The sequence below is a fragment of the Telopea speciosissima genome, chromosome 3 (assembly GCF_018873765.1).
Source record: "Telopea speciosissima isolate NSW1024214 ecotype Mountain lineage chromosome 3, Tspe_v1, whole genome shotgun sequence".
NCBI classification, from domain to species: Eukaryota; Viridiplantae; Streptophyta; class Magnoliopsida; order Proteales; family Proteaceae; genus Telopea; species Telopea speciosissima.
Genome location: NC_057918.1, coordinates 47,447,288 through 47,514,990, shown reverse-complemented (window position 1 = coordinate 47,514,990; position 67,703 = coordinate 47,447,288). Strand labels below are relative to the sequence as shown.

General features: G+C 42.7%; 2 protein-coding genes and 2 long non-coding RNA genes across 6 annotated transcripts; 2 read left to right on the top strand and 2 right to left on the bottom strand.

The window, feature by feature from the left end:
* Positions 1–27,750: 27,750 nt before the first annotated feature.
* On the bottom strand, positions 27,751–30,064 carry LOC122655236. The gene is made up of 4 exons (XM_043849448.1): positions 29,562–30,064; positions 28,356–29,334; positions 28,177–28,269; positions 27,751–28,053 (listed from the first exon to the last, which is right to left on the bottom strand). The coding sequence occupies exons 1-4, from the start codon at positions 30,062–30,064 to the stop codon at positions 27,751–27,753; spliced, it is 1,878 nt and encodes a 625-aa protein (XP_043705383.1).
* A 4,747-nt stretch (positions 30,065–34,811) lies between these two features.
* LOC122656763 (sterol 14-demethylase-like) lies at positions 34,812–39,090 on the top strand. 3 transcript variants are annotated; one of them, XM_043851405.1, is made up of 4 exons: positions 34,812–34,833; positions 35,466–35,947; positions 37,989–39,001; positions 39,034–39,073. In XM_043851405.1, exons 2-3 carry the CDS (start codon positions 35,483–35,485, stop codon positions 38,985–38,987), a joined length of 1,464 nt encoding a protein of 487 aa, XP_043707340.1. In that variant the 5' UTR covers positions 34,812–34,833; positions 35,466–35,482; the 3' UTR covers positions 38,988–39,001; positions 39,034–39,073. The 3 variants fall into 3 exon arrangements, with proteins under 3 accessions (XP_043707340.1, XP_043707341.1, XP_043707339.1); XM_043851406.1 differs by having other exon boundaries at positions 37,989–38,996; positions 39,029–39,072; XM_043851404.1 differs by having other exon boundaries at positions 34,813–34,833; positions 37,989–39,090.
* A 1,982-nt stretch (positions 39,091–41,072) lies between these two features.
* Positions 41,073–57,617, bottom strand: LOC122656785. Its single transcript, XR_006332163.1, has 3 exons — positions 57,605–57,617; positions 54,332–54,336; positions 41,073–41,151 (listed from the first exon to the last, which is right to left on the bottom strand). It is a non-coding gene; the product is annotated as an uncharacterized LOC122656785 (long non-coding RNA).
* Positions 41,131–51,867, top strand: LOC122656786. The gene is made up of 3 exons (XR_006332164.1): positions 41,131–41,210; positions 44,148–44,150; positions 51,857–51,867. It is a non-coding gene; the product is annotated as an uncharacterized LOC122656786 (long non-coding RNA).
* Positions 57,618–67,703: the final 10,086 nt, after the last annotated feature.

The following is a 67,703-nucleotide window of genomic DNA, read 5'->3' as shown; positions in this document are numbered from 1 at the left end:
GAATCACTGCCACAACCTACTTTCGAACAAATTTGTAAGAATCTGCTGGATCAGCGAGTGGAGCTTCGTCTGGCAACAGTAGAGGGTTGGTGAAAATTGAACGGCCATTGGATCCTCCAAGCCGACGACAACCTCGGTGCCACGAGCACCTGAGTCATCATCACCTGCAAACACATAGAGAAAGAAGAAAGAAAAACCTCCTTCAGTGTTGTCCACATAGAACTTGATAACTAAAGCATACAAATGGATTAGAAAAGTTGGGAATGTTTATCGACAAAGGGAAAAACACCCATCAACCACATAACGGGGGGCTTCAGGAGAGGGGAAGGGGGAGGGGAAAGGGTATGTCAGAGGGTATTGGTGATGGCAGCCAAGGGGGGAGTAGTTCAGAAGAGGTGTGGTTGCAGGGAGAGATGGAGTAGGTTCGTGGTCTGTCGGTTCTCCATGTGGATGCCCCTAGAATGTGCCCTCTGCTCAAGACTCTCAGCCTCCCCAAATGGCATCGGTGACATTAAGTCGTTTATCGCACTTTGGGCTTCTTGTTGGTTCCTAAAAGAAATGAAACCAAACCCCCTTGAACGACCAGTCTTCTGACCCTACATAATCCTTGGATCCGAACAACTGGGGTAAACAGAGAAGCATGCAAACAAGGTTGCATCTGTAACTTCAGGGCTAAGATCACCAACAAAATTGTTGAAATGTTCTGAATAATCTTCCCTCTGACCACTAGCATATGCCCAGTTCACTGTTATAGGTTTCCCAAACAGATGCCTCCCATTAAGAGATACAATAGCAAGCACAGCTGCCCTCTGATCGACGAAGATGAGACCAAACAAGGTGGCTGCATTGAGCGATTCAAGCAATGAGGAGGATAAATCCAGGCCAATGATAAGATTTTGGCAAAACGAAAGGATTCCTGCTTCGCTCCAGCCTACTGTATCAACGAACAAGATGATTTGGGAGCAAGGCAGAAAGGAGACAACCACAGTGGACGATGGTTGTCGTCCCCAAATAGGACTGTCTTTGTCGGCATCGTTGTCGTCGTCGGCCTCATGGTGGAACTAAGCTGAGGAGGAGATAGGGAAAGGGGATACACGCACTACAGGCGGAGAGGTAACACGCACTAATGGCGGAGAAGATGAACACGCACAGCATTGGAAATGTTAACAATCACGCATAGCGGCGGAAGAGGAGAAAAAGAGAAAACCCTAAAGACTGACCAATGGGGAAGACCCTTTTTATCAGATTTAAGGTTTCTTTCCACCTGCAAATTTAATAAACAGGAAACTCTTCTCTCTCTCTCTCTCTCTCTCTCTCTCTCTTTCCACTAAAATATTATATCTAATCCTCTTTTTATCGCATTAGAATTGTATTGCAATAGAAATTCTACTACCATGTTATTTTTTTTTTCGGTAAAATGAGATTTCATTTAAAAACAAAGGATGACAAAGCCGAAGTCTCCAGCTTACAGAGATCCTGGAGCCAAGGAGAGGATGATGGCTAGGCTGTCCGACATCTCAAAGACAGGGCTTTTCAAACTAGATTGTCTGCAACATTGTTAGACATTCTAGAAATATGAGAGAAGGAACATTCTTCAAAGCTGGAAACAAAATGGCAAATATCTTCAATAATAGAAGAGATTTCCATAGGCACTAAAGAGTCTCACCTTACTAAAATAGGGAAGATGTAGGATCTCATTGGGATATACATCTTTAGTATAATATTGGATAATTATAATGTCTTTAATTCTCAATTGAAGACATTTATCAATATGTAAATCAAAAGTAAAATTACTATTTTTTTCTCCTAATACAACAATTAATTATGGTTAGGTCCTTCTACTTAAACAATATCACGTAATAGTCCATATGCCATAGTACAAATTATTATTGCAACCCTAGACTGTTATAATGACATTTATAAAATAAATTCAATATGATATTCTCCATTACATGATGTAGGATCGTATAGGTAACTTTTATTTTTTGGTAGAACATATAGGTAACTTAAAAGGGGGTGAATTGGTTAATATGGAATATTAGCCCAAATTCAAAGTTAAGAGATAAAGAATTAGAGAGTATACACACATCAACTGTTGGATTTATGTGTCCATCATCCGGTTCGGTCCAGTTTACTTTGTATTGAACCTTTTATACATTTTGGTTTAATATTATCACATGCAATATAAATTTTTCGAGCATTGAATCCATAAGTTTTACTTAAAATGATAGTCACGACTAGGGTTTGGATTGGGCACCCTTATCATATGGTCGTCGCATTGGGTATGCCTAGACATATTGATGTCGGGGTACGAATGTTGTGCATTGGCGAAGAATCTTATTTGTCGATTCCCTCATGTATTACTGTCGGATGTAGAATGGCTTATACGTATCGGCCCATAGGATGCCCTCAAGAAGGCCCGAATGAAAGACCCAAGCCTACATGCACGGGCCCATCCAATAAAGTCCTACAAATGAAGACTCGGGCTTGCGCAAAAGCGTCTCGTGGGAAAGACATGTGTTACCGAGACCTTGTACCTAAAAGGACCTCGTCATTGCGAAATGTGATCGCATTCTTTGGATCATCAATGACTAAGATTCAAGAGAGTTAAAGTCGGTGTTTTGGGAATGCAGAAACATTTCGTGAGTGAGAGTTACTCAACACGATCACTACTACCCAATTGGAAAACATCAAGATAGAAAATGTTTGTGGATGGTCGGATCAAAATCTGAATCCGGTGCCATTTTAGAAATGGTTTTTGTAAAATCTATTTTCATATAAAATGATAGATTATATGTAGTTTTAATTGAAAATATTTTATCGAGTTTCGCGGGATCCGATCACGTACACAGACGCTCTCATATGGACATGTACTATGGAATGGGGTTTGGCAGTACATGCGTACATGCCTTAGATTCCATAATGATGATGTTGATTAATGGTGGGTTGGTACATAATAATTAATTATTATATGAGGGTATAAATGAAATTTGCTAATTAATTAATTATTTATTTAAATTTATTGGATAAGGTGCTATTTTATTTATCCATTAAATATAAAATAAATAAATAATTAAACTATTCCCTATTAGATTCTGCTTCATCACCAATTAGAAACCTATTAGATTTAAACAGGTTCAAGCCAATAAGGAGAGAGAGTGTCAGAGTCTCACTGAGATTTTTCAAACAGGGCTTTACCCGTGGAGGAGGAGTACCACGTTTTCCAACCTTGGACGGTTTTGGGTGTTTCCCCTCTTCTCCACATTTTTGGCTCTCCCTCTCTCTCCCTCTCTCTCTCTCTCTCTCCTTCTTCTTGCTCTCTAGTTTTGAGAACTAGGATTTTGAAAACCCAGATCTGTGCTTGAAGATTTGAAGAAGAAGATCTAGGATTGACTTGGAGAACCTTGAGTGCACCATTGGAGGTTCAGATCTGTTTACCTGATGTGCTTGTTGGAGGAAGAACCACTGTCTATTGGAGAACCAACACTTGAGGCTCAACAGGTTAGCAAGTTCTTGTCTATTCTTCTTGATTTTAATTATATGATAATCATAGGATGTGAAAAAAACCCAAATTGATCTCTTTCAGCTGTGCATTCGGGTATGGGATGGAAAAGAGATGAATTTTATCTCTTAAGGATCCCATGAATTTATGGAACAAGAATGAGAAGGATTGAGTAATGGTTTATTACACTATACCTAATTGGGTTACACCAGGGTTCCTATGGGCAACCTTAAAATTAAATAGGGCACCCATGAGTAACCATTGGTTAACCCAGGAGGTGTAAAACCCTAATTGGTTTATAATTAGTTGCCCTAGGATCTCCATGGGCTGATCCAAATAAATTGAACCATTGGTTTTAGCTATGATCAACATAGAGATGATCCACCCGGCGCGGCCTCATCCCACGCCGGGCTCACCAGGGCGCGGCCCCCAGCGCGGCCACCGGCAGCGCTGGATTGCTATTTGGCAAGGTAAACCCCAAAAACTCAGGGGAAACTCATATAAATAATCACATAATTTGGGAGATTTGGGGGGGGGGGGGGGGGGGGGGGGGGGGGGCGGGTTTTTTCCGGTTTGGGCTTTTCTTCTTCCGGCTGCGGGGGCGCTTGTGGGGTGTGGCGGCGGGCTTTTTTTGCCTCAACAGATCCCATGGATTGCTATTTGACCTACATCAACTTAATTAAATTAAGGAAAAATTACAGTCACCCCCTAAGATTTGTACTAGATACAGTGCGACTCCCTGTGTTTTCAAAATATACACCCAGCACCTTTAAGTGGACGATGTTAAATATAAAATTTAAATGACAATTTTACCCTCCAATTAAAATAACCCTATTCTTTAACATAAAACAGTGGGACCCACCACTATTTCTTCCTCTTCTTCTTTCTTCTTCTTCTTTCTTGCTCTTCGTCAATCACCGCCCCACGACCGCCACCACTACCGCTGCAACCTCTATCCCTGTCTCTCTCTCTCCTTCCAAATCTTAGAATCTTTCTGTTCTTTCTTCACAAATTCTATTAGTTTGAGGACTCGTAGTGCAGCTCATTAACTCTGCCTTAGGGCAGGTTTAATTTCCTTCTCTTCTTCGATCATCGTGAGATTCAGTATATATTTTGTGTTTCATGAGAGTTGTGTTCAGGTGGGGCCACAGGTTACGTTGTTATCTCTATTCTTTCTTATCTCTTCTTCTCTTCCTTCTTCTATTAGATCTTTCTTTTATTTCTCAGATTACTTCTTATCTCTATTCTTAATCTTCTACTTTTCTTCTCCTCTTCCACTAAATTTTGTTTCTACTCTGTTATTCTGCAAATTCTGATCAAAATGAGTTACTTGGTTATGCTTGCGACACGATACAAAGTTAAAGTTGTTTATAGTTGAAACGACCTACAAGGCCACAACAACGACCATCTTTTTTTGTTTTTTCCTTCTTTGAAACAATTTTACGGTATTCTCTGTCAATAATCAATATATATTTCTCCCTTCTTTCTCCTTCTGATCCGAATAAACCAACGATTGAGATAAGATATCTCTTTGTTTTTATCCTTTTTTATTTGTAGATCTCTGCAGGTTTTTTTTTTTTTTTTTTAACTTTTTTGGAATCGTACCCAGTCTATATGAGAAAACTAGATAAAAAAGAACAGCTGAAATAAAGTTCTGCCGCTTTGAAATCGACTTAGGAAGCGCGACAACTGTGAGTGGCTCAAATTTACGTTCTTTCAGCTATCCTGATTTACTGCAATTTAATGTGTCTGTCTTCGTTTCTACTGAAATAATCAGAAAAATAGAAATTAAAGTATATCCTTTAACCTGGGTAGCTTTTCTTGTTCTTCAGTGGCCAGAGTGAAACATGCGGTGAAGATTATTTGTACTTGTTGCTTCTTAATGAGTGCAATTTGATGATCTAGTTCCTGCTACTGCGAGTTCTGTGTTTTTTTTGGGAAAATATCACGTACCTCCCCTGAGGTATGACTTATGTACGCTTTCACCCGTCAGGTTTGGGAAATTCCACGTACCTCCCCTGCTTTCCAAACTAAGTAACATAAAGGCCCACTCCGTTAACTGAGGGCATTAAACGTTAAAGTTTCATTTTGATTGACCAAAATGCCCTTATTAAACGTTAAAGTTTCATCCCTTATTTCTTTATTACTTCCTCTGTTGAGCTCCATTCTTCACAACAGACCAAAATTCATCGCTGCTACACCACCTAGGGCACCACCATTGATGGTGAGCTTCTTGCCACCAAGCTTAAACAACATACTCTTTTTGCCGTTGCTACTACACCTTCGAGGAAAGCCTGGATTCAACCTGGATTTGTGCCCTTTGAAGGAATCGCGTTAGTCACCTACAACTCGTTCCTCTGTTTGGAACCTGCAACCTCAGTCGGTTTGGCACCTCCAACTCATCCCTACTTCAACTCATCCCTACTTGCAATCTCATTAGGTTTGGCACCTCCAACTCATACCCACCTACAACTCCCAATTTTTGTTTGGTAACTGCAACTCATAAAATCTCGATTTGGCTGCAGCAACTCCTTCCAACTTCAGTTTGGCACCTGCAAATTGAAAGGATTTTGGCTGTAAGTATTTCAACCAATTTGTGATATTTCACTTGAATTGAAATAGAGTTTGTGGAGATCCATATTAGCTGTGAATAAACATCTCTGATTAATGCCTTATAGTGTTAGGAAAAGGGTTGTGGTTCTTTTAAACCATCATTCTAAATTAAATGAACAAATACAGTCATGAGTTAAGTTGCTTATTAATCCCTTGCATTATTATTGATATGAGTACTTGATCAATTAGCTAGCTAGAGAGAATCGAAACAACTTGCCCCAAGATGACAAAACCCATCTTGTACATTTGTAAGCAATGTTCAGTTCTAGAAAAAAGCCCCTAATATTCTGGAAAAGGTAAACTATTTTATTATGGCCCCCATTGATATTCATTTGCTTTATACCCCTGCTCCCAAAACTTGCAGAAAATATTTAGTGCTTCTTCTGTACAGCAATTTGAGTTATACCCAATGATCAATTCAAGGTACCTGAAGTTTGAAATTGGTATTTTTTTGCAGGTAAGATGTCTGCTACCAGTGTGAATGAGAGCAATTCAAGGTACTTGAGGTTTGAAAACAAGCTGTGTTTTTGTAGAAAAAGAGCTGCTGTGAGGATCTCAAACTCGACAGACAACCCGAATAGGCTTTATTACAACTGTGCAGACAAAAACAAGGGTGGCTGCAACTTCTTCCAATGGTATACTAATATGGATGAACCAAGAGTGACCAACACCAATGATGCACCAAATATTGTGGCTGAAAATAGTCTAGAAGACAATCAAAGGAGGGAACAACAGAGGAAGGAAGAGTTACGTAGTCTGAAGACTAGAGTGAAGGCCCTGGAAAAATCAAATGCTGAAATGAAAACAATATGTCTAATAATGGTTGCTTTGTTTGTCTTCAATTTGGTTGTAATTGTTGTGAAGAAGTGATGTATGTTTGGGAAGGGGAGTGGACAATTTTATGTTAAAACTTTATGGTGAAGTAGAATGGAATGTGAAGCTTGCGCACTATGCTTCCAAAGCTATGATGGAAAAAGATTTTGGCCCCATTGTACTGGAAGATCAATGTTTGGCTGATTACATTTCTGTTTTTTTTTTTTGGTTAATTTCCATAAATTTAGGAAAAAAAAAACCAAAGGTGGCAATGTGGCATTAGTGTGATCCTTCAATGTATTCCAGACAAAAAGGTATAGACACACATTCACTACCAAAGGTTGAAGGCTTAAGTTGATGCTCCATAACTATTAAAGCCTTCTATGAATGTGTTTCTAGTGGCTGAGACTTATTTTTAGTGGTTTAGGTTGATGTTCCATTACTATTAAACCCCAATTCCAAAGCTGATATTCCATTTAAATAGTAAAATCTACAACAAAGTTTATTCACTACCTCTCTTTTGCTCCATTATAAGTTTTGGAGACTTATTCAATCTCTTTCTATGTCACTTCTGTGTTTGTCTATAAATGTTTAGTTGAAATTACAAGGAACAAGGAAGAAATAAGTTATGGTGATTTTAAGTACATTTAGTTCTTACATGGCCATGGTGGTGGTACAATTCGGTTATGGTGGATCCAACATCCTCATGAAGGTTGCCATCAACAAGGGACTTAGTCACTTTGTCTTTATAGTCTACGAACACCTAATTGTCATGATGCTCTTGTTAGGTCCTTTAGCCTATTTCCTTGAGAGGTAATTAATTAAGCTCTTTTCCATCGTCATTCAATTCTCACACTCTTCCTTCCATGCATGCTTTCTCTTACAAGCGCCAAAATTGCATGAAACAACGCCCTTCTCTTTCACTTCCCTTGATGATCAAGATTCTCAAACACTTACATCCACAACCAAATTGTTTAAAATAGAAAATTAGACTAATGTTTTCTAACACATAAATCACCAACTCAGTTCCTAAATTCCTTCATAATAACTCCAGACATCAGCACATGATCAGCAATGAAGCATTAAACATCCATCTTCATTGTTTGAACTCAGCAACTCTGCAAATCACCAACTCAGCAATGAAGCAAATGAAACCAGCAACTCTGCAGATCAGCAACTTAACTTAGCTTCTGAAGATGGCAATCTTAGCAAATCACTTCCATCTCTGTACAAGGAAGTAATACCTCAAATTAACATCACAATCTTTGCTGTTAGACTTGAAACAATTCATTATTGAAACAATTAAAAGTCATACCCGTACCTTTCCAGGAAAGTAACCACCTTGGTTATGGCTTTGTTTGGCCATCTCTCTTTGCCTTCAGTTTAGAAGCCTTGACTTCCATTCTTTTCTGAACCTTATCTTGTTCAGTCGTAAGTGCAGATGTAGAAGATTGTTGAGATGATCTGGTTACCCTCTGAGAGGGTGTAGTACCAGCATGTATATCAGTACTTGCTTTCCTCTACAATTGCATCAACAAAACAAATAATCAAAAGGATACCTTAACTTTAAATAAACAGACTTAAATTGAAATAGAATTTGGTTAGTTAGTCTGGGTACCTTGACACCAATAGTTTTTGAAGTAGATGGTCTCTTGCCTTTTACTGGTCCTCCTTTGCACGTCCTTTTGTTATGATCAAAGGAATGACATTTACTACATCTAACAGTGGTGGACCTCTTCCTTATATCTTCTTTATGGGCTTCATCAGGTTCCCTCCTCCTTGATCTATTTGGTCTGCCAATTGACCTCTTCAGTGGTGGAGGAAGTAGATTAGTCTCTTCCAAAGTATTAGGATCAAATAATGGATCAATTACTCCCCCATTAGCCAAGAGATATGTCTTTGTTGTGTAATATGCATGACAATAGTATCAGACTGGAACCCTGCTAAATTGAGTGCATGCACCTACATGTCTACATGGTAACCCAGTTGCCATATAGATCCCACATTCACATGTTAGATTTCCTAGGTCAACCACATACCTATGAGAGCCATCTTGTACCTCATACTTGTCTCCTCCAGCAACTGATGGTCTACAAAACCTCACATTCTTTTGTAAACTTTCAAGCTTAGAGGAACTCCTAGGAGTTAGGACATCAGGAAAGTTGCAACCATTCACCAACCTTTTATGTAGCCTGCACATCAACTTCAGCCTAATTTGGTCAATCACTATAAGGATTGGTTTGCTCCGTATGGGTGCAATCCACTGGTTGAATGACTCAGTCATATTATTGGTTATGTGATCACTTTTGACTCTGTGATCAAATGCATGTCTTGCCCACATCTGAACTGGAGTCTTCATCAACCAATCATAAGCTTCTTTCTTTTCTTCTTTCATCCCATTCATAGCTTTCTGAAAGTCATACACATTGTATGCTTTGATGGCAGCCTAGAAATAACCCCTCAATGCTGGCCCACCTCCAAATTGCTTCTTGAAGTTATTGTATAAATGTCTACTGCAGTGTCTATGGTTTGCTTCAGGGTAGATGATTGATATTGCTTCAATAAGACCCTATAAACCAGAATAATACACAACATATTACAAACCAATTGTAATTGGAATAACAAACAATCTTAAACATTTGTGACCTAATGAAATAAATTGGAATCATACCTTTTGTTTGTCTGTCATAAATGTGATTGGTATATCAGGGGCTGTGACTGTATCTCTATTCCTCTCCAGGGTCTCTCTTAAGTGATAGAGGAAGAATAGCCAACTGTCCTTGTCTTCAGATTGAACAACACCATATGCAACAGGAAATATGCCATTATTTCCATCAACTGAAACAACAGCCACTAACACTCCACCAAATGCCCCCTTCAAATGGCAACCATCAAGGCCTAAGAATGGCCTACAACCCTTCAAAAAGCCTTGTTTACAAGTATCAAAACATATAAACAAGCGCTTGAACTGTGGAAGTACTACAGGGACTCCACCAATCTCATGTCCAGATTTGCATCCATTCTGGTATTGGATCACATAAGCATTTTCCTTGTTCTTTTCCTAGACCATCTCCCCATATTTTTCCACCTTCTTATAGGACTTTACATGACTTCCTTCAATTTCTTCCCTTGCTCTCCACTTAGCCCTGTATAGTCTCATTCTATTAGACTCCACATTGTATTTTTCTTTCAAAAAGTGTTCCATGACCTGGTTACTCATGTCTGGGTCTACCCTCAGGTTGGGAGCAGCTATCCATACTGAATTTACATGCTTGTTGACCCCAAATCTCTTGCAAGTGTGCTTATCAATAAGTGTTTTGATCACATATGTGATCCCATCCCTAGCCAGAGGTGATGCATGGATCCTCCATGTACATCCTTTTCCCTCACAGTTACGGTAACCCGGATTTCTCATTTTTTGTCTCAATGCATGGAAGCCCTCTTGCACTTCATAATCAACTAGTACCTCCCTAAAATGTGTCACATTCTTAAATTCTTGACCAACTTCTAATCTGATCTTTTTGTCCACATCCTCATCACTTCCATTATCTCGTCCTTCAGATTGACATTCTGAAATATCATCATCTTCATCAATATTGTCCTCTATTCCTTCATCCTTTTCCACATCATCATCACTTCCTTCATCTCCACTGTCATCTGTACTCTCAGATATATCATCTGATTCTCCAATCTCCCAATCTTCATCTGTTGAGTCACTCATCTCTTGAACTTCAGTACTATCCTTGACAGACATCTTGCTAGGTGAAGCATTATTTTTCTCAATACTGGTAGAACCAATGGTAGAAGCTTTAATAAATCCACCACCCATGCCTACACATCTACTAGACATGTCAACCTTTTCAAATGACATATGTTGTTCCATCATACTTGCTGTGCTCTTGTTGTAAAATGTAACCCCATCAGGAGAACCATTCCTTGGCCCAAGCACAACAGTGTGAGTAAAATCAGCCTTCACAGTAGTATTTTCTGCATTTACATAAGAGGTACTAGTATCTCTCTTTCCAGATGTATTGACACTATCTCTCCTTAAAATTGGTGTACTAGCACTGGCAGCTTCCCTACTTAAGTTGGGTGTATGTAGAGTAGCACCACCCCTCCTTACACTTGCTTTTCGTCTCCTATTGGCACCAAGCCTACTTATGTTTTGCTCTTCATCAACAGGAGAAACTAGTGGCTCTCCAGCTTCTGGGTCTATCAACTACAACATTACCATCAATCACTGAAACTGAGTGTCCATTTATGTTAATACTTGCAGTTTGCTCACTAACTACCACATCGTACACATACAGGTTGAGGTCATCCAATTCCTTGGTAGCCATTTCAAACATCCTCATCACATCCCTGTCAGTCTCCATGGTTACTTCTTTCTTATCAGCTGTTATATATTTCACAGAAAAAGTCACTGATCTATCTTTGGGTATATAACTTAGTATTGTGTTATATATGTCACCAATCATCTCAAGATAGCCAAATCTGTCCACATCTACCACTCGAGACTGAGCATTGACATAGTGATATACTATTTTGCACACTGTTCTGTCCATTCTTCACAATTATGCCTGTCAACATAAATACAACCAATGGTACAAATACAGTATATAAAATACATCATTACACATATATATATGGTTACTAAACAAATCCAATAGATAGTATATATAATGTTATAACACTATAAAATCCAATGGAAATTATACAATTGCCTATATAATAAACAGAATTCCAAGATGCGAGCCAAGACATAAAAAATTTTGGGTGTGAAATATATAACAGAGATGGTTTCACCCAATCAATTTTTGGGGTTTTACCTTACAAATAAGACTTTTGGTGCAGAGATGGTTTCACGAAGATGAAATGCAGGCTGTGATGAGGATTTGCTGCAACTGAATCCTGTACAAGACCTAAAAAATTTTGGGTTTAGGGTTTATTCGATATAAAGTTGCAGAAGTAAACTAACAAAACTGAAATTAATGGATGGGGTTTTACCTAGAAAAGTTCTATTCCGGTGCTGCTGTGTTTTTGGTTGAAGATTTCCAGGTTGTGATGAAGACCTATGCTGCTAAATCATCACTCCTCCAGTGATGGGTAGCTTCCAAAGAGCAAATATCTAGATTATGGCTTCCAGTGCAAAAATGGCGCGACGATGCGGTATTTGGAGGTCTTCTTGAGAAGTGGAAGAGGAATGGAAGAAGTTCTCGCTGCAGTTGAAGACCAATCGTAGATGTTCTTGAGGATTTGCAGGTGTGCTTGAGCAGTTGCAGGTGCTCGTTCAAGCGGCAGGGGTTTGAGTCGAGAAATGGAAGAGGGAAGCCTTTTCTTTACCCCAACCCTTGTAAGGGTATATTGGGCATAAGAAGATCTAAAAATGCCTACCGTTCGCAACTAACACGAATAGTTAACGGAGTGGGCCTTTATGTTACTTAGTTTGGAAAGCAGGGGAGGTACGTGGAATTTCCCAAACCTCACGGGTAAAAGTGTACATAAGTCATACCTAAGGGGAGGTACGTGATATTTTTCCTTTTTTTTTCAATTGCTCGGTGATTTTGGCCTCCATGCACTCTGCAAGTCGTGCCGGAATGACGGGCTCCTCCACACGACATGTGGAATGCCGATGTCCAGTAGTAGGGGAAGGGGGTGGTGAAGTTTGGGCTGCCCTATGGGTAAAATGGTAAACTCACATCCATTAAGGGTATATTTGTCATTTTAAGACATCAATGGCCAACACATTAGCAACTAACGGGAATGCTCTAATGGAGTGGGGCTGAGTGTAACAAGTACCTTAAACTCAGGGGGTCAGAGTGTATATTTTAAAAACACAGGGGATCGCACTATATTTAGTACAAATCTCAGGGGGTGAAAATGTAATTTTCCCTTCAATTAATTGCGCAACAAGTTGCCCAACTTAACTAAGAGTTCTATAATTGGAATAATATGCACTTTGTATTGTGTAATCCAATTACAACTCCACTTTCTAATTTGCAACACTTGTAAGTAAGTAGGCAACTAATTCAATATATTTACAAACAGAACTCTAACGTTGTAGGAATTTCTATCATAATTAACAACTGGATTTTGATCCTCTGTTGCCGCTACCTGTGTGGCCGGTGTGCATCATCGCACAGGCAGGGGCGAAATGATCGCCCTACCATTACCCAAGCACCCTATCCGGGTGGGATCCATGTGGGGTTCACACTCTGCCTGTGTGAGACTGCACACCGGCGGCACGATACTATCACATAGTTTCTTTTTTGGATCTTATCACCATTAGAGGAACTTCAGGCTTACTACACCAGTAATGGAGAATGGAGAATGGAGAATGGAGAGGAGGAGGAGGAGGAAAGTCACATGGCACAACCAACCATCATAGGTGGCTGTTATCTTGCACCGGCATACAACCCATTTGAGCGGCGAATAGATGCAAGTGGCCTTGGCAGCAGCCCATGGTCGTACGGGCCCTACATTTTTTTTTTATTATCATACTGTCGATCATGTCGGCGGGTTGCTGCCCTGCCCGCATGCCACGCACAACCCGTATTGGCGCGGGGCCCATTGGTCATGCATGGCCTGCTAGTTGTACGTGGCCAGCGGGCTGTGCCCTCCTTCTTCTCTCTCTCAAAAAAGGATCCCCTCATGGGTTTCTTCCTTCTCCGTCTAAAATAGAAAATTAGAATGAGAAAAAGAACAACGAGAAGAAGACGAAGAATAATAGGGAAAATAAGTCAGAGATCACATCCCTAACCCAAAACAGAATTTTTTTAATGGAGAAACGATACCAGATACCACTTGAAAGTGGCTATGGAAATACAACGATACAATATCTATTATAAAATTTAAAGTATCAAAGATCTCAATGAACACATGTGATAATGATACGAATAAGGTTTGTAGGTTACCTAGAACACCCAAGTGACATGCTCCTCCAAAGGAATGCAACACAAGGTCACAATCTCTATTGAGTGTACCACCTCCAATGGCCAAAACCCTTGCTTAAAGTGGAAGAAGACTCTTTTTTCTCTCTCTTCAATTTTCTCTTATTTTGTGTCGTACAAATTATGCGCAGAATAATTAGGGTTTCAATGAAGCTTTTCTTAAATAGAAAAAGCTAATTGAAGAAATTACAATCTAACGGACTCGATCGCGCTAAGTCGTATGATCTTAAAATGAAGTCTTTAAGTTTTCCTTAATTGTATAAAAGGATGATAATAAAAAAGACGTAACCTGAAAACCCCCAGTGGTACAAAGTTTCATTACACTTTCTCCCCCGTAACACTACGACATAGCAAAACGTGGAATACAATCACTGTCATGTAATAAATCCATTGTACATAAATCTGAGAATGACACGACCAGTGACTGGAACAAAAAATTTGAAAAATACTTTTCATAGATAATAATTATTTAATATAATAATATAATAAAACAATTTTCTATACACTTAATGTTGTGCGAAGAATTCTGCCGGAGATATTCTCCAAGAACACAAGTGATAAACTAATTTAGAACTTAGTGAAATTGGGAAAACTGGAGTTGACACTGTGAAGCAATGGAATTTCTTTATTGATTATTGAATTGAATTACATGAGCATCAAGGCTCCTTATTTATAATGGTTGGGGGGATCTGAGAGAATCCTTCCGCTTTGGATATTTCCTTTTTAGGGAGCATGGATTTAGGAAACTTCCACTCCAACTACCATCTTCCTTAGATCTCGGGATCTGGTGATTCTTGGAGCACGTGGGGCCTCTACTTGGTTATATAACTGCCTTAGTGGGCCTGCCCCATAACCGTCGTAAGCATGGTTCTTCCTAGGCATGCTTTTGAACTAATCTTGCTTGCGGTCCAAGATTGGCAACGTGTAGGATTAGGGGTGTCAATGGGTCGGGTTGGGCCGGGCCTACCAAAACCCTGACCCTGACCCTAGAGGTCTAAACCCTGACCCTGACCCTGACCCAACCCTGGCAGGGCCAAGAAACCCTCAACCCTGACCCGACCCTGCCAGGGTTTTTTCTCTGGCCCGGCCGGACTCGACCCGACCCTGATAGGGTCGGGCAGGGTCGGGTCGGCCCTGATTGACCCTGTCTTGACCCTGTTTTAACCCTGTCTTGACCCTGATTGATATATATCAAAGAATATATCTAAAAAAAACCTAAAAAATTCTGTAAATAATAAGAATAAGATGGGAAGGAGAGAGAGGGAGAGAGGGACTTGTAAATTTAAATAAAAATAATTCACAAACATCTATAAAAATCCATAAATAAAAATATTGCCATAAACATCCATAAATAAAAATACTCTCACAAACATCCATAAATAAAATACTTCCACAAACATCATAAAAATACTACCACAATCATCCATAATAATCTACCACAAATATCCATATAAATACTGCCACAAACATCCATAAAAATACTACTACTACAATCATCCATGAATAAAAATACTGCCACAATCAACCATCAATCACGAGCGACATCCATGATCCATCTCCATGATATGCTTGAATCGGATTCTGGAAAAAAATGCCCAAAATGAGGGAAAAACTCTATTAATACAAACAGATGTCAAAAAAATATTAGCTAATAAGAACTATTGTTTGGATACAAGTCCTTACCAGTTCACGCCAAATAAGTATGCATTATCATCCATCAAGTCAAAGTTATAGTTGCATCACCACAATCATTGTTAGTAGCTGAAAAAAAACACATTTAACAAATGAACAAATCAATAAACTTAATCATCATTCATAATGTTATTATTATTATTGTAATTAAATGATATAAGGGAATTTAAAAGGTTGTTACCTGATTCGATCTTCTCAAGGTCAATTAAGTTCTCTTCAACATCAATTGAAACCGGTGTCTGTCGTAGCCAATCTTGTGTACATACCAATGCCTCTACCATCTTAGGTGTCAAAGAGCTACGGAACTGGTCTAAAATCCTACCACCGGTGCTAAAAGCACACTCTGAAGCAACACTTGAGACAGGAATCGCCAAAACATCCCTTGCCATCTTATTTAGAACCACAAATCGTGTACTATTGACCTTCCACCAATTCAAGATGTCAAAAGAATTGAGTTCATCCTCCTTCTCAATACCTTCCAACAAATATTTGTCTAAGTCAGATGTCACATGGAAACGCTCCTCCTCTTCTAATGCATTATGAAAACCCCTTTCTGAAAATTCATTGTCATCATCATCTATTGATGAACCATCAAAAGAGGTTGTAGATGAATCAACTCTCACTGTACTACTTGTCGACCCCTGCATTTGGTAATGTCTCCAGAGACGATCCATGACATTTTTAATCCTCTCAATTTTCTCTTCCACCTCATGTTGAGAATATAATTTTGGATAGCAATATTTCACATATCTCAACTTAAATCGTGGATCAAGAACACGAGCAACAACCAACATAATATTCATTTTGTCAGTGCCACTACCACCCCAATATTTGTCAAATTTTTCTTTCATTGCCAATGACATATCCCGAATCATGCCATCTTCACTTCTTGACCACTTGTTCAACTGTGATTCAATCACACTAATCTCTTTGAAGTAAAGATTTGAAGTAGTAAAAAGAGACCCAGACAATCTTGTAGTTGCATTGTAAAAAAACTCCAACATCTTGCATAAAACTTTAGCTCTCTCCCAATCTTGAGTAGTTGGGACCCCATCCTTGCACTCCATAGTAAAGTTTGGGTCTCTATCTTCTACACATTCAAAAGCTTTTTGAAACTCCAAAGCAGTTTGCAACATAAGATATGTAGAGTTCCAACGAGTAGAAACATCTAAACTCAAAGCTTTCTTACACTCAATATTTTCTTGCTTACAACACAATCTAAACTGTTGTGACCTTGATGGTGAACTCCTTACATACTTCACTACAGAACGAACTCTACTTACAACATCTCCACAATCCTCAAGACCTTTCTTGACAATCAAATTCAAAATATGGGCAGCACATCTCATATGAAAAAACTCACCACCCAACAATAACCCATTTTTCTTATTAAATCTTCTCTTTAAATTTCGAATTGCAACATCATTCTGCTTGCATTGTCCACATAATACTACAGTTTATCCAACCCCAATCAATCAAACACACTCAAGGGCATTACTAAGTGCTTCACCAGTATGTGGTGATGGGACTACGCAAAAGTTAATGATTTTCTTTTGCAATTTCCAATTTCGATCAATGTAATGTGCTGTCAGGCACAAATAACCAAGATTTTGGATAGAAGTCCACATATCGTGGTGAGGACACCGTTGAGCGATTCTCTTAAACAAATCTTGCAACTTCTTTTTCTCCCCGGATACAATTGCAAGCAATCTTGTGCCACGATATTACGGGTCAAAGTATTAAACCTAGGCTGTAAAGCCTTACAAAAATCTCTAAACCCGTCCCGCCCTACAAATATAAATGGTAATTCATCCATAATAATCATGCGAGCAAGCGCCTTTCTACACAATTCATAATCAAATTTCCAAGCTAAGATACTAGTGATTGTACTCTTACCATCACTCGTGTCAACTTTAAAATCCAAAAGTTTTTGCTTCTTATTTTTTTCACTACTTGGACACAGAAGACATCTATCCAAATGTCGTTTTAGTGAACTAGTACCATGTTCACTTGCACAACCAAATTCCTTGTGGCAATACTTGCATGTACACTTAGTAGCTTTTGAACCACTAGGAGGTATAACTTTAGTGAAGTGATTCCAAACACTAGATGACCCTATAGTGAGGGGATTAGAAGATACCTCAGACGCATTAGAGTTTGGTTGTGCCTTTGTAGAGCTTATCACAGGATCCTTAGAGCTTGATTCAACTGGATTTGAATTTGGATGATTTGAACTTGAGTTTGGCTGCCTTGGATTTGAGTTTTCCTCCATTGAGATCTGTACAAATTCAAAAATCCAGACATGTGTAAGATCTTTGAAACAATAAGTTGAAGAAAATAGTGAAGAAGAAGGAAACTTGCTCTATATGATTGATACATGGTGTGAGTGATGAGCTCCCACTCAGATTGATACATTAATGAAGAAGAAGGAGACTTGCTCTATATGTAGATCTGATATGAAAGCACCACTCTTTCACACCCATTATAAGAACCCTTCCCTCTCCACAAAAAACCATCTTATCACACCCTTATCCACTCTCTCTGTCCCTCCCTTCTCAAGCTAGTTCATCTAATATAAGTAGCAGGGGAGTTCTTTCCCATTGCATTATTTAGAGTGAAGTGATCTCTTTTCCGAGATAGCTGTTAATATGCAGATTTTGTGTATTTATTCTATCATACTAGGTTGTTATTGGATTTTTCCTCTTTCCTGGTCCCCTATCCCCTTCATTTGGACTCTGTAATATAAATACGCCACATCACAACTTAACAGATGGAGGCTAACGGTAGGGGAGGTCTTAGTAATTTTTTGAAAACTACAGGGGAATCATATGTAAGGTGGGAAAATCAAAGGGAAGAACGTGTAATTAAGACAAAGTACAGGGGAGGGGATGTAATTTTCCCTAAGTTAAATTAATTTACTAGTGTAAATTTACTACTAAACACTAGAAAGTGGTGCCAAAGTCTGATACTTTGACTCTATATCTATCATCTAAGAGTCTAACAAAACAAATCCTTTAAAAAAAATTAAAAGTGATCTCATCATAGTTTCTTGTAAATCTAACCTACCCTTTTATGATTATTGGTGAGAAGTCCTAAGCCAAGATGATAAATTCGGGGGTACCCCTTTCATTCTAACTTCTCCTTTTGCTGCTTCCCTTAACTCCATCATTTATGATTTCCGTTTAGAAGAAATCTATCCTACAGACCTGGTTTACTTGAAGAAATTGTAGGAAACCACCTAACTATGTACTTGAACACTTGGATAGATGTTTGGTCTCTAAAGAGTGGCTATCTGTTTGGCATTTTGCCTCTCTTCAAACTCTATCCTCAATGGGATCTGACCACAATCCTTTACTTCTAAACTCCAATTCCCCTCAGATGTCTTTTAGGAAAATTTCATTTCAAATTGGCTTGGGTTAATCACCCGGAATTCCAAAAATACGTTGCTTCTTCTTGGGGAGATATCCAAGCTAAGAACCTGATGGTTAAATTAAATGGAATCTCACTCAGATTGAAAGACTGGAATGTCAAGGTATTTGGAAGATTGGAGAAGATAAAAAATGAGGCTTTTGAAAAAATTCGATCCTTGGAAGGTTCTACTTTGATAGACCAATCTTATTCCCACTTACAGGAGGCCTATAAGACTCTTAAGGTTCATACTTGAAGCAGAGGAGACTTTCTCGGCTCCGAAATCCAGACAATCATATATTTCGGATGGAGATAGAAATACTCGATATTACCACTCCTTTGCTAAACAAAATCTTCGATCAAGGAGGATTTATTTTCTTAAGAATTTTGAAGGCAAAACAATTACCTTAGCCCCAGAAATTTCACATCTCTTTGCAACCCATTTCAAGGAAATTTTAATCTCATCCAATCCTCTTGATTCATCCTTCATTGAATGCTTATTTTCACTACTCCAATTTTCTCAGGGTTTTCTATCCTTAACCTCCACTCCAACCCTCGATGAAATACAAACAGCAGTGTTTAGCATTGAAGCCCTTAAATCTCCTGGGGTTGATGCTTTATCTGCTGGTTTTTATCATCATTGTTGGGATATAGTTAATCCTGAAATTTTTAACTTTGTGCATCATTTTTTCTCTTCTTCATACATTCCTCCAAGAGTTAATCATACACTTCTCACCCTCATACCAAAAAAAGAGAATGCTTGTGTTGTGGAAGATTTAAAGATTTAAAAAACAACAAACACAGACACAGATCAAGACTCAAGAGAGATGCATTTCAGATCTGAATCCACGCATACTAGCAGCACTGTTGCGAGGATGGGGAAAGACCCAAATAAGAATGAAGTGCTGAATATTAGAACATACCTTGAGTCCTTGATGCGAATTTGGGAAGGAGGAACCGAGGAAGAAGAAGGCTGCTAGTCGTCGAGCGGCGGCTTTCTCAGCTTCTCGTGGATGAAGAAGAAGAACGGGAAGACTGAAAATGTGAAAAGTGAAAACAAAAAGGGAATATGGCCATATGGGATTAGGGTTATTTATCACTCTTAGGGGTATTTTGGTATTTTTAGCCATATAAAGGCTTATAAAGAATTCAGGGTCGGGTCAGGGCCGGGCCGGGCTAGGCCCGCCATCTTGAGCCCGACCCGACCCCACCCGACCCTGCCAGGGTCAGCCAAAATCTCAACCCTGACCCGCCCTTCGAGCTAGCAGATCAGGGTCGGGTTCGGGCCGGACTCAGGGCGGGTTCGGGCGGGTTCGGGCCAGCCAGGTATTATTGACACCCCTATGTAGGATCAAGATTAATGCACAGAATGTGACGTATCATTTGCCCCCTACTCCCTTTATCCTTGGTAAGGTATAGGGAGTATATTTATCCTCGGTATCCCGTGCGGGAATGTGTGGAGCTCGGGTCGTATGTTGGTGACGCTGGTGACTTATGGACCAATCTCTTTGACATCGTTTCTTCTTTAGGACATTTTTATCCTCTACAGGCTTTCTATAATCGTGCCGCCACCAGCCGCTGTTTGCACATGGGAGCAAAATATCTTTCGTTTTTTGCGCTTTTTGAGAAGTGATTGATGGGATGTCATAAAGTTTAAATTTAAACTTCTGCTTTCCCAATGTTCTTTGATAAAGGCGGTCTTTTCCTCTTCCTGAGATCTAGACTGTTCGCTAAGGTTTGAATGGTTAGATTTTTCTAAGGTGTATGCCGATGCCCCCAAGGGTATAAAGTGTTCTGCCTTCCCTTTCTTTTCTTCCTTGATCATCCTCGAGTTTCTCTGCTAAAGATATTTCTTTGAAGCTTCTGCAGTAGCTTCGTTCAGTGTTTTCTTTTTCTTCGACTGTACCTTTCTCGTCCCAAGTAAGTCCTTTTCTCTTTTTCCTTTTCATTGAACTGCGTTTTCTTTATTCATCTTTAGGAAATAGGGGAGTCCAAGAAAAGTTCGACCTCGAAATCTAATCCAGAAGCAGAATCTCTGTTGGACGAGGGGGAGAAGTTGTATCATGGAGTAGCTTTGGAAGGATCCTGAGGGGCTTCATCTCGACCCTCCCTAGTAGACGCTGCAAGTTCTAGGATTCCCATATTGGTTCCTAGGATTTCTTCTGGGGCGTCTGGCAGTAGTTCTAGCCTTTCCTCCAAGAAATTGCTGGGTAGAAGGGGATATCGGGTTCGCCAACCCCAACAGGATCCCACCATTGAAAAAGGGGTGGATGATATTCCTTCCGTTCTGTTGGAGACCCGAAATGTCTATGCCATCCCTGATTCTGTAGTTCTCAGGGTTCCGCACTCTAGAGATAGGTTAAATCAACCTCAGCGTCATGAGGTGGGTCTTATTCTAGAAACCTTCAAGGCAGGGCTTCAATATCCTCTTCCTTCCTTCGTTGCTCAGCTCCTTAGACATTATAAAGTTGCCCCCAGTCAATTAGTTCCCAACTGTTGGAGATGTGTGGGGGCTTTTATTATTAGGTGTACTGCGGGGCAGACGTCCTTCTCCTGCTCTGTTCATTAGATGTTTTACCTTGAATCAGAATAGTGGTCATCCGGGGTGGTATTACCTCCGTCAGAGGGATGTTCCAATTGTGGGTCCTCTCCCATCGGCCATTCATGGCTGGAAGCAGAGGTTCTTCTGGGCGGCTTGTGTAGGGCCCAAGTGCCCTACCGTATGGGGCTATCCCAATACAAGGTTGGGGAATAGGATTCCACCCTTGGACTCTAAAGATCAGCTGACCTTGGAGAAAATGATGCCTCACAAGAGTCGTGTCAAAGCTGGGACCATTGACACTTTGGATATGAACGAATTGGAGAGGGGTGAGCATCTCGGGAACTCCTCATTTCGTCTTCCCCATGGTCTCCTGTGCATGTTTAGCTTTTTCTCACCTTATTTATTTATTCTCTCTTTTTTTTGTAGTGGAATTTCCCCTAGATTCTCTTGCTACATTTATGGAGAGTGAAAACCTTCAAGTGGCTGGGGATGTGGTTCTCCCTCCTTCAGACAATAGTAGGAAGAGAAAAGTACTCCCAACCGAGCAGGATAAAGGCCATTCGAAGAAGGATTCCTCCAAGGTTCCTCTTACTCCTTCCCGAGGTGTCAAGATTGGAGATTCTTCAAATAAGGGGAAGAGTTCCTCTTCGGGTCTGGTCATGTGGCAGGAGGAGGAGTCCTCTTTAGCTTTAAAGGATCCGCCTCCCTCGGATAAGTCGAAGAAGAAAGAAGAACAAGGGGAAGAAAAAAGTAAGCACAGACTTGTTCGTCCCCAAGTGGTCAATCAGTAATGACCAAAGGGTGATCGGTAGTGTTGCTGCTGTTGAGAATTTGGCCCTGAACTGCGTTCCTCCAGCTGACCTGGATTGGTTGTCCGAGATGGATGATGATACATTGGAGAAGTCAACTCTTACACGGGCCTACGAGGTGACGCTCCATTCTTGGCTTGTAATTTAATGATTCCTCATTTCTTGTTGTTTGATTTTCTCTTTTGGCTCCAGGCCCTTGCCTTTATCTCTGGGCTAGTGGAGTGTAAGAGAAAGATTGCCTTGGTGTATGCGGAATTGGAGAAGGAAATGGTGGAGTTGAAGAAGGCCGCCCAGGATAATGATGAATGGATTTACCTATTGAAGGTTGATGTCAGGGACCTTAAGCCAGGAAAAGAGACTGCCGAGAAAGCACTGGTAGAGGCTGAAGAGAAGTGAAAGCAAGCGGAAAAAGATGCTAAGTCTTCTTCTTCTTCTTATACAAAGGTCAAAGGAAAGCTGGCTGAGAAGGAGCAACAGATCCAAAATCAGAAGGCCGACATTACTACTTTGAAGGCCCAAATTGAGGAACCGGGGGCCAAGGCAGTCGATGAATATCTCAAGTCTGAGGCCTAGAAGATCAATCATATGTCTACAACTACTTTGGCCCTGTTAAAAATAGCCTATTCTATCTGGCGGCAAGTAAAGGAGAGGTAACCAGATTTTAACTTTGAGGGTATATTCGAGGTGCAAAATATGCTTGTGCGGTTGAAGTCTGGTGCCTACAAGCCTGCGTCTTCGATTGGTTATTTGGACATCCCTCGTCCGTCTTCATTTTCAGTAACTCCTTCGATGGTTGGGACCTTGGTTGATGGCCAAGGCACTTCAGTTGGCACTGGGGAAACTGGTGTTGCCGTGCCTGAGTAGACGGTTGTTGAAGTCTCAACCGAGATGATCTCGAAGCAGGCTACTGACCAGAGCGTTGAGGTGAGAACTGAGGATCCTTTGCCAGCCCCTGTTGATGATCCGACCATCACCTAAGCTGTTCCAGATGTTGAGAACATTCCTCTAGTTTGACTTTCCTGCCTCTTACTACATGTCATTGTTCCATTCTCTCCCCATTTTTTCTCTCTTCTTTTTTTTTTTTTTTTTTTTTTTTGTTGGAAGTGTAAGGTTCTGCCACTGAGATTTGTAATGAAGGATGACGATGATTCCCTTATTTTTTACGTTCTCATGTATCTGACCATGGCTTTTCTCTTTTTATTAGGGCAATCTTTCCTTGTGTGGTACTTTGCCCGTTGATGCTTTGAAGCAAGAGAAGGAACTCCACTCTAGGATAACAACATATGCCAAGGCCAATGACGTGCTGAGGAAACACTATTCTCGTCTGGAGAGTGAACTCGATCACCTTAAATCTCTCGAGCGTTGGGAGGAAGATCTACTGAGCAGGCTTGAGTTTGCCCAAGATATCATTGACAACGTCACTGATTATCTTTGGGCTGAGAAGTATGCCGCACCTAATCTTACCATTGAGCATATGATTCAGTCATCAGTCTTTAAACATTTCTGCGAGGACAAAGCCTTAGAGGGTGCCCAACGTTTATATAACAGGATAAATGAAGCTGCCCCACATTTTAAATGGGGGAAGATTTGGTTAGGTTTTGACCCTAATGTTCTTATAAGGGAGGTTGTATTAGAACCAACTTCACTTTCAATTCCTTTCTTCCTTCCTCCTCGGGATGTTCCTGGGCCTTTGCCCCCTAATCCTCCTCGTCCTGAGCTCAAATACTTATGAATGTTAATATTGTACCTCGAATGCCAATTGCTGTCCCCTTACTTTGAAATAAATTATGATTTTCCTTGGTGACATTCCAACACTGATTCCAGTTGGTTCTTCTTGCCACGCTGCTTGGTTCAATAGCTTTCTTTGCATTTTACCTTTCTGCATGACGTATATATACATTATGGCATAAATCTCTTCCCTAGGGATTTCTTACAGATTCCGCACGCAAACATTTATTACTCCCATCTTGACTGACGCTTTGGTTAACTCACCATTAATGGAACTGGTGCGGGAGTCGAATCATTGCCTCCATAATCGTACCCTTCCCCTTTTTTGGAATAGCGTCGGACCAACAAGGTCTGGACATGTGGCGTTACTCCCCTTTAATTTGGGTAGTTGGGCCTTGATATTCTCTTTCGAATGTGAACCGTCGTTGAGCCCTTTAAATAGCGCCCTTTGTTCCTCCTGGATCCAAAGGTTTCCTACGCTTATCACCCTTTTGCTTTCTCATGGAAATTCTAAGCTTTCTCTAGTGTTTTGGGTGCCGGTGTCTTCACAGATACAAAGGTTGTAAGTTTCTGAAGGCATACTTGCTTTAAGATCCTTCTTTCGGCTTTAATCTTCAATCGACATTGGCCCTCATAGCTTCGATCCTCAATCGACACGCAGTGTCCTTTGGGTTTCTTGGCTTTGGGGCCTTCTCTGCATGTAGTGTGCCCTCGCCAATGCTTGGAGTGGGAACGTTACAGCAGAGAAATTGAGAGTCTTGAGCGGGCTATTTCCTGCCGACCCTAACCTCTTAAGGATTTGAGGTGTGATGATTTGGCATTGGCAGTGTGCTGGAGGACCTAAACTAGCGCTACGCTCGTGCTCTTCAAGCTCCGCATCTCTTGCAGAGGTAGGGGAGTGGTAACAGGGCTATTTTGGTGCTTTAAAGGAGCTTCCAAACGTCCTAATGGTGAATCCCATTTGGCAAAACTATCCCTTCTTGACATCTCAGGGTCACTTGGAACAGGTGGAACTGCCTCATAAATGTCAGGCTTGATCTCCATCTATCCGATGTTGTTGTTATGGCTGCACCTATTTCATACCCCTCGGTCCCTGGTACCTGCATCACTCATTTGTTGGGGTAAAATCCACACATCACCCATTATGGTTTTGATGATAACAAATAAGTTAGTTGTACAAACTCTTGTCTAAAAGATGCATAGATAAGAGCAGAGCATCAAGTGAGGGGGAGCACTCAATTCAAGAGATTGATGCTCAAAGCAAATTGAACTTGTCCAATCTTTCAAGATATCAAAGAATCATGAAGAATGGAGAACAAGTTTTGAAGTCAAAGATCAAGACAAGTGAGAGAAACTCTCTTTGAAGATACTCATGTAAAGAAGTGAAGTTCAAGACTTGAAGAAGTTTGAAGACTTAGAATTGTACTAAGTTGTAAATTCATTTGTTAAAGTTATAATTGATGTAATGCACACACGCACGCATTCATTTAGAATGTCCTTAGGAGGTGATTTGACCCTTTAGACATGTGACTATTAAGTTTTGGAACCCCCCAAACTAAACCCTTTTGGAATCGACCCAAGTAAGTCCAATAAAGGACTTAATTATGTCAGCAAAAATTTTATGATCCAGCATACCGGATCATGAAACGGCATACCGGATCAGTGTTGCAATCTCAGAAAAATGCTCACAGTAGCCTTCCGGAGTACGCTGGATTGTAATCCAGCATACCGGATTCTGAATCAGCATACCGGATCATAATCCAGCATACCCGATCAGTGCTTGACTGTTAAAATATGATCGTTATTCCCTTGTTTCTTAAGGAAAGTAGGTGATCTGGCATACCGAATTCCCATCCAGCATACCGAATTATTTATAGACTATGGAATCCGAATGTTAATTGGATTCCTTATTGGTTCTAGGCTCCTAGCCTATAAATACCCTCTTGATTAGTGTTCTAAACACAATAATTATCTACAATCAAGAGCTCTAAAAGATCAATTAGTCCCTAGTGAGATTATACACACAAGATTCTAAATAGTGAAATTCTCTCTAAGGTGAGAGGAGTGGATGTAGGCACATTTTGGCCGAACCACTATAAATTGCTTGTGTCTCTTTGCATTGCTTGTCTTTACTCTTCTCTATCTTTATTGTTGTTTTTAATTCCACATAGTTCTTTTAATTTTCGAACCTACACCTATTCACCCCCCTCTAGGTGACTTCACAATTGGTATCAGAGCAGGTGGTCGCGGGTTCTAGTCTCCCAGGTGCCATGGGTGCTCTGTTATTGGGCATGCATTAGTGCCATGGGTGCTCTATTATTGGGCGTGCATTAGTACCATGGGTGCTCTGTTATTGGGTGTACATTTGAGGGGGGATTGTTGGGAGTGACCCAAAATGCCCTGCCCAGATCCCCGCTCGGACGAGGGAGTGATGCGCGCTGGCTGGTGTGCAATAAGGAATTAAAAGTTGCACCTTCCCTCACAAGGCATCTTTTGGGGGATTGGCGAGCGTTTGGTTCTACATCATTGTCCTGCTCGGGAGGATCAAGACAAGGCAGATCGGGCTTGCGGTTTAGGCGCATCTGTAGTTTACCTCGTTTTCTCCTTCCTGAAGTTGAATTTGGACCTGAGCATATTCGATCATAAATTGGCCCTTGTAACTATATCAAGCCTGAATGTTGTAATTATCCCATGTACTTGTACTAGGATCTTGGCATATTAATAAAAGATCTTTATTATCTGAGCATCTTTCAGTTGGATTCCTTCTGATGGGCTTTTGCTTCTTATGCTCTTCATTCTTTTTTTAACTTGTCGGCGAGCCCAGATAATCATCATGTGGACTGGGGAAATGCCCCTATGGTGCAACTCACCATTATGGTCGGATGACCATCGGCTTAATTATGGAAACGGTCATATGGTGCAACTCACCATTATGGTCGGATGACCATCATCTTGATTGGAGAAACACCCCTATGGTGCAACTCACCATTATGGTCGGATCTCCATCATCTTGATTGGGAAAATGCCCCTATGGTGCAACTCACCATTATGGTTGGATGACCATCATCTTGATTGGGGAAGCGCCCCTATGGGGCAACTCACCATTATGGTCAAACTACCATCATCTCGATTGGGGAAGCGCCCCTATGGTGTAACTCACCATTATAGTCGGATGGCCATCATCTTGATTGGGGAAACGTCCCTATGGTGCAACTCACCATTATGGTAATTGTTAGCACATTATTAGTAACAACGATAACCATGTAGGAAAAGAATAATTGCAAGAACAGATCATTGCCATTAATTGTTTGATCAACTGAGGATGCCTTTATTAGCCGTAGCCTGACATTTCCAAAAAAAACTTTGCTTTAATCAAATGAAAATTGAAATTTAGACAACCTGACCTTATTGGTAGAATTTTCATAAATTTTTTACATTCCAAGACCGTGGTATGGGTACCCCCTCCAGAGTCTTCAAATGAAAGGCCTCTGATGCCACTTGTTTGGAGATTCTGTATGGTCCTTCCCAGTTGGGTGCTAATTTTCCTATGGACCTCGGATCTGAAGCTTCTACCTTGCGTAAGACCAATTCTCCTTGGTAAAATCTTCTGACTTTTAACTTTAAATTATAGTGGCGTGCTATTCGTTGCTGATGAGCCCCGTTTTTTACCCGAGCTGTGTCTCTAATCTCTTCTTATAGATTCAGGTTTATCCTTAATTCTTCATCATTAACTTCTGGATTGTAGAATTGCACCCTCATGGATGTTTCTCCTATCTCCACAGGAATTATTGCCTCTGTTCCATATGCCAACATGAAGGGTGTTTCCCCTGTTGCCAGCCTCGTTGTTGTTCTATATGCCCATAAAATGTTAGGCAATTCTTCTACCCACAATCCCTTGGTTGTTTCTAGCTTCTTCTTAATTCCATATAGTAGAATTTTATTCATCGTCTTTGCTAGTCCATTGGATTGGGGGTGGGCAATTGAGGTCTTCCTTAGCTAGATTTCATACTGATCACTAAACTCTTTGAATTTTTACTCAAGCTGTTTTCCATTATTAGTGATGAGAGTTCTCGGTATTCCATATCTATAAATTACTGAGTGAAGAAAGAACTTCCATACCTTTGCCACAGAAATCACAGCCAAAGCTTCTACCTCCACCCATTTGGTGAAATAGTCCACAGCCACAACTACAAATTGTCTTCCCCCAGGTGCCTTGGGAAAAGGTCCCAGTATATCCATGCCCCATTGCACAAAAGACAACGGACTCGAAATTGAGGTGAGCTTTGTTGCAAACTTACAGGTTGGCGAGTGACAGGCATAAATTTTTCACATATCAGGCATTTGCAGACAAAACTCATCGCTTCTTTGCGAAGATAGGGCCAAAAATATCCTTGTCTGATGACTTTGTGAGTGAGTGCCATGCCCCCCAAGTGTTGTCCACAAATGCCCTCATGTATCTCTCGCAGAACATACTCCGCCTTAGTTGGTCGTAGACATTTCAAGTAAGGCATAGCGAACGCCTTTTTATAGAGTATTCCTCCTATCATTGTATACCGTGCTGCCCTCATTCTTACTTTCTTTGCTTCCTCCCTATCGGCGGGCAATGTACCCTTTTGGAGATAGTTCACTATAGGATCCATCCAATAGGGTTCCATCTCGATTGGTAATATCTCTTCTGGCTGCTCTATGCTCGGAGTATCGAGGACATCTATGTAGATGGTTCTACCTAAGTCTTGAAAATCTGAGGTGGCCAGCCTCAAAAGGGCATCTGCTGACACGTTTTGTGCTCGGGGCACTAGGAGTATCTCGAAGTGGCTGAACTTAGTAATCAGGTCATGTACTCTACTTAGGTATTGTGCCATGCACGGTTCCTTTGCCTCATATTCCCCCTTGACCTGGTTGACTATCAGCTGTGAGTCACTGTGTACAGCAATATTTCTTACCATCAAACTTTGTGCCAATTTCAATCTGGCAATTAGTGCCTCATATTCCGCCCCATTGTTGGTGGTTTGGAATTCAAACCTTAGCGCATATTGTACTAAGAACCCTCTAGGGCTTGTTAATATCAGTCCTGCATCGCAACCATCCACGTTAGATGAACCGTCCACGAATAGCGTCCACTGCTCTGTCAATTCCTCAGGCTCCTCACGTGGGGGAGCTTCTTCTTCGGGTAGTGTGCATTCCACAACAAAATCTGCTAGGGCTTGAGCTTTAATGGCATTTCGGGGCTTGCACTGGATGTCAAATTCACCTAACTCTACTGACCATGCCACCAACCTTCCCGAATGGTCAGGCTTGGCTAATATCTTTTTCAGAGGTTAGTTGGTGATTACTTCAATAGTGTAGGCTTGGAAGTAGGGTCTCAACTTTTGGGCCGTTGTTACTAATGCATAAGCGTATTTCTCCACATTGTTATACCTGGTTTTTGCCTCTAGGAGTACTTTGCTGATGTAATAGATCGGTTTCTGGACTCGTCCATCTCCTCGGATTAATACGACACTTACGCTATTGTGGTAACTGCCAAGTACAACTGTAATGTGTCTCCAGGTTCAGGTTTGGTCAGGAGGGGTGGTCGTGCCAAGTACCTTTTCAATTTCGTAAACACGGTCTGACATTCCTCCGTCCACTCGAAGGTGAGCATGGTCCCTTTAACTTCCCTCTCTCGTGCTTGGTTCTTCAAAGCTTTGAAAAAAGGTAAGCAACGATCTCTGGAGGTTAAGATAAATCTTCCCAGAGCCGCTATCCTCCCGGTGAGTTCTTGTAGTTCCTTAACTCTTTCAGGTGGGCGCATCTCCAGTATGGCTTTAATCTTTGTAAGATTCACTTCTATTCCTCTTTTTGAGACCATAAAGCCAAGGAATTTCCCTGAGGTGACACTGAAAGCGCATTTGGCTGGGTTTAACCTCATTTTACTTTTCCTTAGGACTTGAAATGCCTCATCAAGATCTCTAATATGGTCATTCGCCTTTAGACTTTTCACCAACATATCATCTACATATACTTCCATATTTCATCCTATTTGATGCTTGAAAATGTAGTTCACCAATCGTTGGTAAGAGGCCCCGACATTTTTTAACCCGAAGGGCATACAAGTATAACAATATGTATCCCTCCCCACGATGAAGGAAGTCTTCAAGATATCAAGTTCATACATCCTGATCTGGTTATAACCGGAATAGGCATCCATGAAGCTCAACATCTCATGGCCCATCGTGGCATCTATTAGTAAATCAATGCGAGGTAAAGGGTAATAGTCTTTAGGGCATGCTTTATTCAAATCAGTAAAATCAATACACATTCACCACTTGCCATTGGGCTTAGGTACCATTACAACATTAGAGAGCCATTCTGGGTAGATGGCTTCCTCGATGAAACCAGCCTCCAATAGCTTAGTTACTTCCTCGATTACTTTTTCCTGCCATTCAAGGGCGAAGGTTCTTTTCTTCTAGAATATCGGCTTGGCAGTGGGGTATACACTAAGCTTATGCTCGGCCAACTTGCGATCTACACACTGCATGTCAGTCGCAGACCAGGTGAATACATCAACATTTGCCCTCAAGAAGTTTATGAAGGTAATTCTTCTTTCTCCACTTAACCCTGCGCCTATCTGCACGGTACATTTTGCATCTCCTTCTACGATCTCTGCGGGGACCAGATCCTCCTCGGCTTCATTCCTTTCTTGTTCGACGACATTTCGGTTGTCATCCAGATTGATCAGGAGCGTTTGAGGCTCCTTTCCTTTGGCTTGTAGGTATCCTTCATAACATTTGCGGGCAGCGCTCTGACTCCCTCTGCACTCTCCTATCCCATGATCAGTTGGGAACTTCATCATTAGGTGTGGAGTAGAAACCACCGCCTATAGTGCATTGAGTCTTGGCTGCCCCAATATTCCATTATACGTGGAATTCACTTTCACCAACAAAAAGTTCATCTTCACCGTTACAAGCTTGGGCTCCGTTCCCACGGTCACGAGCAGCTCAATTGATCCTTCGACCTGTACTAGGGCCCCATTGAATCCGTACAGGGGGATTCTCCTCTCTTTAGCATCTCAGATTTCAGGAGCTTTTTCTTGAAGGCATCGTAGTACAAGATGTCAGCTGAACTCCCATTGTCCACAAGGATTCTTCCCACCATACAGTTGGTAATGATCATCTTGATCACCAATGCATCGTCATGAGGAAATTGGATGTCAGCCAGATCTTCATCAGAAAAGGTTATTCGCTGATCCATCCTCCTTTTATCTGACTCCTCAGTTTAGAGAACGTTCTGACTATGATGTTTTTGAGAGTTAGACGTTCCTCTTCCCATTCCTGGTCCTCCATATATGGTGGTTATCTCTCTCAAGGGTGCATTCTCTGCATGGGGCTTACCTCGAGGTTGTTCTTCCTTATCAGCCCTGGCAGGCAATCTTTGTCTCCCCTCAGGCTCCCGAGCACGATAATCCTGTCTTCTGTCACTTCCCACTTTCTTGACAAACCTACCCAGGTGTCCCCTCTGAATGAGGGCCTCTATCTCATCTTTCAGCTGTCTGCATTCTTCAGTGTCATGGCCATGGTCTTGGTAAAACCGACAGTATTGGCAGGCCACTGCAGGGTCACCTGGTCCTTTATCTCATTCAGGATATGAGCTCGGGTATGAGTGAGGGCTGTATAGACTGGTTCTGACTCTAGATCTGTGGCTTTGGGGACCTAGGCTTTTCTTTCATCCTTCTTTCTCCTACTGTCTTTGTCATCTCGGCTACGCTTTGAACCGGCTTCACGAACTGACTCATCTTTCTTTTCTTGGGCCTTCTTCTAGGGTTTGTCCTCCTTCTCTGCTGCGAGAATGTTGGCCAAATTGATATACTTCTTACAGCATGAGAATAGCTCATACATATCTCCGGGCTCATCCATGATCAAGGATTTCTTCAATTCCACATCTCGGATGCTGCTACACAACACCTGGAATTTTACCATCTGGTCTAAGTTCCGTACCTCCAATGCCTCTTTGTTGAATCTTGTAAGAAAGCCCCTGATTGATTCATTAGGGCATTGCTTTATGGCTAGAAGGTTGGTGACTATCTTCTTGTGAACTCTGCTGCTCACAAAGTGGGCCAAGAAGGCCTGCCCGAGGTCTGTAAAATTGGAAAGAGAGCGCAGGGGAAGCCGTGAGAACCATTGTCGTGCCGCTCCTTTCAAAGTAGAAGGGAAAGCTCTACACATGATAGCGTCGGAGGCACCCTGAAAGAATAGTAGGGATTTGAAGGTCTCCAAGTGGTCTTCCAGATCCGTGGTGCCTGCATATTGTTCTATGGTTGGCATCTTGAACCCCTTTGGGAGAGGTTCAAATTGCACCTCATCCGTGAACGCCAGATCCGTGGTGAAGTGAAAGTTATGGCTGGGGGCTTGGTTCTTTCCCCGTATGATTTCTTGGATCTGATCTTGGAGTTCCAAGACTTTTTTTGTTCAGGGCGTGTTCAACTTTGGTCATCTGAGAGTCTTGATTCTTGGCGTTCCGCTCCACTTCCTTGTTTCTCTGGCTGGTGTTGTTTGTGTTGCTACGGTGCTCATTATGCCCCAGAGATGGAGATCTTTCCCTGTCTTGCGGCGGAGGCAGGGGTATTGGGATCCTCTGTAAGAGATCACGCTGCATCTCCATCATCTGCTCCATCTTATCTTCCCAGCGGGTCTGCATTGCATCGAACTGTCCGCAGTCACGTACCGTGGTGGATCCCTCAGAAGTCCTGGATGAGACCCCTCCTGGTGCGGTAGTTCATGGTCCTCCGGGATTGGATCCTCAGCTGCCATACGTGAACCGACCGAATGAGCCAAGGTCTCCTCCTGGATAACAGCAGGGGGTACCGGAGGTGCATTAGCCGCTGTCGCGGCTGCGGCTCTGGTAGTTCTTGACTGATTTCTAGTGTTGGTCATGGTGGGATCTTCGTAGGTCTTTATTCTCCGGTTCCCACAGACGGCGCCAAACTGTTGTGTGAAGAATTCTGCCGGAGATATTCTCCAAGAACACAACTGATAAACTAATTCAGAACTTAACAAAATTGGGAAAACTGGAGTTGACATTGTGAAGCAATGGAATTTCTTTATTGATTATTGAATTGAATTACATGAGCATCAAGGCTCCTTATTTATAATGGTTGGGGGGGGATCTGAGAGAATCCTTCCCCTTTGGATATTTCCTTTTTAGGGAGCATGGATTTAGGAAACTCCCACTCCAACTACCATCTTCCTTAGATCTCGGGATCTGGTGATTCTTGGAGCACGTGGGGCCTCTACTTGGTTAACTGCCTTAGTGGACCTGCCCTGTAACCGTCATAAGCGTGGTTCTTCCTAGGCACGCTTTTGAACTAATCTTGCTTACGGTCCAAGATTGGCCACGTGTAGGATCAAGATTAATGCACAGAATGTGGCGTATCACTTAACAAAACAATTACCAGGCCCCAGATTTTGACCAGTACAATCTGGCAACTCTCTAACTTGGATGTTCTCCCTAAATAGGTAGGGAAAACCATATTGAGTAGCAACCCAATCACCATTTATATCGCCTACACTGAGTGGCCAGTGTGTAGTCAGTCTTGTTAGTAGACATTAACCATTGGCACATTGTAGACGCACAAAACACAAATGTAACGATAAGTGCCTCTTAGGTATGGGAAAAAGTACTTACCAGGAACTCCTTTTGGTAAACACAACTAGCGGTGTACCATTCAAGAATTTCTATGGATCAATGTTCAAAACATTAAACTGCTTGTATTTATATTTCCAACCAATGAATTATATAATATGACAACCCTAGAACATAGTGCCCAAGTCTGTCCATAGTTGAGAAAAAATAACTGTACATAAAGGACAGTTGCACAAAATATGACAAGGGTCAATGTTCTTTGTGGGGAGTGTGACCCCTACGAGTTCATGGCCAATGAGAGCACATATGTTGGCATCATGAGGGGTAGGATTTTCGCCTTTCGTGGGAGTGGGAAGTCATTTCACCCCTATGTGTTTAGGCGTGGGGTGATACACTCCCCCACAAAGAACTTTCTTCCATATAACAATTATAACAAGCACATAATGAAAATATAATTAATTAATTCAATCAAACTAAACTGGATTTAATGGACATACATAAAATGTCAAAATATCCAATAAGAAGGCAAGGAGGGTGTATGTGTGTGTGTGTGTGAGAGAGAGAGAGAGAGAGAGAGAGAGAGAGAGAGAGAGATACAAGGTCTGGGGAGGGTCATAATGTATGCATCCTTACCCCTGCTTTCGTAGAAAGGCTACTTCCAAATGTGAGTTTATGACCAATTGGTCACAATGGAGCAACCTCACTGTTGCACTAAGGCCTGCCCTATTTTTTTTTTTAAATAATATTCTTTCAGCAAATTCCTAATCCGATCCAATAAAGTGGATTGGTTGGGATCTTCCCCTTAAGGTATAAATACTGCTACACTGCCCTTGTACAGATTCCTCTACACCCTCCTCACATAATAAACAATGGAAGCTACCCTAACATTTCTCTCTCTCCTATTGTGATTCAGATGAATGATGTCATTTTATCATCCTTCATTGGTTGTAGTGTGGAGATCCGTTCTTACACTACTACCCTTGTAGAAACCCTCTCCCACCTATTAAATATCAAACACTTGGTCGGAAGAGAAAGCTGAAAAGTATATTTAGCATTCGGGATCCCGAAATGTCTCTGATGCTCCCAAACAGACTGGAATTGTGAATGACTCTCCCTCTCTCTCTCTCTCTCTCATCGTCTCTTCAAATCGGTGAGCAGGTAATGGTCCAACTTTCGATCGATTTGTTTCCAAATAACACTGGTTTTGACATAGCTGCCGATCCTGCAATGTTCTGCTTTCAATTTAATGCACAATATTTATAGGTCTTCAAAACACAAGAATCGACCTAGTTTTTACAAATTGAAGTTGTCGTCTGCCTTGAGAGAAGATTAGTCGTAGGTCAACATTTGGGTAGTTCTTTCTGATATGTGTTCTTCTCCGTTTGATAAGTGATCTCTTGTATGTGTTCTAGCTTACCAAGTTGTTTAATTATCACTTTCTTTGAATTATCTGTAAATTACTCCATAAGATCCTCATTATATTTCTTTTTCTTTGAGTTAATTTGTTCATTTTCTGTCAAATTTTTGTTTTATTTTACTTTTATTCGTTTACTGTAAATGAGCATTTAGATATTGGCTAGATCTATTTTTCGCATTTTCTTGGTTTAAGTCATCAATGTGGACGCTTATAAACTTGGCAAATTACGAATAGTTGTACCTCTGCTTTTGTTATCCGGGTTTCTAATGGAGCAGGATTTGTTCTGTTTAAATTGGAATTAAACTGTGTTGTCCATGTTCTGTTTCTCTCTTGATTCACTTATCTCTTTTATAATGCTTTTATCACCTTGTAGATTTTTCTGCGTTAGCTATGGATTTGAAGGAATATAAGCCCTTGAATGTCGGTCTCCTCATTGTCGCAACAATAATCATTGCAAAGCTTCTTTCTGCCCTTCTGATACCTCGATCCCGAAAACGACTTCCCCCAACTGTAAAGGCATGGCCATTGTTTGGTGGACTTGCTCGTTTCATGAAAGGCCCCATTGTGATGCTCAAGGAAGAGTATCCAAAACTTGGAAGTGTATTCACTGTGAATCTTTTGAACAAGAAAATCACTTTCCTCATTGGACCTGAAGTATCCGCTCATTTCTTCAAGGCTTCCGAGTCCGATCTTAGCCAGCAAGAGGTCTACCAATTCAATGTGCCCACTTTTGGTCCAGGTGTTGTGTTCGATGTTGATTATTCAGTGCGACAGGAACAGTTCCGCTTCTTCACGGAATCTCTGAGGGTGACGAAATTGAAGGGCTATGTGGATCAAATGGTTGTCGAAGCTGAGGTAACTTTCCCTTCATTAGCACTTGTCCTTATTTTTCTGTCTGCATCTGTGGAAAACTTTACAGCAAGTAAAATTGTGCATTTCATCAGGAATTCCAATTTGTAGATTGGCCACAGATGTTATATGCACTGAAGTGCTCACACACACACACACGCACTTCTGTGCACAAATGTTTTTCATGGGTGATGGTGTGGTGGTTTTGCCAGATGCAAATTATATACTGATGTGAGCAATCTGGTAGTCTGACTCTCTTCTTTCCTGTCATGAGCAAATGAGTCCCTTTTCTATTCCTATAAATCAATCTGGCAATTCTAGCCGTATTTGGTGGTGTTTCTCCCTGGCAGAGCTGCTGCCTTTCTGTTTTAACTTTTCACAACAGGACTTGCTTCCTGGGGGTAGGAAAGTGAGCACGGCATGCCTGTTGCTAGTTTCTGAAGCTGCCTAAGATAACCCAACAGACTGCCATTTAGTTGAAATGTTGATGTTACGTGGCAGGTGAGAGTGATAGTGGGTTATGTAAGTTATTGTGTAGTTATCACTAGTGCGGTGTTGTTGTGCATAGGAATAGGAGATGTGAGAAGTTATAGGAAGTGTGTGAGAAGTTATAGGAGGTGTGTGAGTTGTTATTAGGAGTTCTTGTAACTTATTCAACCACTACTAGTGAGTCTTGTATGTCTTATTTAAATGGAAATCCTATACAGTCTGGGATATGTATATTTAAAACCCGTTAAATTATTTGTTATTTGAGGAGGTCACCTCTATAAGACCAATATTTCCTTCTCTCCCATCTCTCTTATTCTAAGATGCATATCAATTGAAAGATGCTTATTTAATTGTTTCAAAAATAATTATACCAGCACTATAAAATTAGTGCACTATCCAAATTTTATACTCATCTTTCATGCGGCTTTATTTGCTCATCACTCTATTTTTCCTGCTATTGAAGTTGATCTTACTCGTCTTTGAAATGCATAATCTGTTCTGATCTCCAAACACACCAATTTTCAGCTGTGAGCTCAGGTGCATAATTAGAAATTACTAAACAGAAAATGTAAATTAGGGGGTCTGCTATCAGTTCAGTTTATTGTCAATGTATGCTAGAGGAGTACTTCAGGAGTAGTTCTATACAATTACTAACAGTTCAGAAATGTTGTGAACAATCACAGGCTCATAAAAGTTATCTTTTATGTTCTTGATACCTATTAATTCTTCTTTTCCCCTATGTAACTGCTCAAGTATTGTGTCGGTCTCTTTCTTGTGGGAAGTCTGGGTGTCCACATATAAATTGTCATCGTGGTTTGAGGCCCTGCACTAAATCCCACTGAAATTGGTTTTATTTGCTAGCTTGTAAAACCTCCTATTTTCTTGTATTCAGCTTGATCCTTGTATAATTCTGTTTATGAGCTATTTCAATCTCTGGGGATGTCTAAAGTCTAGGGCGATGGAACTTTAGTCAAGCTTTGTCATCCCAATAACATGCCATGTGTCAAATTTTTAAGGCTCTGACCTATACAGAGCCTTTAAGATTATACCAATAAAAATAGCATGAGTAGATGATTTTAACATTTGATTTTATGGTAACTCTTGGAGCTTTCCTTGGCCCTATTTTAGTTCTTATTGACTAATCAAGAAAATTCACAAAAAACACATGTTAATGAATCAAACATGCATTCTGATTTTTATTATAGTCAATCTCTTGTACATGAGCTGCCAAACAACAGGTCCTGATCCTCTTGTATCACTCTTTGTTTTGCAAACCTGAGGTATCAGCTTTGTTATTAATACTAATGCTTGGATAAAAGTAAGTTTTTATCTCTCTACTTGTATCTATAAACTTTGAGATGATGGGAGTAGTGACAGTAGTCTAGTTATTTGCTCCAATATTCCAACTTGATATTTATTTCTTAAATGCTATATCTGTGTGTAATACATCTTCATTAAGTCATGTTTAAGCCCTTGGCCAATGAAGTAATGCTGAACAATGGCCATGTTTTTGGGAGTTAACTGGTACTGATGCTGTGTCCATTCACAATATGGGCAGGACTACTTTTCAAAGTGGGGAGACAGTGGTGAGGTGGACCTTAAATATGAACTGGAGCATCTAATTATCTTGACAGCGAGTAGATGCCTTCTGGGTCGTGAAGTTCGTGATAAACTCTTTGATGATGTGTCTGCACTCTTCCACGACCTTGACAATGGTATGCTCCCAATCAGTGTCATGTTCCCATACCTACCCATTCCAGCTCACCGCCGCCGTGATCGTGCCCGTAAGAAGCTTGCGGAGATCTTCACAAAGATCATATGTTCTAGGAAAAATGCTGGCAAATCGGAGAATGATATGCTGCAATGCTTCATTGATTCAAAGTACAAAGACGGACGCCCAACAACAGAGAGTGAGGTCACTGGTCTGCTCATTGCTGCCCTTTTTGCTGGACAGCACACCAGTTCCATCACTTCTACCTGGACTGGGGCTTATCTCTTATGTCATGACAAGTACCTCTCCGCCGTGTTGGATGAACAGAGGAGACTGATGAAGCAGCATGGGAACAAGGTTGATCATGACATCCTGTCTGAGATGGATGTCCTGTACAGGTGCATCAAGGAAGCCCTGAGGCTGCATCCTCCTCTGATACTGCTGCTGCGTAGCTCTCACACCGACTTCAGTGTGACGACCCGGGAGGGAAAAGAATACGACATACCGAAGGGAAACATTGTTGCCACATCACCAGCTTTTTCCAATCGGCTGCCACATATATATAAGGATCCAGAAAGGTATGACCCGGACAGATTTGCTGCAGGAAGGGAAGAGGACAAGGCAGTGGGGCCATTCTCATACATCTCATTTGGGGGTGGGAGACATGGGTGTCTTGGAGAGCCATTTGCATATCTGCAGATAAAGGCAATATGGAGCCATTTACTTAGAAATTTTGAGTTGGAGTTAGTCTCCCCTTTCCCAGAAATTGATTGGAATGCCATGGTTGTGGGTGTGAAGGGGAAGGTGATAGTGCGGTACAAGCGTCGACAACTTTCTGTTGACTAACTAACTATCACAGAGCAAGTTGTCAGCAAATTTTTCTACTTCTATGACCTAGTTCATGTGATTGTGTTTGCTGATTCTTATTCTTCAATCCTCATTGCTGTCCTTGAATTTGTAGGGCTTTGCATTTTTTGTGTTTTTTTTTCAGGGGGAAGAGGGGGAGGGGAGGGGAGGGGAGGGGAGGGGGAATGTTTACTTTTGGTTGTTAGCAGTGGAACTCTTTTGTTTTGTTTTTTTAAAATGGAAATCGTAGTGGAACTCTATGATTTTGTTTTCTGTCAGTTATAAATTTTTTTGGGGGAAGTTTTTCCTATTGGGGATCATGACCCTTGCACACTCGCAGAAGCATCAGCACAGGCGGCATTTCCACCTTTCATGAGGGTGGGGTGGTCATTTGGCCCCTGCCTGTATCCACATAGTTCTTTTTCCCCCTCACCCTTTCTCATCTAATCCTGGAATTTTTATTTTGGTTGGGGGTGGGGGTGGGGGTGGGGCTGAGGGTCGAAGGAATTCCTTCATAGGTTATTTAACATTAATTGTCATTATTTGACTCCTCTTTTCGACATAATTGAATCCTCGATTGGGATGTAAATGGATAGTAAAAAAAAATTCATATTTATATGTAAAATTTACACATACCACCCCTGAGGTTTGACGAAAGGATATTTTCACCCCCCAGTTTTGGAAAATTCTGCGTACCCCCCTGAGGTTTGCAAACGGTAACAAATAAGCCTATTCCGTTAGTTCATGACTAACACTATTAAAAATTAGACTTGAACTGACGGAATTGTCCTTATCCAAAAAAAAAAAAAAAAAAAAAAAAAAAAAAAAAAAAAAAAAAACCTGCAACTCATCTTCCCCAAAATTGGGGAAGATGAGTTGCAGGCATCCCTGTCTCTCCTCCTTTCTCTCTAGCAATCACGTGAAACAAGTTATCAATAGAGGTTTGGATAACTATCACCGCAAGTACATCATGACTGACTTGATTGATCCTCTCTACCATGTCTGTTTCGGTGGCATGATCTTCTCCTACCTAGTCGCTCTCCTTGAAGAGCGTCGTCATCTCGAACACCAGCAGCACGCCAAAGAACATGGCGGCCATTAATCCCTTTCTGATCGATCGATCGATCTAGGTATGCGATTGCTGTCCATTGTCATTTCTATTTCTTATTTGATGTTTATCAGGAATTGAGATTTGATTTCCGATTTCAGAACACAAAGAAATTCCCCCATTATCTAATTGTGACCATGAGTTTGATGGTTTGCTGCTAGAATTCCTCCATCTTCTTTCAGTTGAAATTGCCCTTGCAGCTCCATTATCCATGGCAGCCTTCACTTAACACAGCAAGCCATCAAACTCATGGCTTTAATTTGTACGATATCAATCAAATGGATGGAGTTGAGGATCCTAGGAATGGAAAGTGAAGAGAAAAGGAGGTGGGGGTAGGGGGCCAGGGGGTTACATACATCCAAAAATCGAACCGAGAAAATGAGAGAGGCGATGGAGAGTGAGGCGAGAGAGGACTAGCGTTCATGGCCCTGATGACACGGGACGGTGAAGAACAGAGATGAAGGAAAGCTATTAGAGAAGATGAGTTGCAGGTTTGGGAATCTCAATCTCAGTCACAAGGTACCCTTTCGGATGGCCTTCTGATCCTTCATCCCATGGTGATGATGCTAGAACTGCATCTAAAAGTTCAAGAGTTGTTTATCTCCGCTACCCATCTCTCTTCTCACTTAACAACCAAGAATTTAATTGAAAAAAAAACAAAAAACAAAGAAAAAAAAACCCTACCTACTTTTTGGGTTTTCTTTTGTTGGGTTTCTTGAATCATTTAATATTACAAGAAGTAATTCATGGAGAAAGGCCATGGATCAGACATAGATAGATTGAAGAGGTTAAGAGAAGAGTCACATCCACAGTTGTGCGGCTTCTGGGATGATTACAAATCGGATGGCTTACTGTTACCCCAAAACTCCAACTCTCTGAGGAATGAGAGAAACCTAAATCAAATGGAAGAGGGAAAGGAAGGATATCAATCAAATAAGAAATAGATCAGGTGAAGGCTGCCATGGATAATAGTTCCTGCGCAGGTTCAGGTTGCCTGAGAATGCCAAGATTGATCAGGTGAAGGCTGCCATGGATAATGGAGTGCTCACTGTTACTCTGTTCAAGGAAGAAGTGAAGAAGCCAGAGGTAAAGGCCATTGAAATCTCTGGCTAGGAGTTCTCGTTCTGACAAGAGAGAGAGAGAGAGAGAGAGAGAGAAAGGAGGAGAGAAAGGGATGCTTGCAACTCATCTTCCCCAAATTGGGGAAGATGAGTTGCAGGTGTTTTTTTTTTTTTTTGTAAGGGCAATTAAGTCAGTTCAAGTCTAATTTTTAACAGTGTTAGTCATGAACTGACGGAATGGGCTTATTTGTTACCGTTTGCAAACCTCAGGGGGGTACGCAGAATTTTCCAAAACTGGGGGGTGAAAATATCCTTTCGTTAAACCTCAGGGGTGGTATGTGTAAATTTCCCAATTTATATTTACATTAGGGCGTGTTTGGTTGCAAGGGAAATGGGAAAGGGAAGTAAAGGGAAGGGAAGTGAAGGGAAGGGAAGGGAAGGGAAGTGAAGGGAATTTTTTTTCCCTTTTAAGTCGTTTGGTTGCAAAGGAAGCCAAGTGAAATTAATTTTGCTAAGTTGTTTGGTTGTTGGTGAAATTCATGTAAAATAAATGTAAATTTTTTATAAAATTTGTAATCCAACCCACTTTACTAACTTTCACTTATTAAGGCTCTTTCTTAATCATTTATGGAAAAGGAATGCTAACTGGTGCTACAGCGCAGTGTGTACCTGTGCTTAGGCATTGCCGTGCAAAATGGCGGGTGCACCCCCTGGAAAGGTAGAAAGGACCAGGGGTGCGCCGGTCATTTCAAACTTTTGTAATATATAACAAAATTTTAACGAATTTGAAAGAAAACACATCATATCCACCCCATTGAGACCCATAACATTTACACACAAATGTGCATGGGCAATTAGAGAGCCTCTAGATTCTAACAATTTGGATGGTTAGGAGAGGGTATCGCACATCAATGGGGGGGATATTATTGAACATTCATAAATAAATGGGTAGACATTTATAGTCATTAATGACCATTGAATCAAAACCAAATTGTAAATTCAGGCCTAATGATTCAAAATGCAAACATTCAATATGCCTCTTCTGCATTTCTCTAACCTTGTGTGGAAGAGAAAAATAAAACGATTTCCAATGACAAGCTGGATAAAGGAAATTCTATCTATAACCAGTTGGATTTTTCCTCAATCAACCAAATAGTACAATTTGCTTACAAAAAAAAAAAAAAAATCCAAAAATGGCCACAAACAAGACCAGCCTCAATGGCATGTCTGTATGAGATTGCAATGTCAAGTTCCTAATTGAAGTTTTCTAGCTACAATGTGAGCACTATATACAAGGGTAAAGAATAGAAACTAGGATCAAATACCATATCCAAAGACCAAAATTAAGCTCCACAGGAAACACCAATGAAACTCAACGAGTGAGCCAAACATCATAAATCCAAAGTGCAAACAGTTCCATACTTAGCTAACAATGTTGTATCTTATGTAGCTAACAATGTTGTATCTTATGCTAACTCAGCTGTAGGTTCCCAACCCCACACCAATGTCTTTGCCAAAGTCAGATCTGAATCCATCCTTAGCCTTAGAGTAACAAACATGAAGAGTGCCTTGAGTATGCCAGTGAACACAATGAAGGCAGCCCTTGCTCCACAGACTCCTTTTCTCAAGATCTCGCAAGGAGGTTGGTCCCAAAAAACTGTCTTGTATATGGTATGGTAGGCATTCCTCACAGAACCCGCAAGCAACCAAATCTCCGCGATAAAAAATGCCAACCTGCGATGGACAAATCAACATTATATTTAATGATTGGAGCAAAGAAGGAGAATATTACTAATGTCATGGAATGGAAAATTAAAGCACTGGGTAGATACAGATCAAAGAGAGTTCAATTTGAAAATTTATCCACCATTAATAAGTGCCAACATCCTAAATTTCATCAAGCAAATCCAAGTATGCTGCAAGGGAACCTTTTCCCAAAAATAAAGAGTACAACCCCCCCCCCCCCCACATCACCCTCTCCCACCTTAGTTGTCACAGCATTTGAACTAAGTTCAAATATGCAACCAAAACATATGTTTTCGTAAGTCAGCAAGTTCATAAAATATGGATTGTAGGGTTGAAGGTATAGACTTGGGGATGATTGATCATTCAATATGGTTACCCATGAGGTTTGAGATTAAGAAGGCACCAATTCAGAAGGATTAACTTATGGAGTTGCTTGGTTTATATTATCATTAAGTTATGTGTTGGGAGTTTGAATTGTTGGAGCATAACTTGGTTGGGACCTAAGCTCCAGTTTATTACTTTTCTCTTTTGGGGTGGGGATGGGGGTTTTGTGTGTGGGGGGGGGGGACGGGGTTGGAGAAATCAACCTTCATTAAAATTTGAAATGTTGTACTTGGGGAAGGTAGTGCAGGAAAAAGTCATAGTTCTTTTGCTGGTGAGGTTTTTTTCCCCTCTTGGGTGGGAGGACCAGAAACTGTCTTAACTAAAGAATTGATATGTGCCACATTTGGGAATGTCGTGCATAAACAAAAAATTTATATTTCTTCAGCTGATAAAGTTCTTCAGCAAGATAGGAGTGGTAATGGTTATGTAAATTTCCTCGAGTATCATTTAACCCATTATCAATGGGCCCTACGCATCAAAATGTTGAATTTAAAGTATATTTTCCAATTTTGAAGTTGCAATGGTAGTGTTGCGTCGAGAAATCGCTCAGCGGTCCTTCAAGTGTCATAAGTTGCAAAAGACCCTGGATGACAAAGGAGAACTGGTGTGGTTTCGGCCTAGGACTCTCCGATGCCTAAGTTAGATCTCTCTGAGCAAACAGATGAGTGAATAGAATTCAAGATGGAGAACGAGATAGATTACCTTCCCTTTTATAGCTGAGGGCGGTGATGTGGAGAGTCCCAGTTGATGTGAGATGTCTTTGATAGCTGATAGAGTCCCTAAATAGTAGGGTTTGCTCTTGGTAGGTCATCTTCTTACTGAATGTTGTATCCTGATGGACCTGGTGTCTTGGATGGATAGACTGTAGATAGGTTCTGGGTGTTTGAGTCCGTTATGGGTACGTTGACTGATAGGCGGTGGTGGCCTAGAGTCCTGGAGGGAGTGTACATCTTGCAATTGGAGGCGAGGCCTAGAGTCTTGGGTGTCTGTCCATGTGCACAGGGTCCGCGCCAAAAGAGGGGGGTTCACCCAAGGGGAGCTCGCTCAGGGGGAGTTCGCCCAAGGGGAGCTCGCCCAAGGGGAGTTCGCCCACATGGGGCAACTCACCCAAGGGGGAGTTCGTCTAAATGGGGGAACTCGCCCAAGGGGGAGTTCGCCCATGTGGGGGAGCTCACCCGAGGGGAGTTCGCCCAAATGGGGGGTGTTCACCCTGCCTTGTCTGGTCTTGCCACGTGGCGGTCTCTGATTGGTTAGCTTTATTTGGGGTTCATCATTTACCCCCCACTCTCTTGGAGTGGAACGCTCAAGAGAGTATTTCTTAGGTTTGTATACCCCTCAAGGGGTTCTTGGTGAATAATCTTCTCTTTAGGGTCCTGCTTGTAAATTATATGATGAGGGGGTGGTTGAGGGTTCAAACCCCCCTCCCTCACTTTTGTTGTTTTTTCTTTTTTCTCTTGTAGATATATACCTTTGCCTTCTTCTTTCTTTTCTCTTTTTCTCTCTCTTACTTTTCTCTTCTTCTCTCTCTTGCTTTTTGAATCTCCCCCTTTGCTTTGCTTTTGGCTTTCACTTTTTGTTGCCCACAAGGTATTTGTCCTTTGGTGGCAAAATGTGATGTGACCTCCTCTTGTTTGTTGGCTACCCTTTCTTGGCTTCTTCTAGCTCTTGGGCCATGGTTAGTCTCATGGCACATGTGGCTTGGTGCTTGGTTGTTGCTCCGTGCACATGCCCCTCCTTAGTTCATGCTTAGCTTGCCTTGACCGCCCTTCGCTTGGTGCTTGATCGACACACGTCCGTTATTGCTCGTCCTTGATCGACACCATTCCCGATCTGCCCGTTGCCTCTCTAGCTGTCTTCGTTCGTTCTGCGCCAGTCGGCGGTACTTGTCCGTGGCCTTCTCTTGCTTGTTCACGTCCGCTTGTGGTCCTCGTACACGGTCCTCGCCCGTTTGGGCGTGCTTGCCCATTCGCATCCACCGCGGTCCTCACCCGCTCAGGCGCGCTCGCCCCTTCGCATCAGTCGTGGTCCTCCTCCTTGGGTGTCGATCCACTCCTACTTGGGTGTCCTCGATCCACTTCTACTTGGGTGTGCTCGATCCACTTCTACTTGGGTGTCCTTGATCTACTCCCACTTATATTGGTAAGAATACATTTTTTTTTTGGTATTACCTTTTTGAGTGACGGGTTGTGAATGTTGCTGGTTGCAGGTTGACATCCCTTTGCTGGTGGTTGGTTGCTTGACTTTGGGAGGTCGTCGCTCTAAGTAAGTGGTTAACTTGCTTTTGTTATATGTCCATGTCTTCATCTAGCCATTTTGACCCGGCCACAGTTGTGGTTGGGTCCCCTTCCCGGGAGTCCTCTTCGAGGTCGTTCTCTTCTGCGGATGCTTGCCTTTCGTTGTCTCCCCTTGTGGCTTGTGACGAGGAGGAAGAGGTTTCTAGGGATTCCACCCCTCGTGGGGGTCGTAGTACGGTCTCCAAGGCCTCGTCTTCCGCTGGGGATCCTAGGAGCAAATCGACCCATATTCTCAGCGTCGTGACCCCTTCTGACTTGGTGTCACTTCGTCGGAAATTCCATATACCTTCTACGGTCGTGCTTCGTGCCCCAGGGCCTGATGACAGCGCCTCTTCTCACCGGGCGGATGAGGTCTACCTCTACTATATTTCCTTCATTCATGGCCTTCATTTCCCTATCCCTCGCTTTGTGGAGTTAGTGTTGGAGCATTATCATCTCACCCCTGGGCAGGTGTTACCCAACTCTTAGAGGGTGGTTCTGGACTTCTATGTGTTCTTCACCCGGTTGGGGCGTGCCGCTACTGTCCCCCTGTTCTCGTACTTCTATGTGTTGAAGAAGGGGGAAGGTGGATGTTATCACTTCGCACGTTACCTCCCTAAGGGGACCCTTGCTTCTATCGATCATCTTGTGGGGATCACCCATTCGGTGTGCACTACGGTCTACTTGGGAGGCCATTAATGTCAAGAGTGTGAACCTTCCCCTTGAGTTGAGTGACTTTGAGCGTGAGTCCCTCCAGCGGTGTTAGGGATGCTACCTGTTCGACGTCCATGAGTTGGATTTAGAGGCCTTCTTATGCCTTTGGAAGTTGAGTCTGGGTAAGATGCTTGGCTCCCTCGGTATTTATTTATGTACCTTTATTCTGTGTGCCTGTTGTCTGACTTGCTTCATGTTTCTTGATTGTATGTTGCTGTGAAGTGGATATTCGACCAGACCTTAGCATCTTTCGCTCAGACCTGCGGAAGAGGGGTGCTCAGACTGCCCCCCTGGGGTTGTTCGTCCGCTCCTTCTTCTTCTCCTTCTGGTTGGGACCAAGCGGAAAGGTGGTCCTGATCCCTCTGGTACGACGAGGACTGGGCCACGTATGCTTCTTCCCCGAACGTCTCCTCCCGCCTCTACGTCTAGATCAGTTGCTCCCTCCCCCTCTAAGGGCAAAGGAGTGACCCCTTCTTCTGTTGACGCTACTGTAGCCCCGCCGACCTCCTCCCCTTTGGTGCATCCTGTGGACCTTCAGGAGGGAGCGATGTTGGCCAATCGTGGCATATGTCAGGAGTGGCTGGATATGGGGAGGCTTCATGCGGAGTGTGCTGTCATTCAGGGATTTAGTGATGCCTTCCTGTCGCAGAGCCTTTATCAGGACATAGCTTCTGTGAGTCATTCTTCTTTGTCTTTACTTTTCGTGTCATTGCTTCTTTTGTGCTTGAGAATGTTCCTTGACTGCGATGTTGGTTGGGGGTCCAGCAATGGGTTACAGAGGCGGTGCTTCGTTTGGAGGGTCATGCTTTTCACGAGGTCCAGTGGAAGCGCACGATGCAGAGTATGGAGAGGGAGCTTCAAGGTCATAAGGCCGCCCGAGAGGAGGCTGTGGCTCACGAGAGGAGTGTCTCAGAGGAGCTCAGGGTGGCTACTGCAGCGGCTGCTCAGAGTTCAGCTAGAGTCCGGGCTTTGGAGGAGGAGCTTCGTGCCTTGAGGCAGAGTCATGAGGAGGAGTTGTCTGAGGCAAGGGAGCGTGCGGTAGCGGTGTATCAGCGATCTCCTGAGATTACTATGTACTTTTATAAGTACAACCAGGAGATCTATGATGTAGGTGTCAGGGACTTGGCGGCTCACATTCTAGAGAAGACCCCAGGCTATGATTTCTCAGAGTTTTCGGAGGTCACCACACTGCTTCCTGAGACTGTTGCTCAGGTTCGTGCTTCTCCTGAGGAGGGTGCTGTGGCGACCGAGGAGGGTGTGGCTCCACCGGAGGGGGGCGTCGGTCGCACTGCTGAGGCTGACATGATGTCCCCTGCTGGGTCGGATGCCGCTCCTCCATTAGATGCTCCCTGATCTTATATGTGTTCTTTGGATGTTGGACCTTTGGATTTGAACTCTCGGATTGTGACCCTTACTTCATTCTCAGATTGTAGTATTTAACTTTTTCTTCCTTTGATGTGGATGTAGTACTTATGTGATCGTTGTTGCTTCGATGAGTCCCTTTCTTATTTGCAACCCCTAGTGATCTGTAGTCTTTAGGGAGTCTTAGTAGTTAGCAGACCCTGATGGCCAATGGGCCTTGGTGGCATTACGCCTTGGTGGTCTACGGACCTTGGTGGCCAACGGGCCTTGGTAGCATTGCGCCTTGGTGATCTACGGACCTTGGTGGCCAACGGGCCTTGGTGGCATTGCGCCTTGGTGGTCTACGGACCTTGGTGGCCAACGGGCCTTGGTGGCATTGTGCCTTGGTGGTCTACGGACCTTGGTGGCCAACATGCCCTGGCATTGCGCCTCAGTGGTCGACGGACCTTGGTGGCCTAACGCCTTGGTGGTCTACGGACCTTGGTGTGTGTGGTGGGAGTACTTCGATTAAGTAGTAGAAGAAGACAAGTATTTCGAAACCAACTATTTACCTTAAATAAAATTTTTCAAATTACCCTTGAAAACTGTAATGCAATCTATTGCTACTACTACTACTCCTACTACTGCTACTACTACCACTACTATTGGCAGTGCTGTTGCCGTGACTTCTACTGATAGTATTTCTTCAAGTGTTCCGAGTTTCAGGTACGATCTACCTTCTTTCCCCCTGGAGTTTTCAAGCAGTATGTCCCTGGACGTATCTGCTTGGAAACTATGTAAGGTCCTTCCCAGTTGGCTGATAGCTTTCCTTCCTCCCTTGGTTGTGACGCACTTGCCCTTCTTAGGACTAAGTCTCCCTGGTGGAATAATCGTTCTCTCACCCTGGCATTATAGTATTTGGCTGTTCGTTGCTGATATGCCACGTTCCTCAGCAACGCCTTCTCACGTACCTCATCCAGGAAGTCCAGGTTTGCACGCAGTCCATCTGTATATGTTCTTTCATTAAAGTGCAGTATCCTATGAGACATGGCGAGAACTTCTACCAGTGCCAATGCTTCTGTGCCATATGCTAAGCGAAATGGGCTCTCCCCTGTGGGTGTCCTTACTGTGGTACGATATGCCCACAGAACGCTTAGTAGTTCCTCAACCCACTTCCCTTTGGCTCCTTTTAACATTTTCTTTACTCCATCCAACAATATTCTGTTGGTCACCTCCACCTGACCATTGGCCTGTGGGTAGACTACCGAGACAGGCCGATAGTCAATGTTGTAGATTTGGTAGAAGGCTCTGAACTTGGGGTTGTTGAACTGCTTCCCATTGTCAGAGACTATGATCTTGGGCACGCCAAACCTGTAGATTATGTCGTCCCGGACGAACTTCTCCATTTCATTCTCTATGATCTTGGCTAGTGGCTTGGATTCCATCCACTTAGTGAAGTAGTCTATGGCGACTACCAAGTACTTACGGTTACCTGATGCTGCTGTGAAGTCCCCTAGGATGTCTACCCCCCACATGGCGAAGGGAATGGGGTTAAGGATTGATGTCAATTTAGTGGCGGGTAGATGGGGTACAGGGGCGAACAATTGACACTACTCGCATGCCTCAACGTACTACACCTCTTCCTCTTGCATTCTCGGCCAGTAAAGTCCCTGGCGGAGGATCTTGTAGGCTAGAGCTCTTCCCCCCATGTGGCGTCCGCATATCCCTTCATGTACCTCTGCCAGGGCGTACTGGGCTCCCTTGGGTCCTAGGCACCGAAGCAATGGTGCTGTGGCTCCCCTCTTGTATAGTACTCCGTCCAGGATGGTGTACTTTGCAGCTTTCATCCTTATCTTTTTTGCCTCGACCTTGTCTTCTGGTAGGACGTCAGTCTGTAGGTAGTTGAGTAGAGGGTCCATCCAACTAGGTCCTTCTTCAATCTCATTGACCTACTTCTCCTGATATGGTGGCTCGTGTAGTATTTCAACATATACTGCACTAGCCAGGTTTCTGAGTTCATCATTGGCTAGCCTGGACAGTGCATCTGCGGTGGCATTCTTGATCCTGGGAACCCGAACCATCTTGAACTTCACGAACTCCCCGATCAATTCTAGAGCACGTGCTAGGTATGATGCCATCCGCTCGACCTTTGCCTCATACTCTTCGTTCACCTGGTTGACTACCAGCTGGGAGTCACTTCGGATGGATAGGTGTGTGACTTGAATGGCTTTAGCCACCCGGAGTCCAGCCAGTAGTGCTTCGTACTCTGCTTCTTTGTTGGATGCTGGGAAGGTGAATTGGAGGGCGTACTGGATTCAAAATCCTTCAGGGCTAGTGAGTATGAAGCCAACCCCACTTCCAATGGCATTACTTGAACCATCCACATACATCTCCCACGAACCTCGATCCTGGTCCTCTGGTTCCCCCGTTTCTAGTTTGTTCTCTGGTAGGGTACATTCAGTGACAAAGTCTGCCAGGGCTTGACCTTTTATTGTCGTCCTGGGCTGGAACCTGATGCCGTGCTCACTCAACTCAACGGCCTAGGCGATCAACCGTCCAGAGACATCTGGCTTGTGCAATACCTTCTTTAATGGTAGGTCGGTAAGGACCATGATGGTATGGGCTTGGAAGTAAGGTCTTAGCTTCCTAGCCACTATCACCAATGCATAGGCGACCTTCTCAATCCTTGTGTACCTGGTCTCTGCATCAACCAATACATGACTGACATAGTAGATAGGTCTTTGTACCTTACCCTTTTCCTTCAACAGTACCGCGCTCACCGCGACAGGGGTCGGTGCCAGGTAGATCTGCAATTCTTCATTAGGTTCTGTTCGTCCAAGCAGTGGTGGACTCCTGAGGTATTCCTTTATCTCCTCGAACGCCTTCTGGCACTCCTCCGTCCAGGTAAAGTCTCTAGGACTTTGGAGATTCTTTAATGTCTTGAAGAATGGCAGACACTTGTCTCCTGACTGTGACACGAACCTTGAAAGGGCGGCGATCCTTCCATTTAACCTTTGCACTTCTCTGACCGTCCGTGGTGGTGCCATCTCTTCAATGACCGTGATCTTGGAGGGGTTGGCTTCTATTCCACGTACTGAGACCATGAACCCCAGGAATTTCCCTGACGTTACCCCGAATGCACACTTCGTAGGATTTAGTTTCATCTGGTTTCTTCTCAGTACAGTGAATGCTTCTCCCAGGTCGGCCAGGTGCTGGTGGGCTCGGACACTCTTTACAAGCATGTCATCTGCGTACACTTCCATGTTATACCCAATCTGTTCCTCAAACATCCTGTTGACCATTCTTGGGTAGGTGGCCCCTGCGTTCTTTAGCCCAAACGACATGACGCGGTAGCAGTAGTTCTCCTTATCCATTCGGAAGGTGGTGTAGGACTCATCATCCTCATGCATGAGGATCTGGTTGTAACCTGAGTAGGCATCCATAAAACTCAGCATCTCATACCCAGCGGTGGCGTCGATCAATAAGTCGATCCTGGGTAGGGGTACTAGTCCTTTGGGCACGCCTTGTTCAAGTCAGTGTAGTCAACACACATTTGCCACTTCCCATTCGGCTTGGGTACCATGACCACGTTTACTAGCCAGGTAGGGAACTTCTCTTCCCGGATGAACCCTGCTTGGCTCAACTTCTCGACCTCTTCCTTGATAGCCGCCTGTCGATCGAGGGTAAAATTCTATCTCTTCTGCTGGACGGGCTTCCTAGTAGGGTCTATGTGCAGTCTGTGCTCTGCTATAGACCTGGTTATGCTTGGCATGTTGGCAGTCGACCATGCGAAGACATCCATATTGCTCTGGAGGAGGTGTCCCAACTCTTCTTTTTGCTCCTTGCTCAACAATGAGCCAACCTGCACAACTTTGGAGGGGTCATCCCTGCTGAGTGGCCATGGGACAAGGTCCTCCACCGGTCTTCCTCTCTTCTCTGTCAATTCATTTCTCTGATCGCTGACTAGATTCTCCATGCACAGCGCCATCCCTTGTGTGTTGCCGTAGTTCTTCTTCATAAGGAGGCATAGCAGTCTCTAGCTTTCTTTTGGTCGCCTTGGATTTCTCCCACTCCATTGTCATTAGGGAACTTCATCTTGAGGTGGAGCGGAGATACGACACCTCCAAGGGCTATCAGAGATGGTCACCCTAGGAGGCCGTTGAATGACACCACGGACTTGATGACCATGAAGTTCACCATAATGGTTACTTGTCGAGGATGCTCTCTAAAGGTGACGGGTAGCTCTATGGTGCCTTTGATGGAGGCTGTAGCACCCGAGAACCCATGGAGGTAGGTGGGCTCCGGCTTGAGTTGGTCATCGCCACATCCGAATTGGCGGTAGGCTTCCAGTGAGAGCACGTCCACAAACGCCCCAGTATCTATCAGCACCCTGTGCACTGGCCAATTGGCTAGCTCCACCTGTACTACTAGGGCATCTTCATGTGGAAAGCTTACACCTTCCAAGTCTGCATCCGAGAAGGAGATCACCATCTCTGTCTTTGTCATCTTGCTTGGCTTCTCTGTTACTCCCATGAACCTAGCGTGGGCTTTGGCTTTCCTGGTTGATTCTTGCCCAGGCCCCCCGAGTATGGTGAGGATGGGGTCTCCCTTGGTGCCGCTTGGTTCTGGTACATCTCTCCTCTCTTCTGCGCGGTCTCTCTCCTTATCTCGATCCACTCTCCTTTCTTCCCTCCTTAGCTCTTCTCTTTCTCGATCATGACCTCAGTCTCCTTGGCGCGAACGGCCGTCACGCCTTCCTTTTATGTATTTATTCAAGCTTCCTACTCTTACAAGATTTTCTATTTCCCTCTTTAGTTTGTAGCACTCCTCTGTATCATGCCCATTATCCTTGTGGAAGAGACAATACTTGTTGGGATTATGCTTCTCAGGTCCCGCTAGCATAGGTCATGGCTATTGGACTAGGTCACTATCTTGGATCTGCATCAGGATTTGGGACCTGGTAGTGTTTAGGGGTGTGAACTCTAGACTGCTTGCTCGTGCACTCCTTTCAGGGAGACCGTCTCCCCTTCCTGAGGCACGGTCCCCCTTGTCTTGCAGACGCTCGGTCTTTGACCTCTTTCTCTCCTTGCAGCCATCTGTTGCCGACCTCTTGTTGTCTTGGGGCTTGGCTTCAATTGCCTTCTTTTGTGCTTGCACTAACTCTGCCATATTGGCTAATTGGTTGCATCGCTCTAGGAGTTCCTTCATGGTCTTAGTTTCATGGAGTGCCAAGTCTTTGATCAACTCCAGGTCCCGGATACCCCTAGCCAAGGCTGCATGCTGGGTTTGGTCATCCAAGTCTCGGACCTCCAGGGATTCCTTGGTGAACCTGCTGACATACTCCCTAAGGGATTCCCCAGGGTTCTATATCACGTTCAGTAGATTGACCGTGGTCTTCTTTTGCTTGACGCTGCTTTGGAAGCGGGTCACAAACTGTTCGCATTGCTCTATAAATGAACCTATCAACCTCGGACGTAGTTGGGAGAACCATGAAGTTGTCGCACCTTTGAGGGATGCAGGGAACGCTCGACAGGAGACCACGTCCGATCCTCCATATTGGATCATCATCCCGTTGAAGTAGTTGATATGGTCATTAGGGTTCGTGGTTCCACTGTAGAGTTCAAAGGTGGGCAACCTGAACCTAGATGGGAGCGTGGCTGACATGATCTCCTCTGTGAATGGATGTTGTCCAGGGATCAAGTGTGTCTCGCCGTTGGTCTGCTTCTTCAGCCCTTCCAGCTTCTCATCCAACTCCCGGAGCCTCTTATCCAGTTCCTAGTCTCGCGATGGTCTCTCACGCCTAGGTGGTCACTCACTGTGACCTTGTCCTCTTTCTCTCCTTGAAGTCTCCTCCTGCCTTGAGAATTGGTGGGACAGTGAAGGGTCACATTGTGACGAGCCTTGACGTGAACGTGAGGGGCTATCATCCCCATCAGAGTGGCTCTACCTTGGTACATAACTTCCCCCTAGCCGACCTTGGAATACTGATCTCCTGATCGAGCCCTCTGAACTTGGTGCCACAGTTCGATGTGACGGTGTTCTCCCACGATCTGACCGTACTGGGAGGTCTGCTATCCTCCTTGGAAGTTGGGATGGCTCTCCCTGTTGTCTAGTGTGCCTCTCAGACCTATCACCGCTGGGAGTTGACCTCCTTGGGATCTCCTCCTATCTACGACGGTGGTTCACCGCTCTCTGCCTTAGGTACTCGCAAAGAGTTGTTGGTCATCGAGGATCTGACGCTATAGGTCATTGATCTGACCCATAGTTGCTGGCGCATTGGGGTCAGGTACCACCTCCGCCACTACTTCATTGTTGGGTTCACCCCCTTCGACTTGGTCATTTGTGGGGATTTCCCTCTCCAGAGAGATGTGGTCATTAGCTCTGTGACGTGAGCTCTCTGGAGGCGGTGATGCGTTCCCCTCCCTTGCGGCATTGTTGGTGGAGGGAGCAGCCTTCTTGCCTTGCGGTGCCATGATTGAATAGGTATGGAAACAAGCTAGTAGAGGTGATGGCTAGCGTCGTTCCCACAGATGGCGTCAATCTGTTGTGTCGAGAAATCGCTTAGCAGTCCTTCGAGTGCCGTAACCTGCAAAAGACCCTGGATGACAAAGGAGAATCGGTGTGGTTCCGGCCTAGGACTCTCCGATGCCTAAGTTAGATCTCTTTGAGCAAACAGATGAGTGAATAGAATTCAAGATGGAGAACGAGATAGATTACCTTCCCTTTTATAGCTGAGGGCGGTGATGTGGAGAGTCCCAGTTGATGTGAGATGTCTTTGATCGCTGATTGAGTCCCTGAATGGTAGGGTTTGCTCTTGGTAGGTCATCTTCCGATTGAATGTTGTATCCTGATGGACCTAGTGTCTTGGACGGATAGACTGTAGACAGGTTCTAGGCGTTTGAGTCCGTTGTGGGTACGTTGATGGATAGGCGGTGGCCTAGAGTCCTAGAGGGAGTGTACGTCTTGCAATTGGAGGCGGGGCCTAGAGTCTTGGGTGTCTGTCCATGTGCACAAGGTCCACGCCAAAAGAGGGGGGTTTGCCCAAGGGGAGCTCGTTCAGGGGGAGTTCGAGTTCGCCCAAATGGGGGAGCTCACCCAAGGGGAGTTCGCCCAAATGGGGGAACTGGCCCAAGGGGAGTTCGCCCACATGGGGGAACTCGCCCAAGGGAGAGTTTGTCCAAGTAGGGGAACTCGCCCAAGGGAGTTCACCCAAGGGGAGTTCACCCAAGTGGGGGAGCTCACCCAAGGGGAGTTCGCCCTAATGGGGGGTGTTCACCCTGCCTTGCCTGGTCCCACCACATAGCGGTCTCCGATTGGTTAGCTTTGTTTGGGGTTCATCAGGTAGAAAAGAGAACAGAGGAGCTTTGGTTGTGCAATGGCCTAATGTTTTGATTTGACTAATGAACAATATTCTGACTTGATATGGTATGAGTGTGTCAGACTTTGGCATGGATAATTTGTTGGATGTGGCACAGCTTTCATTCCTGCGAGTAATCGTTGTTATTAGGCCATTTAGATTGTAGCTGTATCATACACCCCTATGGTCATGAAATAATATTTCATTACCAGTATTAATGTAATAACAGTCCCAATTAGAAATCTAGAAGTCTTGCTAACCCGGATCTTTAGAAAATAGGAAATTAATGAGAGAAATATTATTACAACAACTAGTGAGATCAGAATGGACCAATATTTTGGTCAAGTGTCCTAGGACAGTACTGATCCATAATAGATCTCAGAAAACTGAAGCCAAATCTCAGGTGTATGGAGAAGTCCTAGTACCTATAGGAGAACAGACAAACAGAGATGGTTCTGATATTCTGGCTTTTCAACTTCTAGAATTAAAAATGAACTCAAAGAACAGATTTCCAAAAACTTAAATCCCAAGTTTCAAGCAATTCTAAGCAAAATTCAGTGAGAAATAGAACTAGAAAGCAGACTAAAAATATGAACTATAACAGGGGTGCCACAAGTTAAAGAGAGATTGGATGATCTGATCTATAGTTTGGTAAGAGATTAAGAAAGAAAAGTAAAAAAGATAATTGGTCAGAGTCCACCTGCTCGGGCCGGCTTGGCCACCAAGAATACCCCTTGAGAACCTACCCAAGTCAACCCATTTAAAAAAACTCAACTTCATTGGTTGGCGAAGACAATCTCTCACATTTAAGACAACACACAGTGTAGGAGACAAGTCGGATTACGTCCAAAGGTACCATGTGCCAATGGCAGTGTACTATGTGCACTGCTGGGCAGTCTGTTTTGGGGCTTCTTGCTATGTTTATCTCTTGTACTGCTAATGTTATATGTATCTGCTAGCAATGTTCTCAATAAAATTGTGAGGTCAAACTAATGGGATATGATTTTGCAATTGACTACAAGACTGGAAAAGAGAGAACGTTGCAGCTGATGCATTATCTAGACGAGAAGGGAGAAACTTTTGCATTTCTCAGTCCAGTCCTATGTTGGTTTGATCCAATCCGAGAAGAGATGAAGAATAATTTAAAGTTCCAAGAGATTCTCTCAAATATATTCAAATTCAAGATAATGGTGTACCCGTATATTGACCACATAATGGAGTATTCTAAATCAACTAATATTAGGGTCTATAAAACCTCAAGTAAGCCAGAATCAAAGGGATAAGGATCCACAAGATCAGAATGGGAGAAATTCAATAGCTTAACAAGGACTGAACCGAGGGGGGTTGAAACATGGGTCAAGTGTTAGGGACTTGGATCTCATCCTCAAAAGCTAGCTATTAAGGAGAGGGTGCCCAAGTACCTATTAACCCATCCACATCCCCTTTCATATCCGATGTGGGACTATTTTTCTGCCTTATGCGTGGATATCCCAACAATCTCCCCCTCTATACAGAAGGCAAACATGTGGAGCCTAAGATATCAATCTCCCCCTCCACGCTGGAGCTGACGTGGAGCCTGAGATCAAACCCCGAGAACCCTCGGCCAAACGAGAATTTCCACGCCCCGGCTCTGATATCACTTTTTAGGGATTTGGGTCTCATCCTCAAAAGCTAGCTGTTAAGGAGAGGGTGCCCAAGTACCTATTAACCCACCTACATCCCCTTTCGTATCCGATATGGGACTATTTTTCTGCCTTATGTGTGGATATCCCAACATCAAGTAGTGTATTTGTCATCTGAGGGGGTTAAAACATGGGTCAAGTAGTTTATTTGTCAAGGAGAATAGACCATCAGGCATCAAAGTTGGACAATATTCCAACAACCAGATTCAGAGGTAGGGAAGAATCCTACTTTTAATAGGTTACAAAACCAAGACAGAAAATTGAAACTAAAAACTAGAATTAGCAGTTGCCAAAATTATTAAGTGATGCAATATCCCATACAGAGAAAGCATTCAACTAGGGTGGCCTTCAGCAGATTTTCAAGATACAGAGCCTCTAGGCCAGGTCTTTTCTTCCATTTGGAAGAGTTGTTTTGATTGTCTTTGACCAAGTTCAACGTATTTTGGACGACAACAATATGCCCATCTTTAAGATAGTGAAAAAAATGAAGGACCTTAAATAAATTTGGGCATGCTTCATCCTTAGAGAAGCTTTGTTGGTTCAGTTTACAGTTAGGAGGCTTAAAACCTTAAAAAAGAAGTAGATGACAGCTTAAACTATTGAAGTTGGATTTTAGTGACAATATGTATTTGAAAGTTGATTAACTAAATATGTTCATATAGAGATAGTTTCCTTCCTTTTCATATAAAACTGACAATTCCAAGCTACCCTTGCAAGTAACAAATTGCATATAACCAGTCATTCGGATATTGGAAGATTTACCGAATATGGGATATGAAACTAATAATTTTAGCAGGTTACAAAATCGAAGAACCGAGAATATGGGATATGGAACTAACAGAACAGAATATGATGCTAGATCTAATAGACAATAGAAGCATTGATAGAACAGGCCAGAAATCCACCTAACTGTGTAGAGAATCTGTCCTAGCTTTCATTTGGAATCAAAACTAGAGAAGAGGTAGAAGGAAATGAGATTACCTTCTAGAGGTTCGGAGAGATGAGAGCTTCAGAGCTTGCTCAAAGCTTTGCAGCTTTTTAGAGAAACTGAAGCAACACAAGATAGAGATGTTAGAAATACCTAGATCTCATGCCTTGTGAACAAAATCAGAGAAGAGGAAGAAGGATATGAGAGTACCTTCGTTCGGAGAGATGAGAGCTTCAGAGCTTCTCAAAGAGACTGAACCAGGAAGAAGAAGAGCTTCGAAGCCTTCTCAGAGAGACGAACCAGGAAGAAGGAGAGCTTCGAAGCCTTCTTAGAGAGACGAACCAGGACCAGAGACGTTTTAGGGCTTTTGAGCTTCTCAAACTTTTTTAGATCTCCAACCCTTTCAATCGACGAAACAACGCACAAAGCAAGCTCGAACTTAATTTCTCGGGTTTTGAATTTACTTGCGTTTTTGGTCAAAAAATGAAAATTACAATCTTACCTCAAAAGTGAAATTTATTCTCCATGGGAAAAACAATTCCCTGGCAACCAAACACCTAAAATTATTACCCTTGGGAAAAAAATTTCACTTTATAGCAAAAATTTCCATTCCCCTTGCAACCAAACAAACCCTTAGGGAATTTTTTTGGTGTAAAGGGAAATTTTTAGTTGAAAAATCGAAATTTGGAAGCTATTTGATCAATTTGAAAGCAAATTGGATGCGGATACAAATAATTCAATTTCAAATTTTCATGTTGTTAAAAAATTGATATAAAAAAGGAAGAGGACAGTGAGATAGCTCGAGTCGAATGAGGTCGTTCTGTCCATAAGACAGTATTTGCACCCTATTACTGCACCGGGTTACAACAAACCTGCCTCGCAAGATAAATCAGGCTGGTTTGATCACTGGCTTGCAGAGACAACAATCAACTTGAAACTATCATAGAATTGTTATATTTGACTGACAGACTTCGTGGGCTATTTATAGGCACACAAAGCTATTCGGATGGGTCACATCCATTGGCTCATATGGCTATTCTGATGGGTCATGACTATTGGGCTCTCATGGCTGTACGGATGGGCTACAACCAGTGGGCTCAACATTTATGTCTAAGGGTTGCATCTCTTTGATCAGACATCGATCCAACGATCGGATCTGAACCATCACATGGTTCACAGACCGTTGATCCTGAAAAGATTAAGGCACCTAATTGCGAAGTACAAAGTGCACCATCAAAGTGCCACATTGCTTCTCACACACGCGCATGCGTACATGCTCGAACGAACACCGTCCTCACTCGTAAGTGCACCATATAATCCTTTTTAAACATAACATGTGATAATAGATCACAAACATATTTAACCCAAATGATCTCCTTCTTCACAACCGATGTGGGATTAAAGTCCACCAATATTTTGAAAAATTCCAACAATTTTTCCCAATTTTTAAAATAATTGAGTCTCAGTCTATAACTTCTTTGAACCTTTAAATCATACTTACATAAATGTGTCTTTCGACTTGAACCTTCATGCTGTCAGAATACATTAGTACTTGTCAAAATCAAAGTAGCCGTAGCCTTGAACTTAGAATTTTATAGCGACGAAACTAATATACTAGACATATAATTTATTTGAACATAGTTTTAATAATACCTGCACATTTATGGCCTTGTGCTTTTATCTTAGGTTTTCATAGGCGCCTTAGAGACAAACTTTGAATCTCAAAGAAATAGCCCCACTTCCTGTACTATATAGGTGAATCTACTGAAATGTAAATGTATGTCTTGCATTTCCTATACGACATAGATTCATTAAAGGATTGATCCTACCCTCTGTCAATGTCACACCCCAAACCACCCCTGGGAGGATTAGGTAGGTGACCCAAATTGCGTAACGACAATCCGCCAAATCCCACGGATCTAGAAGCAGTTATTACATTCACGGTCCCACATTTATCACATTACTACAGGTAAGATCAGAGTGCTGTAGATAAACTACAATTACAAATACAAAGGAAAAGCATAGTGATACGGGAAATGATGATAATATATATACATATGTTTGTCCTGATACATTCCCCAAACTACCCACAAATTGAAAAGTAAAGCTGATAAGAACAAAAGCCAAAGAAATTACATACATATCTATACAGGGTGAGCTGACCCAACCCCAAAAAGAAAGTAAGAAATACTATAGCTAAACCACAAGCAAGACGGGGATAAACTCCTAACAAAAACAAAAAGGAGTCCCCAAGACAAAAAGCATCAAGTGCACTCTTCAATGGTCTTCATCAATGACCACCGAGAATGCATGCATCATCGACATGACCTCTGTTGGGGTCCACACCAATATAATAACAAGAGCTCTCCTCCTCGTAATGAGCCTCCATGCCACAGCGGCATCGATCTGCAAAATCATCTAAAGAAAAACATATATAACAGAGTGTGAGTCCCACTAGGCTCATGAGCAAAACATATCATCATGCATGCACATGCAACCATCATTCACGTGATCCTACATGATATGCAAGTCCAGATTTATTATTAGCCACCTAGCAATACAACTAAGTCAGGTCAGTGCTACTACAATCCCCAATACATGTATCCCTGGTGCGGGCTTGGTTACCCGTTCCCACGATACACCTATTGAGTTGTCGGAGAGCACCAGTCAGCTCCCGCATTCGTTCACCAAGGTCAGCCCGACCAGCCCTCTGTGATTAACCTGTGGGGTAATCCATTCCTTTTCTCTTTTCTTTTCTTTTTTGGCTTATAGCCCAAAATCACCATTCCGGTGCAAACACATTTCTTTTCTTTTCACACATACACATATGGTCACCCTCACAGGCATCCAACACCTTAACCCCTGTTGGCAAGGGTGCGTAGCACAGGTGATGAAACTCTAACCCCATGTCTATATGGCATCGTATGAGTCGAGCGGTGTCAACCATATCCCATACTACGGGTTACCATAGGCCTCATTTCCAAGCCGACTACGGCATCTAGTCTATCACTCACATTCATCATATAAAATTCATAGTGTTAATCAACAGATAGTCAATATGTAGTAATTTGAGTAATTGAACAAAATTAGATAACACAACATTTATAATTTAAGATTCTTAATTGCCGGCATAGTATCACAGTTACACATACATATATGATAATACTTCACTCACCTGGGTCTGGTTCTAAGAACTCAGTTACAAATTCAGTTCCAATTGCAGTCTGGTTATAGGGCTCGAGCACGGGATCAAATCCTAGATATAAATCAGAAATTGTCATTTTAATATTCCAATCTATCTCTGGTGGTCCTAAGGTTAACCTAAGCTCACTGGGCTGACCCGGTGTTCAGTTGGTTTTCACTTGGAATTCTCTGGGCCTTGCACTGGGCCTTAGGCCTATGTCCCGGTGCATCATCCAGAGATGGTGGCCTAGGGGTAAAATGGTCATTCTTAGTATTAGTACCTGACTCTAGGTCATAATAGGCTTACAGTGCTATCCTCAACTTGACAGTGCTACAGGACCAAACATAGGTAGGGTTTCCAAGTCCTGTGGGGCCCACTTGGGTTCCCAAGCATTCTCTCATATGGACAAATGTGTGGAGGGGCATTTAGGTCATTTCCCACCTTCCCACACAGTACAATGACCAATGGGTGAGGTCCACCAAGTCAGAACATCAAAACAGCAGCAAATCAATCACTGAGAGATGGCTCTAGGCATTGGGTGCATCGCCCAGAGTCTTCAAACCGAGATTTGGCTGAGATTCCTAGGTTGCTGCTGATGGGCAGTGACCAAATCATCTTCCCATACATGTTAGGGTGTTAGGTGACCCCAGGGGTGATCTTCATTTTGGTCCATGTGGATTTTTCACTGGGCCCACCACTTGGCTGCCAGAGGCTCCCCAGACAGCCCAGTGAATAGTAACCCACGAATTTTCCTAGCCTCAGATATAGGTTTCAGTCACATGCAAAGCTGTAGTTACGTATCAAATGGTAATCTAGGGCTTCTACCACCTAGGGCTAGGTCTCACGCAGCTAGGGCTTGCATCTAGGACTCCAACAGCCAAATAACAGTGCATCTAGTAGTATAGCCATGCACAGCCAGATTTTTGCTCCAAGACCAACATAACAGATATATATTTTCACTTAAAGCTCTCAGATCTTCCATGCTTTATACTTGCATGGTAGATTTGGATCAGTTCTAGGCAGTTCCCAGCTGTTTTGGTCTGCCAGAGTGAAAAAAATCATCCAAAACACAGGCATTCAAAGGGAGCAGCAGGTAGGGCAGTGATTATATACCTGAGCTGAGCTTGGGTGCCACAAAATTTGAGCTCAGATGTGTAAGCTGCTCTTCCCTTCCTTCCTTCTTCTCTTTCTTCTTCTACTCCCTCTCTTTTCCTCTCTTTTCTTTCTTCTCCCTTTCCCATGATTTGAACAATAGCCAAGGGGTTTAAATGAACCCATGGCACTGCTATTTATAGGCCCAGCCCATACTAGGGTCTATTTGGCTGCTAAGGCCCTTTTTCAAAATGAGTGTTTGGACTATTTTTTAGTGATTTTGAGCACACTGGTGGGGTCCACAGTGGTCCAAGGGTATGAGGTGGTCCCTCAGACTCCCCTCTACCTATGGAGGGTGCCCATGTCCAATATGAGTGGTTCCTATAATTAAAATTAATATGCTATTTTGCACTCTGGGCTATGTCTTTGGGCCTTGTTTGCATAGCCTGTGAAATCACCTAGAGGGGGGGTAATAGGTGAAGGTTTGAAGATTAAAAATAAATGCAAAAATTAACACAAAAATACCAAACGTAAAGACAAGCAATAAAGATAAATATAAGAAGAGAGACACAAAGATTTATAGTGGTTCGGCCAACACTTGCCTACGTCCACTCCTCTCACCTTAGAGAGAATTCCACTAAAAAGAATCTTGAGTAAGAGCAAGAGGACTCGTACAAATCTTGATTGAGAGCAAGAGAACTCAACTACTCTTGATTGAGAGCACGAGGACTCAACTAATCTTGATTGAGAGAAAGAGGACTCATACAACCAACAACTCTTAATTCCGAGTAAGAGGACTCAAACTACTCTTGATTCTGAGCAAGAGGACTCAACTACACATAAAATAAAAGTGTACTAAGATTCGGATTACCTTAACCTTAGGTGTGTAAAACTATCTCCCACCTTTGAAGCTTAAAGCTAATTGAGGTAGAGTAGTCTTGAGTGTGTGAGCTTGTGATGCTTTGATGCTTACAATGAATGATTGGCTTACTTGTAATGTATCTTGTATTGAAAGCTCTTAGGTATGATTAGTAGTAGTCATTAGAGCCTAAAACAAGTGATTATTTATAGGCAAAGACACTTGAATTAATTAGGAATCTAAGTGAGGATCGGATTCCATAAGCCATAAATGATCCGGTATGCTGGATGGAAATCCGGTATGTCGAATCAGGGCAAAATGCAGGTTCTTACGATCCGGTATGCTGGATCCTTATCCAGCTTACTTAACCAAGCCACTGTGACCATTTTTCTGAGATCAACAGCTAATCCGGTATACCGTTTCATGATCCGGTATGCTGGATCATAAAATTTCTACTGACATTATTAAGTCCTTTATTGGACTTACTTGGGTCGATTCCATTGGACAAGTTCGGGACAATTTCTTTGGTCTTAGTGCAAGTGAGAAGTGTCTAAAACAACCTCCTAGGGTCACACTACATGTATGCATGCATGAGTGTGTGCATTACATATGGACTTTAACAAATGAATTTACAACTTAGTACATTTCTAAGTCTTCACAATTCTTCAAGTCTTGAACTTCACTTCTTTACATGAGTATCTTCAAAGAGAGTTCCTCTAACTTGTCTTGATCTTTGTCTTCAAAACTTGTTCTCCATTCTTTATGATTCTTTGATGTTTTGAATGATTGGATAAGTTCAATTTGCTTTGAGCATCAATCTCTTGAATTGAGTGCTCCCCCTCACTTGATGCTCTGCTCTTATCTATGCATCTTTTAGCCAAGAGTTAGTACAACTAACTTATATGTTATCATCAAAACTATAATGGGTGATGTGTGAAATTTACCCCAACATCGCCCAGAGATTTCAGCAAGGCTGAATCTCAGTGGGGCTTGCACAGGGGTTTGACCCATGGTTAGGGCATTGTCCCCACATTCCAATTAGAGTTTTTTACACACTTTTCCAGAGGTGGGTCCCACAGTTATGGGGAGGAGAGAGATTACCAGGAGTCTAGTCCATACATAATGTTGTGAGCTGTGCAGCTATAAGGGTCAGTGATCCATCTACTGACAGGCATGTAGGATGATCCATACAGGGTTTCTTCATTAATCCAAATCACTGGAGTGATACTCCATAGTGTTCTTGGTTGCCTGGTCAGGGGTTGTTGTCCTTCAGTCAAGATTCAGTCAGTCAGGGGCAGGGTTTGACATTTTTCCCCACCTTACAAAAATTTTGTCCTCAAAATTTGCTTACCTTGCAATTCAAAAAGTTGGGGATATTTCTCCTTCATTTCCTCTTCACGTTCCCATGAAGCTTCTTCTACCGGGTTGTTTCCCCATCAAACCTTCACAAAGGTGACCGTACGGTTACGGAGGTTATGTTCCTTTCTGTCCAATATCTCTATAGGTTGTTCTTCGTAGGTCATATCCACATCCAACTGTTCAGGTTCAGTTGGTAGGACATGTGTCGGGTTATTAATGAATTTCCTTAGCATCGACACATGGAAAACATCGTGGACGCCTAACAAAGATGGTGGTAATGCCAGTCGGTATGCTACGGGTCCCACCTTGTTAAGAATTTTATAAGGACCGATGACTCTTGGGCTCAGCTTACCCTTCTTGTTGAACCGTAGCAATCCCTTAGTTGGAGACACTCGAAGGAATACTTTTTCTCTGACTTCAAATTCAATGTCCTTCCTTCGATTATTCGTATAATTTTTTTGTCTCAACTAGGCTGCCTTGATCTTCTCTCTTATGACATCCACTTTGTCACAGGTCGCTTATATCATTTCAGGCCCGAGATATTTTCATTCACCAACTTCATCCCAATATAGTGGAGTTCGACATTTCCGTCCATAAAGAGCTTGGAATGGTGCCATGCCAATGGTGGAGTGATAACTATTAGTGTTTATAAATTCCACCAGAGGTATGTGAGCATCCCAACTATCGTTCATTTTCAAAACACAGGCTCAGAGCATATCCTCCAGAGTCTAAATAGTTCTTTCTGACTGTCCGTTCGTCTGCGGATGGAAAGCTGTACTAAGATTCAGTTGAGATCCCAACGCTTTTTGCAAACTTCTCCAAAACCTTGAGGTAAACCGAGGATCTCTGTCAGACACAATACTGATAGGCACGCCATGTAAGCGGACTATATTTTCTATATATAATTGGGTGAGCTTCTCCATTGAATAACTTATCTTGATTGGTACGAAGTGAGCTGCCTTTATCAGTTTGTCTATGATCACCCAAATCGCATTTATGCCCTTCCTAGTGTTGGGTAGATTTGTCACGAAATCCATAGTGATCCTTTCCCACTTCCATTCAGGTATAGGAAGTGGCTATAATAATCCATACGGTCGGTGTCTCTATGCTTTTATCTGTTGACAGGTGAGGCACTTGGACACGTATATAGCTATGGTCTTTTTCATTCCCATCCACCAGTAATACTTCTTCAAATCCCTGTACATCTTTGTACTTCCGGGGTGAATTGTATAGGGTGAGTTGTGCGCCTCTTTAAGGATTTGGTTTGGACATCATAATCATCAGGCACGCACAATCTATCTCGAAACTTTAGTGCGCCATCATGGGCCAATGAAAAATCTGGGTCCTTATGGACACCTTGTTGTACTTCCCAAATGATCTTAGCCAGCTCGGGGTCCAATGGCTGCTTCATAATTACCTCTTCTCGTATCGACGACTGTAGATCCATGGCTGCTAACTGTATAGCCATTCCTTCGATTATGAGTTCCAGATCAAACTTTTGAGCTTCTTCTACCAGTTGCTCGCTTACGACCAAGGAAGCGAGAGATGTAGCCTGAGATTTTTTGCTTAATGCATCAGCAACAACGGTGGCCTTACCAGGGTTATTCTGGATTTCATAGTCATAATCTTTCACCAGTTCTAACCACCGCCTCTATTTCATGTTCAGCTCCTTCTGAGTGAAGAAATACTTTAGACTTTTATGATCGCTAAAAATTTCACTCTTTTCACCATATAGGTAATGCCGCCATATTTTTAACGCGAAGACTACCGCTGCCAACTCTAAGTTATGAGTGGGGTAGTTCTTTTCATGTTCCTTTAACTGTCTGGAGGCGTAGGCGACTACTTTACCCTTTTGCATCAAGACGCCACCCATTCCTGTCCTGGATGTGTTAGTACATACTACCATTCCTCCGGTGCCGTCCAGAATGGTCAGGACTGGAGCTGTCACCAATCAATTTCTCAATTCCTGAAAACTTTTCTCGCACGCTTCATTCCATTCGAATTTGGCTCCCTTCTTTGTAAGTTTTTTCATGGGTTCCGAGATCCGTGAGAAATTCTCAATAAACCGTCGGTAATATCTGGCCAATCCCAAGAAACTTTGAATCTCAATGGCACTCTTCGGAGTCTCCCACTCGAGAACCGCTTTTACCTTTCCTGGATCCACTTTAATGCCATCCTTGGTGACGATGTGTGTCAGGAATCCAATTTGAAGTAGCCAAAATTCACACTTACTGAACTTGGCATAAAGTCAGTGTTCTCGCAATCGTTGTAACACAAAAGTAAGGTGTCAAGAGTGTTCTTCCTCATTCTTGGAGTACACCAGAATGTCGTCAATAAACACAATGACGAACTTATCCAACACGTCATGGAACACTTTATTCATCATGCCCATGAATGCTATCGGGGCTTTGGTTAATCCGAATGACAAAACCAAGAAGTCGTAATGTCCGTATAGAGTTTGGAACGCCATTTTGTGAATTTCACCGCTTGATCTTCAATTGATGGTATCCCGACCTAAGATCAATTTTGGAGAAAACTCTTACTCCTTGTAGCTGATCAAACAGGTCGTCAATGCGTGGCAACGAATATCGATTCTTGATAGTCAGCTTATTCAGTTCGCAGTAGTCGATACACAGTCGTATACTACCATCCTTTTTCTTAACAAACAGCACGGGTGCTCCTCAGAGTGATATGCTGGGTCGTATAAATCCCTTTTTCAGCAAGTCTTGAAGTTGAACCTGCAACTCCTTCAGTTCGATTGGCGCCATCTGATAGGGTGCTTTGGATACCGGTGCTGCACCAAGAATTAGATCAATTGCGGACTCTATATCGCTGTCAGGCGATAGCTGCGTCAGATCCTCTGGAAAAACATTAGGAAATTCTCTGACGATCTCAAGTTCCTCCAAGGGTTTTATCTTCGCCTCCATGTCTATCACAGTGGCTAAGAAGCCTTGGCATCCATTATCTAATAATTTTTGCACCTGGAGGGCCGATAAGGGTATCCTCCTGGGTTTCCTTCTTGGTTCACTTTGATAGGTGAGAACCAACCCATCTTCCATCTTAAACACTATCTTTTTCTCCTCACATAAGACGTTTGCACCGTAGGTGGATAACCAATCCATGCCTAGTATCACATAAAAATCCTTTATATCCATCCTTATCAACCATGCGGTTAGATTCTTCCCATAAATCTCAATCTGGAAAGGGTCATAGACCTCCTTTAAACTCATGACACTACCCGTCGGTGTGCTGACTACTAGTTCGTGCCCAATGTCTCTCGGTTGATCTTTCATCATACTCGCAAAAGTGGTAGAAATGAAAGAGTAGGATGCGCCCGAGTCGAATAACACTCGTGCAGGTATGGTCGAGACACTCAGGGTACCTAGGGTTCGTACATAATTTAGGTTACATGTAGTAAGCCAATTATTCCCTATAATTTAGTAGTGTTAAGTAGACTTACCTATCAATACATTGGGGTTCACCTCAGCTTCTTCATTCGTCATCGCAAACACCTTTCCTCGCGTCCGATTATCCCATGGCTGAAAAGGTCTAGCGTAGGGCTGATTCGGCGAGTTGTTGCCATACCCACGCGATCTACAATCTCTAACCATGTGCCCTTCCTTATTGA

Coding starts and splice junctions, on each gene's coding strand:
- LOC122655236 (XM_043849448.1), bottom strand. CDS start 30,064: ATGGAAGTATATGTAGATGATATGTTGGTGAAAAGTCTAAAGGCGAAT. Junction 29,335..29,561: donor TTGGCAGTTACCACAATAGC/GTAAGTGTCGTA, acceptor CCATTCGGGAAG/GTTGGTGGCATGGTCAGTAG. Junction 28,270..28,355: donor TGCCTGTCACTCGCCAACCT/GTAAGTTTGCAA, acceptor CCTTTTCCCAAG/GCACCTGGGGGAAGACAATT.
- LOC122656763 (XM_043851404.1), top strand. CDS start 35,483: ATGGATTTGAAGGAATATAAGCCCTTGAATGTCGGTCTCCTCATTGTC. Junction 35,948..37,988: donor AAATGGTTGTCGAAGCTGAG/GTAACTTTCCCT, acceptor CAATATGGGCAG/GACTACTTTTCAAAGTGGGG.